Genomic DNA, 72089 nt, shown 5'->3' on the forward strand with positions numbered 1-72089 from the left:
TGGATGAGTAGCAAAACGTTCCAACCTAACAAGAAATTTTGATTTGGCGTATCACCATATTGATTGTGTTATTATATGGGAGTGCTGCTGGGGTGTCTTATTGTCTTATTCTGTAAATGTCTTATTCTGTAAACCACCCAGAGTACAGAGTAGTGGATATTCACTAATGGGGCAATAAATAAATTCCCAACTACAGCCAGTCTAACTACTAGGCCACATGTCCCCACCTTTTTTGGGGGAACATGTGGTCTCCAGGCCACACTTCACCCACTATTGGCATAAAGTGGCTTACCACTCAAATGCATAGTTTGTTCCAGTGTGAACTCTGAAACTCCCATACAAATCTGAGGATGTTGTGGCTAGCAGCAACTGTAAATAAGACTATGAAACAAAACAAACAAATACCCTGGTGGGTTCCAAGACAATGTAATGAACTAATGAAAGGTGAATATTTATGGAGGGATACCTCTGAGGGAACGGTGAGTTTCATAAAAATAAATTCTTATACATATATTCAGTGACAGGTTTTGTGTTTTTTGTTTTCATAGTAGCATCTGTTTGTGAACATTTAGCTGGTTAAAAAGCCATACTCCTATATAATAATTTTGCCCTGTTTCTTGGAATATTCTCCCCCAACACACACACACACACACACACACACACACACACACACACACACACACACACACACACACACACACACACACACACACACACACACACACACACACACACACACACACACACACCGAAGAACATGATGGAAAAGTAAACTTCATAATTCATGACCAATAGCAACTGAGCAAACTGGCTGGCATCCTGCCAAGCAAAGGTGCCCTTCTGGCAAAGGTCTTTTGATGTGTCAGGATTTCTTCTGCTAACAACCCTAAAGATAAAAAAGCAGGAAGTGGATGATTAAGTCCAGACTGTTAGTGCAAAGGATTAGCAGGTACTTCTTGTGGTGCTAATAAGGATTTAGGAAGCAGAGGGAGACGAAAACCTACTGAGAAGAAGTAGAAGAGGAGAAATACTAAAAATCAAAATAGACGTGATCAAAATAAAATAAACCCTGCAGCAAATGAATGCCCTACAGGCCTGACCCAAAGACTTTTCAACCAATTTAAATATTCTGCAACTTATACCAGGCAAAGCTTCCATTGCCTACTAGGCTAGATCCTGATTTGGACAAGAGTAACAAGGCTAGTTTATGAAGGAACCAGAAAAAATCTTCCAGGATGTGTCCCTGGAGACCAAGGCCAATACAATCCCAACTATGGTATTCCCAGTTACTATGCATGGATGTGAAAGCTGGACAGTGAAGAAAGGTGGCAGGAAAAATGGATTAATTTGAAATATGGTGCTGGAGGAGAGCATTATGGACCACCAGGAAGCCAAATAAACCCATCATGTTAAGAAGCTCCATGTGTAGCCAACGATAAGGGATCTCTGCCTGTACCACCTTGTTGTTGTTGTAATGTGCCTTCACTTCCTGCATATGACAACCCTATGCATTAATGGCCTGCATTAATATCCTCAGTCCTGTTCAGCCTTGTGGGACATGTCACCATTTGGCTTGGGTGCCAACATTTCTGGTTACTGCTTTAGTTCTCACTGCTGCCTTGGGAGACCCCTGAAAATGCTCAACAGTGATGCAGGACCACTGCTGAATGGGATGCCCCTCCTTCTTCCCTTCCACCAGAATCAGACAGAGGCACCTGCTATGAATATGAAATGTTTAAAAAATGCAAATATGGGGACACCTAAGAGATTCAAAGTTCTCTGTCCAAATCTTGGCCTTTGAGTTGTTTGTTTTTTAAAATCTGCACTTAAATTCCTTTGTATTTGGTCATGTAATGCTGAATTAGTGTTGTTGCCTCTTTTTCTTTTTAAATAAGTTCATCCTCATTAACACTTATTAAGGCAGGGAGGTACAATATGGTTCCTTCCAATGCCAGGCGTTACTTCTTGAATCTTTTTGCAAACATGATGGTAGAGAATTTTGTTTCAGTATTTTTTGAAGGATGTATCAAACTTTGTATTTTCTTCATATTCAGCAAGTTTTTTTTAAAAAAGCACGGGTGGGGGGAGGGAATCTTGACAGATTTCCACATCTATGCTCATTAGGGACCAAAGAAGAAATGACTGGGAGTAACTGTAATACTAGGGAGATCAGGACTCATTTTGCCTGCACAGTAGATTTGGCATTTATTATGACAAGACAGAGAGCACTAGAACGTTATTTTCTTCATTTAGGGAGTGACACTGTCAGGGATTCCCTGATGAGAATTTTTGCCTGACTTAAACAGTTGACTGGCTTTAAACCTGAGCTTTCCTTACATCAAAGTACAAACAAGCACAGCAAGAACAAAATGTTAAATGCTTCTTTTAATGTATATGCAAATGTTTGCATTGATTATAATATCTTAGCATGTAGCTCAGGCAGAAATCACAGCCATTGCCACAGTCCCGCAATCTGAATATTGCTGCTTCCTCTTGTTTTACTAGTTAGTTTTCTTGGTTGGATTTGGTCATTTGTGAAAGGTGTTCTGGGGGATATAGAAAGGACACCACATCTGAAATGAACAAACCTTCTTCTAATCCAGTTCATTCACCTGTAGAAAAGTGTGAAAACACTACTTTTTTGCCTACAATTTCCAGAATCCTCCAGATGGCATAGCCATTGAATTCCTAGCATTTTTTAAAGTTGTAGACCAAGAATTAACAAATCCAAGCTCTGTGCCTAGAAAATAAGGATATAAGGTCAAGGACACATTGCTTTCTTGGAGATAAGAAAAATGTTTCCAAAGGACTAAATATTCATTGCATGCAAAATGCTAGGATAGGTTATCTTAAAGTCACACCAAAATTGTCAAAAACTGTCATAGCTGGATTTCTTAAGTGTTTATTATCCTGCTGCTAGGAAGAAACTGTCAAAAGTTGTATCATAATCCCAACAAACTGAACTCAAGTGAGAGATAAAGCTCACAAATCTTGAGTTAGCTAGATCGCTTTGTTCTTTACCCCTCCCATGCTCACTACCATGATAATGTTTCTAATAAAAACATATATCCTTCATGTGTCATCACTCAGATAGGCAAAGGATGAATGAACACAAAAAAGTGTTCAGAAGTTAAAACAGACATCTTTATTTAAATCTTTTTAAATGTTTACCTGCGATGAATTTTAATAATATATCCACAATATACTTATGTTATTAATTTCTGAGTTATAGTGGTATCAATTCTTTAAGGAAGCTGATTTAGCTTCAGTCAAGATCACTTTCTTATTTAAAACTCAGTTTCAATTACTCTTCTACATCTATCCCAGTTAACAGGAATGTGCAGCCACCACAAACGTGGGTTCAGATCCTCATGCAATGTTTAGGGAAATGAATTAAACTCAGACCCACTTGGGTACTGTCTGACTTGACTCAGTTCCTTATCTAAATCTTGTTCTCGAAATCCAGGTCTTCATACCTCCCATTGACTCTAACTGCCTGTTAAAATGGTACAGAATTTGCAAACATATTATTTGGTCAGGAGATGATTATACCCACCAAATGTCACACAAACAAATGGCGGACTTTTAGGCTATGCATCTTTAAGTTTTAAGTTGAGTTCATTATTATTTTTAAAAGAACCTACTGATTTTTAAAATTCTTTGGCAGAATTGTACGAAAATATTTTTAGAAGTATTTGTTCTTATGTGATCAAGATTCTCTTCCCTGGACCTCTCAGCACCTGATAATATATAAAGTGACAGAATTAGCTGTGAACCATTAATGAAGACCTAAGGATTTCCCTTGATGCTGTAGCAATTAGTATACAAAGAAAAAGCATCAGTTAGAGACAATTTCTATCTTTTTGCAAACATGATAATATTATATGTTAGAACACAGATTCACTTTTTTGACATTTCTGTAACATTTAAGTAATATTGTACCTTTATTCTCCACATAGCCTAGCATCTTCCTATGTCACATCACGATAATTGTGTGTCTCTGTCCTTTGTGCCATTCTCCAGTTTGGTATGACATTTGAAACAGACACAAAGTCTGTCTGCGCTTGCCTCATTAATTAGCATTTGCTAAGAATTTAAAAGCTTCTTAATAAATGCCCACTGGGCTGATTTTTTTAAAAAATGCTGTCTACAATAACAAATTATATAGAAGCCCAAGATGAAATTGGGGGAAGTCTTACATTCCTCAATAGAAAATGGCAGTTTGCCGCCTAGACCAAAACTGGGATGAGAACCGGCTTCCTTCAGTAGGGAAGCTGCTCCAGTCACTTGTTAACAGAGTGCACGGCAAAGGAGTTAAATTGTACCTTCCACTCTTTAGCCTGAGACACTGGACATAAACTAATATATCCTTCTTAACAGGGTCAACTCAGCATCTCCCACTGCCAGAGTTGGGAAGCAAGCTGCCACTCCCTTATCTTTTGTGGCAGTACTGTACCCCCCTTCCCTTAACAGCTTTTATGAAGCATCAAATCAGCTTGGATTGGGTGTCCCTAATCTTAAGCTCCTCACTTCTTGTTCTGCTAAAAGATGCAATGTTTTTCCAATTCAAGAAGCCTTGGGGGTTGAAGTCTCAGTTTTAAACTGGAAGGGTAGGGTGTGAGATCCAATGGCGTGCCTGGGTTGCTTTGATTGCTTTATAAGGAGCAGTAGCTTCTATATCCAGCTGGTGAAAATGCTCATAGAGATGGGATGGTGAGTAGGAGCCAGACATACAAGCAGTAGACCCTGGACTCTTAGCTGGCTGACACTATGAGAAACATTCTTTGTGCAGTAATTCCACAGATTCTAGAGAGCTGTAAGGAAGAGCAACAGCTTTCTGGAATGTCAAGGGTTCTTTGAGGATAGGGGAGCACCATATCTTCTGCTCTTGGTGATTTGCTGCTTCAGGCAGCTGCCTCACTCTATCTAATGGTAGGGCAGGTTTTAAAAGTCCAGTTCTGACTTTAAAAAGCTGAGACTATTTGGCCCAAATCCAGTTGTTATTTCCAACTAGAGCAGGCCTATTGAATCAAAAGGAACATTGTAATTCAGTGTTTAGATAACTTCCATTGCTTGATTTCTTCATCTTCATTTATGTAATTTATGGCTAGAAAACAAACTTGATAGGGTTCATCTTCTCCTGCAAAAGTATGCATGCTCTAGCTCCCAGCACTGGCAATAGGACAGAATGCATGCTGCCTTGGAAATCAATGTGTTTCATAGTCTTGCAATACATGTTTTTTGCAGGGGCAGGGGTGAGCATAAGAACCATGCATCTGTTTGAAAAAGGCATCAAATATGCTTTAATCAATAAAAACATGCATATATTAATTTTCACATTAAAATAATATATTTTGAAAATGTATGCCCACAAATACAGAGGGGTAGGAATCTCACAACCACATATGGAATCAGGATGCTGGTAGATTCAGGGAAATACAACAAAATGATAGAGTTTCAGGAGAGTAGGTGACAACCAGGATAAGGCAGACCACACACACACAAACCCAAATTTAGAGGTGAGGCATTCTTATCATGGCCTGCCAGCCATCTAGGATATTCCTATGAGAAAAATGAATTGAAGGTGGATTTTATTTGAAATTGGAGAGTGTGGAAGACTCTGGCCCACCCCAGTAAAGGACATACAAATTGGACTCTTTAGGAGACATTCTGTCCTGCCCTGCCATTGAGTCTGTGACATTACCTGTATATTGCTAGATTTCAATCTCTAGCTCTCTTTTTTCCAAAATAATTCTCACAAAGGGGAGAGGAAATGCAAACAGCAATAATTGGAATTGCACGACCTACCTACTCAAAGCCCACACAACAATATTCTGTCCATAATCATTCACTCTCACACACACTCTCCTAAGAGTGCAATAATGTTTCACTAAAGTGTAGTGAACTATGATGAATGAGAAAACAAAGTAAAAGAAGAATATCCCCAGAACAGGAAAAAAAAGTATCTAAACAGCAACACAAATCTTTCTCTTCACCCTTCAGCTGCGTAAATGGCTGCTGAAGTGGCTGCAAGAGGGCATACATACCAAACATTGATCTCAGTTTATGTCCTCATTAGCACTTCAGTGTATAGAGTGTCCATGGGAGATTTGGGGCTTTTTAAAAGTGGTTCATACGTCACTTGCTTTCTCCTTTGATTTCAGCAGTTCACTCTACTATACTGCTTTTGACTTCCTCTTTCCTCAATTAAACTGCAGATTATTATATAATGTAATTGACTGATCAGTTGATTAAAGAGCAAATGATTAAACAGCTCACATCCTTTAACCGGTTTAAATTTTAATAAATATTTGACTATTTTTTTGTATCTATCTAGTATCTATATCTGTCCACTATATCTATTCTAAAAAGAAAATATTCTTTCCCTCAATAAAGTTCTTCCCTAACTCTTTATCTGAAATCCTAATAGAAAACAGTACTTTCCTATTGGTTGTGGTTGTGATGTAAGCATGTCCTAACAGAGTAGATTCATCTACTTTGCAAAACTATAATTTCAGCAATCTAATTTGCATCAGTCCATTCATCAATCATCTGTAAAACAAGCCATCTGTTATCACTCAAAACACTTGAGTTGCAAGAGATAGCTGACAATATTATCTCTGAGCACATATTCTAATATGTCTCTGCTTACTAAAACAAAATTTCCTTCCAATTCAAACTTCAGAAAAGAATTGTCAAACCAAATCATCTTGACTTGAAAAGATCAAATAATATCATGATTTAAGTATTCAGAAAGTCAAAGATGAGCTGGGAATGAAATTCTGTAAGGTATTGTCAAATGTCAGCCCCTCTGTTCCTGACAAGATAGGCTCAAAAGATTTGCATCAGCCTCAGAGTTAACAACCCAGTTCTATGCCCGTTTATCCAGAAATAATTTCCACCATGTTAAGTGTCCCAGGTAAGTGTGTGAGGGATTACAGCCCATCGCTTGCTTACAAAACTGGTTCCTGAAGTAAATGTAGTTTTTGTAAATGTGTTGGCTGTATATACCTAAATAGTTTCAGCAACAACACTATCACTAACAGAGACTGGCAAAACATTAGGAAGAAAAAAACCTCCAGAAAATGGCCAAACTGCCCGAAAAACCTATAACAACCATTGGATCCTGGCCATGGAAGCCTTGGGGAATACAACACTATCATTGTTAAAATGCTTGCCGAAAAAGTAAATACCTTATGATAAGATCATTTTCAAAAGCTGAAATGTTGATGCAGACTTTTAAGCACTAGTTTTAGAGTTAGTAAACGTCAGAGAAAAAGGCAGAAACAAACTTCTTTAGTGTTTTCTCAGGTCTACTTTGGAGTAGTATGTTTTCAGGGCCCTACCCTATGTGCATTGTGGAAAGAAAGCAGATTAGAATCTAAAGCAGGAGCAGGCAAGTTCCAGGACGGTCAGGGGTAATTTTTCCAGTTGGCTGACAGATCAAAACTGCACACCCAAAGGTTTAGTAGATTTTTTTCCCCACACATGTGTGTGTATATATTATAATATATATATAATATATACACACACGTGTGTGTGTATATATTATATTATATTATATATTATTATAAAATATTTCATATTTTATAAAATGTTTTTAAAGTAATATTTCATTAAAAGAAATAACTTTTCTCCTAAAAGCCTACTTATGCCTCCCATACATTTTACATCTGCTTAACAGCAAGTGGCTGCTTAAATAACAAAGGTTACTTAAATAACAAAGGCTTGAGATTAAGCATATTGAAAGACTTCCTCTATGCTGGTCTCACTGAAGAAAGCAGGTGATGTAGCAATTTGTCCTCAAATTTTGGCAGCAAAGCACTGTATTACTTTAAAAGATAACATGCAGCCTGTGGGTCACAATATGCCTCTCTCTAGTGTAAGATGTTCAGTAGCTGCTTGAGGCAACTCCCTGGGGTAACTACTAAGAAAATGTAAAGCCATCATAGACAACACTTTTCTCTTACAGTCTAGTCCTTCCTACTTTATAAGGATTATGTTACTAATTTGGCAATGAAGCTGAGGAGAGTCCCTTCCTATCCCCTATCTAGAAATTCTCAGGGCTTTCTCCCAATGTTGCAATAGATGATAATGCAAAGAAAAGAAGGGAGGATGATTTGTCTGGAGCAGAAAGCAACATCCATTAGCTCAGCTTCAGACACCTCCCAGATCAGCACCGTTCACACACATCATTATGCTACCCTTGTAGCTTGGAGTTTCAGTATTAGAACATGCTCACTACCTTCATCTAAATGTTCCAGTTAAAATAATTAGTTACAGTTTTAAAAATAATTAGTTACAGTTACTTTTCTAGCGCCCCCCCAAGTAGTTAATGACCATTATAGTTTTATTTTTAAATCACTTTGTGACTTTTCCAGTTCTTACATGTATCTAGATGGTTATTTGTACTTATTTTAAAAGCCCTTCTAAATTATAGAAAACATCAGCTAATGGAACAAACCACAATGTCCTCCTGTAACAAACCCACAAGAGAGCAGGAGGTGGGGCACAAGACAGTGCCTGGTTCATGTAATATTCCTTCTCTACAAGGAAATGAAGGCAAACTCCCATAGCAATAAGAGTATTTTAAATGTTAAACTTATACTGCAAAAGCAAGTCAAAGTACTTCTGACTGAATTATGATCATGATATAATGTAGTTGCACCTTACTTACAATGAAATAGAATTAAATACATAAAATTACTTACAAATAACTAGTTATAATTATTTCTGATCACAAAAGGTTCACATTACAAACAACTAGTTACACCAAGTCCTAAAATATTATATACAGAATACAATGGTATTATAAAAGTAACAGTACATAGAAATCCAGCCCTGTAAATAAAGCAATATTTCCAGCACACCTTTTACTTTTTTGGTTGTTTGTTGAGATTAGTGGTACAGCACATAATTATTCCAAACATGGCTTGCCTAGAAGAAGCAAAACATTTTCCTTTGATTTATAATTTGTTATTTTATTTTGGTAGACTAGCTACATACGTATTAGTTTTTCTTCTGGCAATTTTGCATGGCACATCTCATCTTTATGGAACTGCACTCACCAACACTTAGATCTTTTTCATGCTTTAATTACCTCCAGCCTCAAAACATTTAAAAATATGCTTTTACTTTGTTCCAGAAGTCTTGGGTGCAACACACTACACTTTCTAGCATGGAATGGCAACTTTCATTCTGCATGATTTTTCATATTTATACACATGTCCTAGCAATTCCTCTTCTCAGTTGCATCTCTTCCTCCTCTTCCTCCCCAGTACTAGTTGCAAAGCACCACAAAGCTTGAATGTAGCAACTATTCTATACACACTGTGTAGACTCTTTCCAGCAGCAGAGATACTCGTAGAGGAACAAATTTCAGTGCATCAATCTTATGTCCCTTGCTAGCTCAAAACAACTGTTCATGGACAGGATGTGTAGGAACATCTATTTGCATGGCACCCTGAACATGAGTCATATGATGCAGCCATGCTGTTGATGCTATATGGGGTTAAACCAACACTGGAATATTATAAACCCTGTAGCCTCAATGCTTAGGTCCTTTTCATGGCTTAATTTCCTCCAGCCAAAACACACTTAAAGTATGTGTCTACTTTGTTCTATAACCTATGGATACATCACATTACTCCTTCCGGTACTATATGCCAGCTTTTACTTTCCAAGTCTCTTGGCTGCACTTATGTTTTTGCATCAGTTTGGAGCCAATATTTGTTAAAAATGCTAGATCTGGCACCAGCTCACTACTAATGCAAAGGTAACACATGTTGAAAGTTCTGTTTTCTCGGGAATTTCTCTTCCTCAGTCTGACATCACAAATCACCCCATTCAGCAAAGTCCCCTGACCATCTATGCTGCATTTTTTTATCACTGGAGTGGTTGCCATAGGTGGGAGCAGGTGGAGAAGTTTGTTTTTGCCATTCAAGTTGCATGCATCTAGATCCAACCTACTAAGTACCCTTTATGTAGTGGTTAGAATACCATATCAGAACCAGAAAGCCGTGGGTTCAAGTGCTAAGCAAGGTGCGACTACGCAGTGAGAAACGTGAATTCACTCTGGGGAATGTGGGTTTCTCCAGGTTTGTTTACATAATCTGGCCACACAGGGAGAGAGGAGGGAAGCCTTGTTTGCAGTTCATTTGCAGTTCTATTGTAGCCCTGCCAGAGGCATGTTTACAAGGTAACTACAGTGGTGTCTTGGTTTACGAAATTAATCTGCATTGGAACGGTGGCCGCATCTTGAAACTTTCGTAAGTCGAATCACCATTTCCCACAGGAATGCATTGAAAACCATTTAATCTGTTCTGGCTGTTTTTCGTTCTTATGTAGAGGTGCCGTACTTAAGTCGAAGCATTAGTTCCCATAGCAACGAATGCAAAGCCGGTTAATCCGTATTCTACCACTAGGGAAAGAATTTTTCTTCTTTCGACCTAAGATGAACTTTGGTCAAAAAAAGGGAAGGAAAGGAGGGAGGTGGGAGGGAACACCTTCTAAACAGGACACCATTAAAAACAAGCACCTTTTAAACCAAGCCGAGCACCTTTTAGGTTAAAAATGGGCAGGAGAACATCTTTTAAACAGAACACCTTTAAAAACAAGCACCTCTTAAGCCAAGCCAAGAACATTTTAGGTTTAAAAAAGGGTAAGGAAGGAGGGAGGGAGGGAGGGGAGGAACAATGGGGGAAAGAGGAAAGAAAGAAAGAAGGTCATCACTGGGACATACAGTACAGACCCCTCAGACAAAGGTTTGTGCTGTTAAGCACAAAAAGAGAGAAAAGAGAGAGAGAGAAGGGGGGGGAGAGAGTTTGGAGTCTAAAACATATGTTAAACCAACACATTTTACAACAACACATTTTAAACCAAGCAAGCAACTTTTAAACAAAACACATTTTAAAACGAAACAAGCAACTTTTAAACCAACCAACTCACCCACCCACCCACCAACACCTTTTAAAACAAAAAAGAGGTCACAGTACACAAACCCTAGGAGCCACAGAAAAAGAAAGTCTAAACTGCATTTTACAGTCTGCCTACATCAACAGCCAGCAACAATAATTACAGCGAACAGATCCCCAAAGGAAAAAAAATACTTTGAAGCCACATTTTAAACCCACACATTTTAAAACAACAGAGAGGTCACAGTACACAAACCCTAGAAGCCACAGAATGCAAAAATAAATAAATAAATTTTACATTTTAAAATTACAGTTTAATTTTCACATTTAATTTTTATTTAATATTACAATTTACTTTTCACATTTTAAATCCACACTGCAAGACCCATCAGTGCACAGAAACATAACCCCCCCACCTAGCCCTACCCCCAGCTGCAAAAAAACCCCTGTACAGTATATGTACTCACCCAGAACAGGCAGTATCTCTTTTTTTTCTAAAAAAGTCAAAAACCCAAAAATCAAAATTTTTTTAAAAGCCAAAAAAATACAGTCTGTACAGCACAGTATCAGGCAGTACCAGGCAGTCTGAAGACTCTCTCCCTATCCACTCTCTAACCGATGGGACGAGTGAGGTAGCAGACAAGCAGCCTCTTTGCTGGCCAACGGTCAACTGAAAGTTCAAATCTCATGCTTTCCCCCCCCCCCACATTTTTCCTGTAACTCAAAGCTCCAGCCGCAAGTCGAGGCAATATTTTGCGACCGGAGCTTTTCGTATCTCGAAATTTTCGCAACTAGGGACATTCATAAGTTGAGGCACCACTGTGCTTTCTGGAAGTTGAAGAAAAGTGTTGCTGATAGAGAGAGGCTTTGCTCTCCATTCCTAAACTTTCCAAAGGACGGACGGACAGACGGACGGACGGACGGACGGACGGACGGACGGACGGACGGACGGACGGAAGGAAGGAAGGAAGGAAGGAAGGAAGGAAGGAAGGAAGGAAGGAAGGAAGGAAGGAAGGAAGGAAGGAAGGAAGGAAGGAAGGAGTCTTGCTGGTGGAAAAAAGCTTTGCTCTTCATTCCTAAGCTGCTTTAAAAAAAGATGCCCACAGAGAAAGGCTGCATTTTCCATTCCTATAAGTGTGTAGTGGTGTGGCAGCTTTCCTGCATTGGTTCAAGTGATCATGCTGCCTGGACTGATGTGGATGAACTGCATTTCTTTTAAATAGAAACTTTAGTGGCAGAGGCAGAAACAATGGATGGGGAAGGGACTCTGGGCTGATTTGTATTTCCTTTTGCATCATGTGATCAATGGGGAAAAAAAATTCAAATCAGCCTTTCTAATTCCTGGAGCATTTCCTGTGGTCACATCTTTAATCTAATTTCTATACCGGATAAAACCAAATACAAGATAAGCAACTGGTTAACTGGAGTGAAAATTCTCAGCTGAGCAGGGAAGAAGCAGGGGCTCTTTTAGGCACATGGAACCCAGAACTCAAGTGCAGTAGATGGCATTGTCAAGTCAATGCACTATATTGAGTCAATTGTCTGTCTACTTTACTTCCCTCATGAAACTGGGTTTCTTATATCAGCTCTGAGAAGAACTGCCTCCCGCTCATTTGTAGAACCATTTTGACTGTGATGCAAAGGGTTATGTCATTTTGTGCTTTGTATCTAATGGGTACTTACTTCATTTCAAAGTGCTCTGCAGGATATATTAGCTGGCCTGCTTTTCAAAACAGTATGTAGATTTCTGTTTGCTGGGAATGGAGGGGTGGGCACTTCTCAACTAATGTATTTGGATGCACCACTAAATACTGCTCCTTTGGAATCTGTCTAGTCAAGCTGTAATGTCAAGATGAAATGAATTAGCATTTGCATTTCTGCATTCATAAACATTTGAATTCGAATATGAGTTTAATTGGAAGGTTCCAAATGTCAAAGCTTTCAAAATGGCAGTGCTCAGAAGCAGTGAAGTAACATTTCAAGGCATAACAAGGACAACATTTAGAATGTTTTGAAGTCTCAAAACTCTATATTTTCAAACTTTAAAGAACATTTGAAAAAATATTGATAGATAATTTTCACCAGCCCTATTCAAAACACTGGCATAATATGAGACTGCTTGCTACAGTTGGTAAAACACAGAAAAATATGTTCTGATTCTTGTCTTGCTTTCTTTCACTGAACAAAGAATGTCAGAATAAGCCTCAAAATTTCTTGATATGGTTACAACCTGCACATTTCTGCCTAAATAATAGAACTGCAAATTGCTATGGCAGGCAGGAGGGAAACGTCTTCCTCATATACCCAAAGTTTAGTACAAACGACTTTAAGCTGAGAGGATCAACATTGTCTACTGTGCTCTGAAGGGTAACAGACTCAGTCAGAAGTTGATTATATTATGCTCGTGGGTATTTCTGTACAACTGTCAGCACAAAGGTAACTTGATAAAAGAATTGAAAAAAAAGAAGAAGCTAAAAGCAACTTGTCATTTAAAAGCCTAGCTGTGGTCTAAAAATGAAAAGTGCTATTGGAATGGGCATCGGCTATATTTGTATAAACATTCTAGTTGTTATTTGGCAGAAAGCAGCAATGACTTGAAATGGCTTTTGATGAAAGAGACAGAAGAAAGTGCCAAAGTAGGACAGCACTTGAACATTAAGAAGACAAAAATCATGACTACAGAAGAACTATGCAACTTTAATGTTGACAATGAAGAAACTGAAATTGTTAAAGATTTTTATATTCCTTGGTTCAATCATCAATCCAAATGGAAACGAAAACCAAGAAATCAGAAGAAGGCTGAGACTTGGAAGAGCAGCAATGGAGGAATTAGAAAAGATGATCAAGTGTAAAAATGTGTCCCTGGAGACAAAGACTAAGTTCTTCTTTGTGGCCTCTGTGAATCACACTGTGGGAGATCCATGCCTGTGCGGAGCCTCTTCGAAATATTGTAGAGCTTCTGCAAAAAAACACATTAAAATGGACCCCTCCCGTTCCATATAAGTATCTTGGTTCCAGGACTCTCCCTTCAGTTTCTTTCAACCGCCGCGTTGAAGAGCCTTGTACTTCTATCTTCTGTGAGTCTGAAAGCTAAACAAGTTATTTTTACTGCTAATTTTAATTTTTTTCTATTTTTTTCTTTATTAGTAATACAAAGATAACATAATACAAACTGTTTTTAGTTTTTTTCCTCTGTGCCTTGGCCTCTGGCCGTCGCACCCCCTCCTCTTCCTCATCTTTTCTTTTTCTTTTCTTAATTGTTCATGGCCCCTTTGGACCCATTCAAGCACTGCGTGATTTGTGACAATAAGATCCCGCTATTAGATGGTCACACAAAGTGCCTTTTTTGTCTAGGCAAGGCGCATCAAAACTCCTCGTGCCCTCATTGAAAAAAATTTAAACAAGGAGTCCTCTGTTCTCGCCTATCTCAACTCAAACTCAGTCTCTGGGAATAGTCTTTGCAACCAGCAAAACCTATGGCTCAACGTCCGTGTAAAACCAATTCACAGGCTAAAGCCATGGAAAAAGCCATTGCAGAATCATTGAAACATTGTTCCTCTGCTACTCCATCATTCTGATGCTCCCTCCACTTCATTGAAAACTTCTAAGACACATAGATCCAAAGAGTTGACATCAAAAACTTTGACATCCAAGCCTTCCGAAAAACGAAAGCCTCCTTCCAACACAGTTCCAGGCCCCCCACAACTGAAGTGATCTAAACAGACCAAATCAAAAACCCCTGTAGTCCCTCCACAACAGGTCTCCAAACCCGAAAATTTAATTTCTGTCAGTCCACCCTCTGATGATGAAGGAATTCCATCTCATCAACCAGTTTCTCAGTCACTGACATGGGACAAGCGAGTGGACTATCTTACTTCCTCACCTAATAGTCCCTGACATTCTATCTCTCCACCTAACCTGTCCACTGATGCCTCACCAGAGAGAGAGGGACCTGAGCCTCAGCCAGACACAGTGCCCTATTCTGTACTATTGGGCTGGCCTCCACAGCCACCAGCACGCTATCAGGTGCACCCAATATATGAGGCAATTCCACAGGTGTGTGTCAGCCAATCCCACACTCAGCACTCTCATCAGGTAAACATTTGCCCCAATCAGTGCTTTTCTAACCTCCCGGCTATAGATGCTTGACCAGCTGTTTCCTCCGGTCCCATATTACCATCACATCAAAAACCTCCATCTCAACAACCTCCCGTGTCGAAGAGGCCTTATAACTCAGATGCACACAGCCATCAGACAACTCTTTAACAACCACCTGCAAAAATCAGGGCAGCCGAGAAACACACTTCCACCTGCAAAGCGTTTGCAGCCCCTGTGACCACATATTTTCTGGCTCGAAATGATGGAAACCAATCCTCTTGCTTGGCATCCCCAGCCTCGATTTACTTTTACGGACCTACCCATGCGTTCACCAAATCAGCCTCAGCCGCCTTTTCAAAACCATGGAGACACTGGTTCCAATATCAATGACTCTCAATATCCATCTTGGTCCATGGACGACCCACTTCAATCCTTCTCAGTTGCTAGCTCTCAAAAGTGGCACCGACCTATACATGAAGTCCATCAATATCAAGACATAGACTTTGACACCGAAGTTCCAGCTTCTTTACCTCCATCTATGGACGCACCTTCGACATTGATACCACTCGACAACTCTTGATGTTGACAAATGTCCATGGACATGCCACCCTCTTCAGTGGCAGACCACCATCAACATTACTATTACCTCTCAACACCAAAGTCGATCGACATTCGATCGACTCCAGACTCGATCTCGAAATCTCAGAACATGGTTCTTGACTGCAAACTCCATCTGTGCTTCTCACATTACCAAATTCCGACCACACCGATGTAGATCCTCCATCACCAGCAGAGGATTTTCAAACTTATGCTCAACTCATGAGTCACATGGCTGTCCTTGGATCTATTGCCCCACAACCAAACCAGTTGATCACCTTTATGATCCTGTTTCTAAAGACACAACTACCCCAGTCCATGTTTCCATTCTGCCATCTCTTCTTAACACTGATCAGTGATCTTGGACTAAACCAGCCTCATCTCACACAGTTTCGAAATGAATCGATAATCTCTACTGGATACATGACCCAGGAACCCTCTTTCTCCAAAAACAGCCAACCCCAAATTTGATATTTGTTGAGGCATCACAATCTCGATCTTGATATTGACAGTCTCTTATCCCACCTAACAAGGACAGTCGAAGAATCGACTCTATGGGCAGGTGGCTTTCCTAATTAGTGGCTTTTAATATGAGGGTAGCTAACTACCAAGGAGCTATGGCAGCATATCAGCGCTGCCTTTAGGATAACATGACCACTTTTCTTGATTCTTTGCCAGAGGATAAAAAAGTATTAGCACAAACCTTCCAACAGGAGGGTCCCTCTGTCGCTAAACAGCAAATGTTCTCAGCCAAACGCACGGTAGATGCCACGGCTAAATCCATGGCTACCTCTGTAGCTCTCCGACGCTTCTCCTGGCTAAAACAGCCAGCCTTACTTAAGATGCCTGAGCACGTATTGAAGATCTCCCTTTGATGGCACTAGTCTCTTTAATGCTGAAACAGGCGACATCGTAGAAAACATTCAGAAGAAACGTTCCACTGCCAAACGATGGGGCATCTATCCCACTTATGAACAGCAGCCCCAACGTAACCAATGGAGGTGACCTTACAATTCCTACCAGAGGTTCCAACATGAACCCCAACATCAGACTTTCTATACACAATACTTTAAACAACAATACAAACAAAAACCCTGCCAACAACCTATCCAAAGGTGCAATGACCGCAAACACAAACATCATGTTTGATGTTTTCCCAACCGAGATGGCAAATCAACCTCCCTTCCTGTGGAAACACATCTGCCTGGCAATCCATCACCACCAACGCCTGGGTTCTGTCCATCATCCAAAATGAATACCGCACCCATTTCCATCAACTCCCTCCATCACATCACATCGTCACTCCACCATCCCAAACTCTACAAGAAGATATAGAAAATTTACTCATCAAAGACGCCATAGGACCTATACAACAAAACAACCATGATTTTTCTCTCTCTCGTTATTTCACCATCCCCAAAAAGGACGGGGGGTTACGACCTATCTTAGACCTCAGAGAACTCAATTAATATGCCATCACTACAAAATTCCACATGGTAACCCTCGAATCTGTTCTACCTCTTCTCAGAAAAAATGACCGGTTCACAGTCATAGATCTACGAGATGCATACTTCCACGTCTCCATCCACCCTTCTCACATACTGTTTCTGCAATTCCAACTCAGACCCCAGGCCTACCAATTCAAAAGACTTCCTTTCGGACTTGCAACAGCTCCAGGAGTCTTCACCAAGTGCATGGCCCCAGTAGCTGCCTTTCTCAGACTTCAAAGGATCCTCGTCTTCCCATACATAGACGACTGGCTCCTTGTAGCTCATTCCTGCTGCAAAGCTCGCTGGGACTTTTCACCTTATCCCTTCTTCGTGATCTCAGTCTCACGGTTAACATGCAAAAATCCAAAGTGAGTCCTACAAGGGTTATTCATTACATTGGGGCTTCCATAGACTCTACCTGAGCTCACGCATGCCTCCCACTCGACAAACAACAAAAACTTATCTCCCTCCTCCAAGGCTTAACCCCCCCACGCCTTGATTCCTGCCACCCTCATCCAACATGTATTGGGCACCATGGCTTCCATGACCTCGTTTGTACAACATGTATGCCTGAAGATGAGGTCTCTACGAACATGGTTTCTCACCCTTTTCAACCCACTAATGGATCCTCCCCACACTCTTTTAAGAGTTACTCCTGAACTCGCCTCACAACTCCAATGGTGGAGTTTCATCCCAAATCTCTCAATGGGATGTCTTTTTCTACAACCACATCCTCAAATGCAGGTCATGACCAACAACAGCCTTACCGGCTGGGTGGCACATTGCAGCTCTCTCAAAATCCATGCCAATTGGTCCTGCAGAGAATGTTCCCTCCACATAAACGAGTTGGAACTATCAGTGGTGATAAAGGCATGCAAGGCATTCAGGAATGTCTTAGCTGGCAAGGTGGTCCAGATTGCCACCAACAATACGACAACCATGTACTACATTCTCAAACAAGGTGGCACACACTCCCCAAACCTCCTCTATCTGGTGGTCGACCTATGAGAATGGTGCCTCTCACACCACATGTGCCTCACAGCTCTGCACATTGCTTGGCAGGATAACGACCTAGCCGACTCTCTCAGCCGCACAAACTCACAACCCCATGAGTGGGAATTAGATCAAACAATTTTCTCCACCTGTGCAAAAAATGGGGCAAACCGACTCTGGACCTTTTTGCCTCCCGCAACAATCAGAAATGCAAACACTATTGCTCCCAAGCCAGGATCGGCAAACACTCCCAAGGAGACGTGTTCATTGGCCACTGGCCAAAGACCCTCACATACCTTTTCCCACCATTTGGACAACTACCTTCCACAGGGTAGTTGTCTGAATACAGCAGGACAAACTCAACACCATCCTCATCACCCCTTGGTGGCCGAGACAGCCTTGGTTTCCAGTGCTACACAATGTGTCCTCCAACATCTATCACCTCCCCTGCCTGCCACACCTCCTCACACAGAACAACTCCCAGATTCTTCATCCCAACTTACCTGCTTTGCACCTGGCAGCGTGGATGATTCTTCCTCCTTGATGGATGTCCTCCATCAAGCAAAGAAGCCCTCAACCAGAAAGGCTTACCTTTATAAATGGGGAAAATCAATCTTTTATTACAGCTGCTTCCCTTCCTGCTATCAATCCATCTCTCTCCACTGTCCTCTGATTTTTGCTCCATCTCAAATCTACTGGCCTTTCTCTCTTGTCCATTAGAGTCTATCTCTCCGCAATTGTCTCTTACTAACCACTGACCTCTCCAGTGCATCGGTTTTTTAGACATCCCACGCTCAAGTGCTTTCTGAAGGGATTGTCACACGCGTACCCAGATGTTCATCTGCCTTCTCCCCAATGGTCTTAAAACAACTCACTAAACCTCCCTTTGAACCATTAGACTCAGCGGATCTCCGCTTACTTACCTTCAAGACGGTCTTTCTCGTTTCAATTACTTCAGCTTGCTGAGCAAGCGAACTTGCAGCCCTACACCATGATTACCCTTATATACAATTCTATCCTGATAAATTAAAACTGTTTCTTGATGTCTCCTTTGTTCCTAAAGTGGTGTCTCAGTTTCATCTCTCTCAACCGCTTGTCCTCCCATTGTTTTTTCCATCACCATCCACAACCCATGAATGACTCCTTCATACTTTGGACGTCAGGAGGGCTCTCTCCTTTTATTTGTCGTGTACACAACCTTTTTGACATTCCCCATGCCTTTTTGTCAGACATCAGCTACCTAACAAGGGCCTACAAATAACTTTTCAAACGATTTCTCACTGGGTTGCCTCTACTATTCAGCTTGCATAGCAGCTTGCTTGACAACAGGTCCCTTAAGCTATTTGCCCTCATTCCACCAGAGCATTGGCGACCTCTACAGTGTTCCTCTGTTCTGTGCCTCTCCCCGACATCTGCGCCTCGGCTACATGGACCCAACCATCTACCTTCGTCCAGCATTATAGACTGGACGTTAGACAGAAGTCGGACATGGAATTTGGACATGCTATTTTGGCTTCCACCTTGGCGTGATGCCCTACCTCCTGGTAAGACAGCTTGCTAGTCACCCACAGTGTGATTCACAGAGGCCACGAAGAACGGCAGGTTACTCACCTGTAACTGTAGTTCTTCAAGTGGACCTCTGTGATTCACACATCCTACCCAACCTCCCTTCTTTCACACCATGCAGTATTTTTCTTCTTGCAGTAGTTGATGTCATGAATTTGATTATGGAAATTGTAAAAGTAGAATAGAGATGGATTTTGTTTCATTACAGCAACGAAACAACTAGAAGCTAACTGATGTCCAGGTGTTAATTAGGAAGAGAAAAATTATACAAAGTCAGTTCTTTTTCCAGCAGAAGGAAAAAAAAGTAAAGAAGAACAAGTTGACCCTTATCTTATCAAAACTCCAACGGACAAGGACACAACGGCTTAATTTAAGAAAGATGGGCGAAGAGAGAGAGAGAGCGATGGAGAAGAGATGGAAGGGAGAGAGACGACACACCGAGAGATATGCAGCCGACAGGACTTTATTTTGAGGTTGCGTAAGAATGCTTATTTAAGATATAGTTAGACAGTTCATTATTTTGACTTTATAGAGGAAATGACTGGTGGCTAAGGCTGGGGGTTATTTTGGAAATAATTTGGAAATACTGAATGACGTTAAAATGAGCTTGTTGAGATGATATCTTTTGTAATAAAATATAAAAAGACAAATTGTAAGCTGTCTCCTTGTTTAGACTAAGCTACTGTAGTAAATTGGATATTTTGGAACTAGGATTGTTTTGATCTGGCCACATTACGCTACCAAATTAGGGTCCTAAATTAATGAAAGGAAGATTAGATCTTCCAGAGCTCCTAGACATCGTTTATTTAAAATCGGGACAGACTTGGGTGAAAGGGTGAGAAGTCGCCTAAAGCAAAGTTACAGGACCCGATTTTGCTGGAGATAGGGACGGATCATTCCTGGATCCCTCTCTGTCCCGTGTAAGGGCCGTTCTAAGGAACGCTTTTACCACAGTTGACACAACTGAAGGGAGAGTCCTGGCACCAAGATACTTATACAAAGAAGGAGGGCTCTATTCTAATGTGTTTTTTGCTACTGCAGAAGCTCTAGAATATTCCGAAGAGGCTCTGTGCAGGTGCGGATCACCCACAGTGTGAATCACAGAGGTCCACTCAAAGAACTACAGTTACAGGTGAGTAACCTGCTGATCTTCCACACTCTTGGATTCCTGATTGCTATGTATGAGTGTGAAAACTGGATGTTGTAGAAGGCTGATGGGAAAAAACGGTTTCATATGAAAAAAGGTGCTAATAGGCAGCTTTGTGGATACTGTGCTTTGCCAGAAAGACAAACAACTGGGTTCTAGATCAAATCAAGCCTAAACTATCTGTAGAGATAAAAACGATGAAACTGAGGCTATCATACTTGGGGCGTATCATGAGAAGCAAGATTCTCTGGAAAAAGCAATGACAGTAAAAGTTGAAGGCAGCAGGAAAAAAGGAAGATCAAGTACGAGATGGCGTGGCTCCATCAAGGAAGTCACAGCCTTGAGTTTACAAGAGCTGAGCATGGCTGTTGAGGACAGAACATTTTGGAGATCACTCGTTCATAGGGTTGCCATATGTCAGAGGTGACAGCATGTAGCAACAACAAATGTAGTCTGGAATTATTGTGTCTCATTGACCAACATTTTACAGGGGGTCCACATAATGTTGTCATTCACAGTAACCCATCCTGTGCTTTTTCCTTTTTTTTCTACCCACAGAACATCTGAGAATATCTGAGTTTTTTCGAATAGACAGAGAAGGGGCATTTCTCACCTCCCAGATATAGATGTCCTCTTTTATTTTGAGAAGTGTGAGATTTATGTAGGTAGAGACATAATAGGAGGTGAGCCTATTACAGCTCAGCATGTATGGATTTTGGACATCACACTGTGGCTTTGCCCCAGGTGCCGTTTTATAAACCCATTAATAATTGAAACTAGTCTTTTAATCAGTCAAAAACACTTGTAATTTTTAAAAACATTTGAATATTTGCTAAATCAGGCTTATAATAAACAATGTGTAGGACTGTATATATAACTTTAAAAATCAATGTATATTTCTGTTCCCTGCCATTTAGCAATGTGATGTTTGTATCAATTTAATACTTCCAACCTATTCTTCCAATCAAACACAAATATTAAAATATCTTGATTGTTTAAAAATTCATGAATGTTTTAGTCTCTTGTTTTTAAAAGAACTAGCACTTAGCACTAAGTAAACAATGTATTTTAGTTTTTGTTTGAGAATTGCTCAACTGTTCCCCCCCCCCAAATGGTTGCTCAATGTATCATTATTATTTTTTTCTCTGCCCTTCAGCCAAAGATACTCCTAGGAATGTTGAGAATAAGAATAAGACAGTTGTTCCAGTGATGGACTTCAGCTGGCAATCTCCCTTTCCAATTGCACCTCCTTCTGCTTCTGCCCCTAAAACATTTGGAGCTGGTTTGTTGATAGCTTTGATGGCCAGAGAGTGGTGTTAAAGGGAAGAGTTTTCTGCAGTGCTAGTACCATCTTGGATTTCGGCCATGGGAATGACCAGTTGGGAGGGAAATATGCAGGTAACAAGGTCAACATTAGCTGATACAGTATACCTCTCAGCAGAGAGGATGGGATGCTAGTGAGGATACTGCTTCTTGTATCAGAAGCAGTACGCATCTTTTCCCCAGTTGCTCAGGAACATGAGATGGACAGTGGAACTGGTTGGCTATTGTGCAACAAAATAATGGATTAAATAATCTGGTCCAACATGATTCTTCTGAAGCTTTAAATCCTGATTTTCTTTCTCCTTTTTCCTCTTCTCTACATTCTTATGGGAGAGCTTTCATTGCTATAGGTGAGCCAAAGTCTTATGTTCCCAATAGCGTGGAAAGTCAGTTGTAATTTGACTCCTAGCTGACTACTGAAGAGCAATTATTGGTGTTAAGAAGCTGACTTAAAGCATATGATGACTATAATACTGGCAGCTGGACTGTTAGTGTAGAGAAATGCTGGTCAGCCCCATATATTTTCAAGGAATAAAGCAGTCCTGAAATTAAGAATGCCATGGGAACATACATTCATTTGAATGTAAAGGAGCCCTGTCCTGTTTGGCAGCATCAAATCAGGATCCTGTGTTGGAAAACCATTGAATTCCACCCTTTCCTGATTTGTTTTCTTAGCTGACAGCATGAAAGCTTGCTGGTCATTCACATACTGATTTATTATGTTGCAATTAATGATTTAAAATGGCATGTACGCACAGCCACTGGTTCGTAATGATTGTTATTATTTAGGTTTCCAGCTTCTTTTTTGCGGCAGAACTCACACATTCAGAATTTTTTCAGTCCAACCCATCCCAGCATGTATGAAAAATAATGAGTTTCACTTGACAGGTTCAAGCAAAAGAGAATTCCACTTTGTGACTCCAGAGCTGCCTTACAGAACAACAGATGCCTGTATACCCTTAGACACTCCAAACTATTATTTAATCACCTGTACCCTTTCAACATAGCCAACAATAAACCTGTCCTTTTTGGTTTTTTTTAAATCTCAAATGCATACTGCTGGCTAAAAAGCCACAGGGCAAGAATCCATGCATTTGGCAAGGTACCTTCTCTTTTTCCATGTACGTAGCAGCTCTGCAAGATCTCCCAGCTGCCTTGTTTCTTGATTCAATGGCTACAGGTTTAAAACTGAGTTTTGTGTCAGGCCTACCACACACAAGGCTTCCCTAGAGAAAGAGTACAGCTGGCTTGTCTGATCAAATGCGCACCTAGCCTTAGGGAAAGCTCTCACTCTCGGTAGCAGCAGGAAAAGTAGCAAAGCAGCTAGGCAGGGCGAAGGCCAAGATAGGCAAGGGACTCTCCTCATGTGCTACATAACATGGCCCTGCTCTGAATAACAGGGACTGTTAGCATTTGGAATGGTTCTATCTCAGCCACACACACACACACACCAACATTTTTTTTACTACTCCTGCAGGAAAATTGTCAAAATAATTTCCAGACTCAATGAACAATTCAAAAGGACTCTGTACAGACAGGTTGCCAAAGTGTGTGTTCTCTGTGGTGGCTCTTCATTCCTGTAGCAGTCCCTGCTGTTACACAAAGCATCTCCAGACAGATATCCATAAAGATCAAATGAAGCCACCAGTCATGCTGCCTCTCTGGGACTCATTGTCGAAAGAGCCATCCTTTCTTCTTCCAGATCTTCTACAAGGGATTCCAAGGCCAATCCAGCTAATGCCTTGATTTAAACTGTGAACCTACTGTATGAGGCAGGTCTTAGTTTGGGGTTATATTTTGCAGGCTTAATTTACCTAATTTACTCAACTTTGAGGGCTAAAGTTCTTCTTTCTGTTCACTATCCCAGGCACATAGAGTGTTATGCCAACATGAAAGAAAGAATTTCCTAAATGTCCATTTTGTTACATGGGAAGACTCAGCTAGCATCTTCTCAACCTGAAAAAAATGAACTACAGTACTGAACTGAGGTTAGTTCACCATCTCCTGATTTTGTTGGTGACATTAGAGTTGAGTAAACCCTTAGTAAACCCAGATTGTTGCTCTCCAGATGTTGTAGGGCCTCCAGTTTCTCCAAGGCCTAGTCAACGAAGCCAAAGGTGAAACATGATGGGAATACTAGTTCATTAACATCCAAGGAAGTCATTTTTCTAATCTTATCATTCACAAGCTATTTCTCACCTCAGAAGTTCCTACTGAAGATCAAAGCCTGCAGAGCTGTCACAGCTGCCCAGAATGTGGCAATAAATGAATTGGGCAATGAATGAATGAATGAATGAATATTATTTTGGCTGGTACTATGCCGAAGTGCAACTGGGTACTCCAGCATACTGAAACGAGCTTAGTTTGTCCTTTAGTTCTTGTTTTATTTTTCCCCACAGTTTTAAAGTAAACACTATTCCCATATTATTATTCCCTGTGGGTTCTCAAGTTCAACATAACAACGAGGTAGACTAGAGCAGCTATCCAGTGTGAGGCCAACAGAAATGGAAATCAGTAAGTAAAGTAGCTTTACTAAGAATATATTTATGTCTGTTGAAATGTTTATCAAATGCCCTTCTCTTGAAAATGATGTTGGAGAATTGTATACAACATGCAACAAAATATTAAAGGAATTTTTGGAATTTATCTGAGTTGGCACTGAGGAAGCAACGAAAACATGTTTAAACATGTGCTATAAATGTGGCTCTAAAAGAATTCTACATGTTCCCAGTCCCAACAATACTAGAGTCCAGTTTAAATGTGATATTAGGCAAACAAGAACAACTTACTTGTATGTCTGTTATTTCATTTAAAGTAGATCGGATAATGTACCTAGGCTGTTAGCATGCTAGGGATCTGAAACATCGAGGGTCTGTGACTGCACTGGTGTGTTAAGATGAGCCAGCTATTCCATAAGACAGAATGACCCAGCTACTCCAGACAGCAGCTCTGGTCTGTAATTAAAAGCAGCCAAGCATTAATTAATTTATTATGAAGGTGATTTTTTTTCCTCTGCCAGGAATGGGAAAATATGGTTGGTGGGATTTTCTGCCTCATGTGACTGGGTGATGTGGCAGTCCTTGGATAGTATGCACTTTGGTTTGATAGTGAAAGGAGTGCCATATGACACTCTGCCTCAGACAGCAATGTTACATCTCAAATGGACCCTATTGCAAAAATTGTGTGTGCTGTGAGTGAAGGCTTGGGAAGGTCTAGGGCTCTGCAAAGTGACACGGTTAATTCCGTCCCCCCAGCCGGCCTAACAGACTTGTTGGAGCATCTTTCCTTAATGTCATATGCCCAACTCACAAATCATCCCAATCGAGGCTTCTCTCAGTAGCCACCGTGAGGAGGCTCATAAATCCTCTACAAGAAGTAGGGCCTTCTTCACAGTGGCTCCAATTTTATGGAACCAGTTTCCGGAGGAACTCCGCCTAGCCCCTTCCCTTGGATATTTAGGAAGCAATTAAAGACATTGATTTTCAGAGAGGCTTTCCACACCAACCCAGCTGATCCCCCCTTTTTTCCCTTCCCCTCCTCTTCTTCCCTCCCCTCTTTTCCTCCATCTGCTCTGGGGATTAGTCAGTGCTGTCTGTTTTTTTTTAGGGTTGTTGCTGCTGGTTTTAATGTCTCTGTTTTAATTTTGTTTTCTATTATACGTGTTGTAATCCTTTCAGAGTAGTGCTGTAATACTAATGGGAGTGGAATACAAATTGAACGAACGAATGAACGGACGGACGAATGGACGGACAGAAGAACAAACAAACAGCATCACATGGAGACAAGGCCCATTTTTTAGATTGTCGAGTGTTATGGTAGTAGAAGGCTTGCCATGACTAACTGACAAAAGGACAAAAGAAATATAAAGGAGAAGAATTTATTCATTACTAACATGATTAGACTACTGTTCCCAAATCCCAAGTTTTTGTCCAGGGTGTTCTAGAAAGAACTGCTTGCTCATTTCCCTGGATGGCTGCTCATTCATAAGGTGACTTTAGGCCAATCACTCTGTCTCTCATCTGATTTACCTCACAGGTTTTAGATGAGGATCCGGTGGGAGAAAGATAGCCATGTATACTGTTTATACCTCACTGGAGCAAAGGCAGGAAATCAGCTATGATTTTTGTAATCAGTCTGTGTCTTGGGTTGTGTCCTGACTGCTTCTCCGCTTTAGGAGCCTTGGCAGCTGTAGGTTCCAGAAGTAATCTGACTACCTTTCTCTCAATTTCCACGTTTCTTTTGCTTGGTGCCACAACCCTTAAAAAAATGAAGTTAACTTTAAAAAAAAGCATTGCTTTTGCCAGCAGAAGAACTTAGTCATGATGAAATCATCAATTCCACCGATTTCAAGGAGCTAAATCTGAATTTATTAATTTATTAATTTATTAATTAAATTTATACCCCACCCATCTAGACCCAAGTCTACTCTGGGCGGCTAACAGTAAAAATGGCATAAAAGCGATATAATAAAATAGAGAATAACAATAGTAATATTGTTCAAGATGCGGAAAAGATAAAAATAATCAAGTGATGACAGGAGGGAAAGCCTGCCTAAGGAGCCATGTCTTAAGTTGGCTCTTAATAACACGCAGCGAGGGAGCCAGACAGATCTCTGAAGGGAGGCTGTTCCAAAGGCAAGGGGCCGCTGCTGAGAAGGCCTGGTTTCTTGTTCTTTCTCTCCACGCCCCCTTGGCGTTAGGCCTCTCAGCCCTCTTCCTGGCTAGAACGCGTGATTCGAGTAGATCTAGGTGGGAGGAGGAGTTCCAACTTTTATGCTTCTCTGCCCTTATTAATCTCCCCCCCCAAAAAAATTTATACTATAGCTGAAAACAAAGGTGCAGGACTATTTCAAATACAAGAGCATAATTTGGTAAGTGTCCAGATTTTTCAGTTAACCATTATTCAAGTCAGATTTTGATCTATTATTTTTAAACCATTTATCTCTTTCCACATATTTGGATATTTGGTTATTTTAGATAGTTGGTTATTTCTTATACCATTCTCTTCATGTGGCATCCCTAAAGACACCGGAGGTCAGTGACTCCTGTGTCCTGGAAGTCATGAATCCAGCCTGGGCTTTTCTATGCATTTAAACAGAGCTGTCCAAGGTGCTGTACATCTTTTGGAGTTAAGCTTCAGCACCTAGAGTAGCCCATGTAAAAGTCTGACTAAAAGCTGGAGTGAATTCCCCCCCCCCCCCCATGATGACCTGGTGCCAACCTGACAACCTTAATGAGACCAAGGCCTCCAATGAAAGGAAAACAACGGAAAAGCAAAAGTGTGCAGCAGAGTATGCCATGTTACGCTATTTTCTGCAATCGTTCAGGTTTGTTTGACTGATTATTTATTTATTTTTATTTTTTGTTCCAAACTAAGGAAGAGGGATAAGTAAGGGCAGGTTGGAGGGGGGAGCACTTCACAGTTGTCTAGCAACTCAGAACACACTCCCTAGACACTTCTGGGTTCTGTGGACGTGATTAGGGAGCATGACCTATAGTTGCTAAGCAACAACAAAGCACTAAGCAACTAGGAAGAGACTGCAAGAATCAATTCAAAGTAAGACTGTTATATTTAGGAACAACTGTGGGATTTTATCATCCCAGAAAGACATCTGCATTGGAAACAAACCTTAACAGGTTGTTTACAATCCTGTAACAGTACTTTGTTACTTATAATAATAACCACGATGTGCCATCAAGTCAATTCTGACTTCTAGAGATCTTTTTCAGGGTTTTTTAGGTGAAGAATATTCAGAAGTGGTTTACCTTTCCCTTCTTCTGGGGGCATCCTGGGACTGTGCAGCTTGCCCAAGGTCATAGGGGCTGGCCCTTCTCCTGGGAGAGACAATGGGAAACTGGACTCCCCACTTCTGGCTCCACAGCAAGATATGCAAACCACTGTAAATTGTTGTTGTTGTTGTTTAGTCATTAAGTTGTGTCCAACTCTTTGTGACCTCATGGACCAGAGCATGCCAGGCCCTCCTGTCTTCCACTGCCTCCCAGAGTTGGGTCAAATTCATTTTGGTAGCTTCGGTGACACTGTCCAACCACCTGGTCCTCTGTCTTCTACTTCTCCTCTTGCCTTCACACTTTCCCGACATCAGGGTCTGATGTAAATTATAGTTTATAGTAAAAAGAATATGCACAGCTTGCCCAAACCCAAATTACAGAGGTTTCACTCCCTTATTGGTTTTGATATCCCTGCAACTATGGTAGTGCGGTGGCAGTGTTTGCCTAAAATTTAGGTAGATGAGAAAGTTATGGATCTCAGTAATTTCTTGTGTCCCCCCCCCACCTTCCTATTCATAATCTGAGTACTATTTGCAGTACTCTTCTCTTTAAATGTTTTTTTGCTCTGCCAGAATGGGGCATTTTGTGCATTATCCTTTGGGAAAGATATTATCAGGCACATAGGGAGTTTCATCCAGGCTATACCACAGGAATTACAGATCAAGTTTCCTCTTTTTGCTACTGCACCACAAAAGTGAAAAGCAAATCTAGTTTCCTCACCTCAGTGTTGCACCCCAAAATTTCTGGCAGCACAAGCACAACCACCACAGGTATTAAGTCTGTAGTCTTTCCTACTAGATCACAGTAAGTATACTTGAAGCTGGGACATCTTTGGCAAGCGCTGTGCAAAGGCAGCTATTCCATCATCTTTTTCAATAACAAGATTGAGACAGGAGTGGCAAAATGATTTGGCACTTCCACCTGGGCAATTCATTCACCCTGAATGCAAATGTCTTGCTAAAGACTTCATTCCGATTTTTAATCTTTAGTTTAAAGCCCTGGCATGTGAGGATAAACAAGCAAATGCCCACTGCAGCCCATAATGAATTTGCTTTCCATAGACATGTGTCTGCACTAATGTCTGATTAATGGCTTTCCCAATTTGTATCCATGGTGATAGGAGAGTCACTTTCTTATCTTTTTTGCATTTATCCCCCCTACTGACATTTTTTAAATGTTTATATGACTGAATATTCTTGCAAAGTGGTGGAAAGAGCAATTTTACATGAATGTGATCAAAAGCAAGCCCCACCTGACATCATTGTCAGATGAATGTGTATAGAATAGCAGCCTAGGTTACTTCTGTGACCTCAGTCTTTAATGAAAGCTCATAGTTGAGGTCCTTTCTTTCTGGTTGTAAGATCACTTCTAGAGTGAACCAACACAACAAATGTGGTCAATCTGAGTATTAAAAGCCCTGTGTAATTTAATTCACTGGGCAATTTTGGTTTGAAGATATTTACAAGGAGTGTAAGTGAATCAAGCTAGTCAAGTAAACATTGGTAGCTTTTTATTGCTCAGCTCTTTAATTTATTCTGGTTTTGTTTAGGTACTGTTTTAGCGAAGAATCCAAACTCCCAGATCCATTGGCTGGTAGGTGTTAGCAGAGAGCAGAGAGAGACCTCTGTCAAGAAGGTGGGTGGGTTTTATGGATATACCGCATCTGGATCACAGCTGTTTCTTTCTGGTGGTGGTGAGCTGCAAAATAGGATTTCCTAGTGATAGTGAACCCTCCAGCAAAAGTGCTCCTCCCTGTCCTGCTGAATTCTGGAAATGGGTTTTGGAAGTGGCTAATTATCCACCTGGCACTTAATATTGTTCTTCCCGTTGTTAATCAATGGGCAAAATGCTCTTGTGTACATGTATGTCAACAGAAGTTGATTATGCCATTGTCTGGTGCTGGTAACATTTAATTTAAATTAAGCAAAATTTTCCTTAGTGCCCCTACTACCCAGCAGCTAGGTTCGCTAGGGCTCCCTGTTGCTCTGAGGAAGGCTTTGGGAGATTTTGGACAAGGGGAACTTTTTCAAAGTAAAAGGTAAAAGGTTCCCCTTGACAATTTTTGTCCAGTCGTGTCCGACTCTAGGGGGCGGCGCTCATCCCGCTCTTCAAGCCATAGAGCCAGCGTTTGTCCGAAGACAATCTTTCCGTGGTCACATGGCCAGTGTGATTTAGACACGGAACGCTGTTTACCTTCCCACCGAGATGGTACCTATTTATCTACTCGCATTTGCATGCTTTCGAACCGCTAGGTTGGCGGGAGCTGGGACAAGCAACGGGCGCTCACTCCGTCGTGTGGATTCGATCTTACGACTGCTTGGTCTTCTGACCCTGCAGCACAGGCTTCTGCGGTTTAGCCCACAGCGCCACCACGTCCCAAAGTAAAAGCTCACTACCAAATTTTTGCCAGTAAGATTGGGAATACAGTGGTGCCTCGCTTTACAATCGCTCTGTTTAACGACGAAAGTGCATTACGATGAACTTTTTGCGATCGCAAAAGGATGTTTCCTATGGGGGAATTTCGCTTTGGGATGATCGGTTCCCTGCTTCGGGAACCGATTCTTCGCAAAACGACGATTTTCCAACAGCTGATCGGCGGTTTCAAAATGGCCGTCGGGTAAATAAAATGGCTCCCCGCTGTGTTTAGGGATGGATTCCTCGCAAGACAGGCAGTGAAAATGGCCGCCCTATGGAGGATCTTCACTGGACGGTGAGTTTTAAGCCCATCGGAATGCATTAAACAGGTTTTAATGTGTTTTTATGGGCTTTTTAATTCCGCTTTACGATGTTTTCGTTCTACAGCGATTTCGCTGGAATGAATTAACATCGTAATGTGAGGCACCACTTTACAGGTGGCTATCAGAAAGTAATTTCTGGCTATTAAAGGCTTCCCTCACAAGAGTCTTTACAGTTTTGGAAGGGTAAGAGGATTCCATGGAGGTAAATGGTTGCAACTCCCAACTGGTCTTGGTGTGGCATGCGTGTTACTATGTTTAGTAAGTGTTAATTGTTTATTTGATTTGATGATTTTGTGTTAAATTTTTAATTAAAAAAAACTAATAAAGGCTTCCTCCCCACTCCACCCATCCCAGTCCTTAGGCTCCAAAATGCTTCTCCAGGGCCAAAAGGGAATCCTGTTTCTAATCCTGAAACAAAGGGATATGAAGCTTTTGATTAATTTAAATTGAATGTTACCAGTGCTGGATGATGACATCATTGGCTTCCACTGATGCAGGTTTAAACCAACAGGATTTTCATCAAAGAGTTTGTTGGTAATTATTTCATTATTTGATACACTCATCTGCGAAGATCGTACCCTAACAGATGGGATATAAATACATTCATTAGGTAAATAAGCAGTGGTCTTAACTATGGAATATTTTCCTGTACAGCTCTTGCTTGAATCCTTGCTTGAATCTCAATCTTGCCTCCCTGCTCTCTCCCAAAATTGTGCTTCTCTTCTTCACTCTCCTTTGTGCCCAGTATACTTTTTGGCAGCAACCTTTTAGAAAAATCCCTACATAATGGCCAACCAACTGTATGCTGTCTCTTGCCTGCACACGAAAGAGGCTTCCTGCAGCTTCCAACTCCTCTAGATTTTTATCAGCCACTCACAGCATCCTTTCCATGGCAGCTGCTGCCAGAGGTGAGTATTTCATGTGATGTTTCCTGTTGCAGTAAAAACATTCCTGATAGCGATTTGGAGGCAAACCACTGCCTCTGAGCCTGTACAGGAGTGCTAACTGCTATTCTTTGGTTGTTTTCTATACCAAAAGTGAATACAGTTTTCTTAATTTTGCTATGATTATCCTCACAGAAAACCGCTAGCATTACAGTTTTGTCACAGTTGTAGACATGTTCTGGCCCACTTCTGAGAGAACTAGAGTTCCCATGTTTCCTTTGGGACACTATTAAACCAGTTTGTATTTTTTGTGTTTTACCACTACATTTATCCTACAGGTTCATCTTTTAATTGCTTTTGAACAGTTTGTACTTTCTAAGCATTCATCAAGGTAGCTGCGACAATCAACACAACTCTTTCTTTGTTTCAGTTTTCAAAATTGGCCATAAGTAATGATTTCAGTATTAATCAATTTTTTTGCTTTGGCTATTTTCTCTAGAAAAGTTGCTAGAATCTATTTACCAGTAAGTTACTTGTGAATATGTACTAGTTAAGAATTTCACTCAGCAAATATGTCACTTATATCTGATACTAAGCAGCATGGCCTCCATCACAAGAGACCTCATAGCCATTCTGTCTTTCTAGGATTAATGTTGACAAAATCTCTAAGGATGCATGAGAATTCTCCTGCAGTCAAATTTCTTCATACAGTAATTGGAATGCAAACAACTTGAGATTTTTTTTTAAAAAAATGTAATGGTGAGAAAGTGAAACTGGTAGATTGATCATCCAGGCATCCAGTTTTGAATGTCGAACTCTTCTAGAAGTTCAAATTAGAATCTTTGTGTGATTAATGTTGAATTAAAAATATGCATGTGTTCCAATGTGAGGGGGAGAGGACAAAGTCTAGGCAAAAAGTCTGGAGGTGAAAAAAACAAAGTCTTAGCAAAATGCTAAGAAGGAAAGCTCTAGCGATGTGCACTAGATTCCACCACACTGCCAAAGCTGAAGGTGCTGTATAGCAGTCTTCATCTCAGGCCACAGCCCCCTATTTTCTGCATATTTATCCTTTTTATTCCCTCCCAATCTGGAGACATAAAAATACTGCACAAACCTGAGAACAACTGCATGCAGGTCATCTCCAAATCAGTTTGGGGCAGAGTGGTCCTAATTTGCACGACAAATATATGGATAAAATTTGGACCAGACAAGTTTGCACACCTTTCGAAGCCATTATGTGGCACAAGGAAAAGTTTGGAGTGTACTTTCAAAAGTGTCTTAGTTTGTTTGAGACCAATGAAGGTTGAAAATACAATTTCCTTCTTGAGGAACCATTTTCTCTAGAGCTGTACAGGGTGACTTGTGACCATTCAGATGCTGTTGAGTTAAAACTCTGGCCAGATTTACCCAGTATAACCAGTAATAAGGAATGATGGGAGTCCCTGCCCCAAAAACATCTGGCATGTTCCCAGCTGCCATCCCCACTCTAAGACGTTTCTGGACCAAATGCAAGTTCAGAAGTTGCCACATGCAGTTGAGCAGCTCATATTAACCATGAGGTTTCTCATCTCGGCCATGTAGCTCTTAATAGACAACAAAAACAAGCTCCATAAATATTGAAAAGCCAGCATGTTCCCCTTGGGAAACAGCTAAGCAGTGAGATGTCATCATTCCAGACAAAAAGACAAAGAGTTTGAAGGGCAGAGAGTTAAACTGCTCTTGCTGTATGTCTGAAAAACAATCCTTCCCAGAGAACAACACCTAGTTGTTTCCTCTTTGTGGATCTGATTCTTTATACAGTGGTGCCTCGCTTAACAATTGCCTCGTTTAGCGATGAATTCGCATAACGATGTGTTTTTTTAGAAAATAATATGCACCGTATAACGATGTTTCCTATGGGCGATTTTTGCTTAGCGAAGTTTGGGGCCATGCTTCGCATAATGAATACGATTTTAGGTCCCCTGCTTCACTTAACGATGTTTCTTTTTTCAATTAAAAAAGTGTCTTAGAAGGGTCAAAAACGGTTCTAAATGATTGGATTCGTTAGAGGACCCCCTAAGTCATGTGCAAACCTGATTTGGCTTTGATCTGACTTTTCGTTAATTTATGGTTAATTTTTTTTTCAGCCCAGAGGAACCAATGGACCTGTCAAAATCTGACAGCTCCATGCTTTCCTATGGGGGAGAAAACAATTCGCCATAAATTAACGAAAGTTCAGATCAAAGCCAAATCAGGTTTGCACATGACTTAGGGGGTCCTCTAACGAATCCAAGCATTTAGAACAGTTGCTGAGTCTTCATTATTTTTTTTGTGAATTTTTTCTTCCCCCATAGGAAATAATGGAGCTGTCAGATTTTGACAGCTGTCAAAAGTTGGGGGGAAAAAATTCACCATTAATTAACGAAAAGTCAGATCAAAGCCAAATTAACTTTTGCATCCTTTTTAGAGGGTGCAGAAGCTAATCCAAGCATTTAAAACCATTTTGACCCTTTTCTGACACACTTAAATTTGCAAAAATTGACTTCGCAAAGCCATTGAAATGTATTGAGTCAGCTTCAATACATTCCAATGGAGGAAACATTGTATCGTTTAACGATGTTTCCTATGGGTTTTTTCGCTTAAGGACGGCAATCCTTGCCTATTGGAACGGATTAACCGGTTTCCAATGCATTCCTATGGAAAATGGTGTTTCGCATAACGATGTTTCACATAATGTTTTTTTTTTGTGGAACCAATTAAAATCGTTATGCGAGGCACCAGACTTATCTATTAGTGATTACTGGGACCTCAGTCCAATGTTATTTTTAAATAAGACCACATCAACCTTTGCGTTCTGCTTCACACCTCCACTAAATGCAATGTCAGAGGTAATGGCTGTTTTCTTGGCTTGTGCTTTCAGGCACCATGTGCATTGATGGTGCTGTGTAAATAAACTGTCATAATTACATTAATATTCCACTTCTTAACATTCTTTGACAATCTAGCTCAGGGCTGGGCGACCTCCAGAGGTCTTGAAGGGCTGGCTGCACCTGCTCCTATGATGCCAACCATGAAAACAACATTTTATGATTTCTAATTTTAAAAATCCCCTTGTAGTTGCCGGGGTAATTTTTTTTTTCTTTTTAGAAAACTAGGAAAGTGTGGGGAAACTCAGCAATGTAAGGGGAGCTCTTAAAACATGGCAGAATTATCCCGATGCCCCCAGAAGTCACAGGGAATTCTTGACTCAATTCTTTTTCATTCCCCCCCCCCCACAAAAGGATGGGTTTTGTAGGCAGGGGTACCACAGGGATGCACTTATGATCTGGATGGCACATATTGCCTGCCCCTGATCTAGTCCAGCATGGTAAGAACCCATGGTGGGTATCCATAAAGAAGAGCAGTCTCATAATCTGGCAAGATTTTGTCACTTTGCTTCAGGGATAATAAATACCTGTCAGTTGCAATCTTCCTCGAAAATACTGTCAAGGGCTTGGAGGATCAAGCTATGGGGAAGCACAGAGGAGAATCTGGAGCAGTAAAGACAAACCCTAAAATGATGTGTGGGCATTGGCCTGGGCCTGACTGGGAAGTTTATACTCCCAGCAGGGCCACCAGTAGGGCCAGTCTCACTAGCTGGCATTGTAGTATAAATTCAGTATGTGTAAAGTTTGCTTCACAGTCTCATGATATGCTAGACCAGTGGTTCCCAAACTTGGCTTCCCAGATGTTCTTGAACTAAAACTCCTAGAAGCCTTCACCACTAGCTGTAATGGCCAGGATTTCTGGGAATTGTAGTCCAAAAAAATCTGGGGACCCAAGGCTGAGAAGCACTGTGCTAGAGATAAAAGTGTCAACGCAAGAAACATCAGTGCCCATAATTAGAGCCATGATTACACAACCAGAGAATGACAGTGACTGAAATGCATGTGAGGCCAGAGGGGCATGAAATAAAGAAAATGATGACAGAGATAACTATTTTCTGCATTTCAGTTCTCTCTGACTTAATACGTTGCAATTCCTGCCCTTCTCAGCATCCACCTCCACTTACAACCATACATATGCCTACCTGATGAAGTCATCTCTAGTCCACCACAGCTCATGCTTAATATATGTCTATGGAAGAAACATTTTTTCAGGAGATTTGTTTGTGAAGGCTTCTCTTTCATATACCATTATGTTGTCCATACATTTGTAGGACACTAGCCTCCCCATGGACTTAAGCAGACATGCTCTCAAATAGAAATGTGAGTAAAAAGTCACAGCTGCACTGTCACACTACAATGTACCTTCACTGTTACAAAAAGGAAGATAACTAGTTGTTTTCTGTTCAGTTGCTTCTAACTCTGCTTTTTTTTTCTCAGTGGGTGTTCATGTTTTTTTCAGTGCCAAGATGGCTCCAAGGCTGAGCAGAAGTTTGGTAGCTGGGGAAAAGGAACTTAACCCTTTTCCCTCAAGCCATTTGTATTTTCAAAATTGCTCATGTATACAGTTTTTTTTTCTGTTAGAGAAAAAAATTCAGGAAGCCTATAACTTTTCTTTTGCTGGCAGAACAACAGCTGAAGGTGAAATGATCTGGTTAGAGCATAACTCTACCTTCACCAGCTTTTCACTCAAGCTTGAGGTCACCTGCAGCTGTGCAGTATTTTAAATAAATTACAGGAAATAGATTAGGGTAAATGTGCAATATCAAGGCAACACCAATGCAGAAAGTCAAAGACCAAAACCGAGACACACCATTGCTCATACTAGTAGGTCTGGGATTTGTTAAATCTGCAAGTAAACATTTGATTGCAATATGGGAACCGACCTTTAATCTCTATAGCAACTATTCAAGGAGTTCTTTAACCTAGTTTAGACAGAGACAAATGATGATTAATTGCAGCAGTGTTTAAAGAGGGAATGGCCAATGGCTCAGTAACATCAGCTTCTTGATCTCAGGTATTTTAATCTAAAAACAGGAATTCACATGGGCTCACTTGTAAGCACTGCAGATTAATTCTGAGATAACGAACCTGTTAGCTTCTCATGGACGTAATGCATATGTAGCTCTCTTGCAAGCAACCTATGTCCAAAATAATGACAAGCATATCATCTTTCAGACCTATACAGTTTAATAAATGAGGGCACTGACTCCAGGCAAATGAAGGAATCCACTTAAGAGCATGTTTACTCTTAATTTAATCTCCACTATATTTAGTGAGACTCACTCCCTGGCAAATGTGCATAGCATTGTAGTCATGCTGTCTGGAAGACCTTATCTATTCAAAGACTCTGTTATCTGAACAAAATTATTAAACATGTGCATCATCTAGAAATTAATTTGCAGCTAGTCAAGCATCATGGAGCATTCCTGGAGACTATGTGTCACCTTCAGTAAAGTTCTTGATATATGTGAAAATCCATCTTGGCTTGTATGACAGTTGACTACATTTATAGCCCCTACATTCATGGAAATCATTGTGTGTCCCATACCACATGTCTCCATTTACATGTTACATTCTCAGCTATATTTGAATAGGCACGTGGCAAAATACTGATCAAGACTCTTGGGTATGGTAAATGTATTATTTTAGGAAAAGAAAATTAAAGTACAGTACATCTAAATGATTTAGCTACATGTGAATTTATTGCATGCATATTAAAGAAAGAAAGTATATGAAAGAAAGAAAGAGAGAGAGAGAGAGAAAGAAAGAAAGAAAGAAAGAAAGAAAAAGAAAGAAAGAAAGAAAGAAAAGAAAAGAAAAGAAAAGAAAAGAAAAGAAAAGAAAGAAAGAAAGAAAGAAAGAAAGAAAGAAAGATTAGGCTCTCCCCTAATATGCTAGAAAGGTTATTCTACCATACTCATGACAAGATTAAAACATTGAAAGAAGTTGGATAAAAGATAAATATTTTCAAATTTCACCTAATCAGCCTTCAAGGTAGCCAGATTTCCTGTTCCAAACAATAAATATCTATCCTCAGCTGACCTACAGTTTTATTTCAGTAATTACAACAGAAATACAGTTCCTGTTGTGCTGAATCACTATGTATATTTCAGTGTCAATTTGATGCTATCTCCTGCTCTGTCATCATTTTTCATGCCATCTCCTTGCCAAGGAGTAGACTGCTTAATATCTACAGCTTCGGGCATGTTCAGTCTTGGGCCTTAACCAGTCTCTGAGGGAAAACGTAATGCATGAATGAGGAGCAGCCAACATAAATGCAAACATCTGGAACTTCTTGCATCACCCTGGCAAAACTTATGTTGACATTCAGATGTCACATTCAGAGAGACATTCTGGGCCACTTGCAGAGGTGGAAAAATTTTCCGACAAGCCCATTTGTAATCTCTGGGATTACAATTTCCAAGGCGTAACCAGTGGCCGTGTTAACTGGAGGATTTGCAAACTATTGTCCAAAAATGGAATTTGGAGATTCTGGGAGCTATTGTCCGGGAAAAAAAATCATGTATAAGGCAGAACAACATAATAGGTCCCAAAATGCAGAATTCATGGTTTCATATTTCTACCAAACATTCCAAAGAGGATAGTGATATCTTCAAGAGAGAACTACCTGGAAGTCATGGATGCTAAAGACTTGGAGTGGATTCATTGTACCCCGGAAACTAGAGTCACAAATCTCCACAAACTGTTATGTTTGTCTCCACTGCAACTACCTACATGTACTTGCAGGTATAGTGACTAGTATGGGGTTGGAGATCTTTTGACTTCATTAAATGGATGTATGGTCATTCAGATCCTGATCAAATCACACCCCCTTTCTCAGGGATATATCCTTTTTAGGTTTATCAAGTTAGCAGCATCCAATTTCTTGAGATTTCAGGCCAAAACCTGCCATGACCATATGTGTCTTTCTGATATCAGAGGGAGTGGATCCTTGATTTTGGAAGGCAGGCCAAATAAAGAGACCCAATATCCTAGAAAAAGCCAGCTAACCAGGTAAAATGCCTACTCAGAGCTATACAAACAGCAATAACCATTTTTCTGTGTCTAAACAATGTAGCAAAAATGCATCCTGCAGCTGCAGTGGTTGCTACCATTCCGACTTGGGCTCACATCCCCACATGGCATTATTGACACTACATATAGCATGTGAGGAGATTTCCGGAGTGTGTGTTGGTGTTGATCTTGATGATGGCGGTGGTGGTGGTTGTGATAGACTTACCATCAGTCCGTAGGAGTTTTCTTTAAGATCCTACACTGCTGCAGCCATGACACATGCAAAATGGAGGCTCACAAGTCACCCCAGAATTATGCCACGTTCTGCCTTTTTCTACATGACGTAATAGCCCCAAGGGCATGAACCCACTAGCTCTCTCCCAATAATGCCCCCTTCTCCTGGCTTAGTGGCGTACTTGCCTCACACGCATCTCATACATACAAATTCTGTTGTACAAAACAGGTAAGCTTTAGGGCTTTAAAGCCACCTTACAAACAAAGAGCAAACTGTCTCTCCTTCCAGTGTCATTGGTCCTGACATTTGTCTCTTTGCCCGGAAATCTAGAGAAGAACAAGAAACCTCTGAGACTTCAGCTGGGGCACAGATGCCTCATCACTAAAGTCCTTCCTAGTGGCAGAACCTTGCTAGAGTATAAAGGCCTAAACAAACAAACAAACAAATAAATAGCACAATATACAATTATTTCCAGAATTTTTATTTAAAAGTATGGCTGCATGTCTATTCTGAATTGAACAAGTATTCTTCTCTCTGGTATACTTTATCCAGTGGATTTAGAGGAATATTGTGTTACCTCCAGCATTTGAGACCTGCCCACCTGGACTTCAGAAGTTCCCATGGAGGCCATCTCTCCTCACCAAACTCTTCACCACTGAGACAAGGAGCGTGAGGCTAGCTAGCTCTGGCAGGAACTACCTTCAAAAAGTGCCTGTTGCATCTTGAAATAGCATATGTGTATGTCTATGTCTATGTGTATGCATCTGTATCAGACTGCGTCTGAAGTGTGTATATATGGTTTGTATGTATGTGCATGTATGTGTTTGGGTAACCCTATTCCGCTTAAGATAGCTTCCTATCAACTGATGGTATATAGGCTGTGGGATGGAAAGAGGAAAATCCTGTTCTGTATGATTAGAAACCTCTCTGATTTCAATGTAATGGAGCCCTGTGGCAGTAAAACTCCCTCCCACAAAGTGCCGATGCCTGTTTCTCCAGCCCCAGCTTCTTGCCTTCCTTCATATTTTTATCCTCTAGCTTAGAGGCGTTGGAGAATAAAGGAGAAATTAATGTGGCTGCAGCTCATGCATTATCCTCTTGGGGATGTGATTGATTGGCTGATTGGCTGGCGGCTTCCAGACAACCCTTGGAACAGTCAAGCTTCTCTGCAATCTAAACAGCTATTCAGCAGTAACACAGTTTGGACGAACAATAGCAAGCCAGAGTTTTCCACATGGTGTTCCAGGCCGGTATGGCTCACAAAAGCGATAGCTAGCTGGGCTCACTGGAGAGTTACAGATCAAGGACAACACTCTGTTTTGCTCAACACGCATCTGACAAGCCTTCACAATTTGTTCTGCCTACAGCCCTCCTCCCCCAATGCAAAATACAAAAAAAAACAAAACAAAAAAAACCCCAACTACAATGTGCTACTACTTTAGTGTGTATGTGTGTGCCATTCTATCTAAGGACATTTCCAGTCAGATATCTCTTAGCATTACCAATCAAACAACATGGTGAATCTTTTCTGTCTTTTGCCCCAGGGGATTTTATTTTATTTTTTAGCAGAAAGAAGATCAACTAATTGGGAAAACAGTAAAATTTTACAAAACAGAGAAGCTGATGGGATAATCTGCAAATATACAAAAATACCCTACACTGTTTTATTCATGCCATTTCTGCCATCTATATCTATAAAGTGAATTTCCCCAAAGCAGTTTTAATCATACTGATCCCAGAACCTATCTGTCCTTTTGTTTTTTGTTTTTTTGTGGGGACATTTATTGATGTCACTTTCTGGACAGAATGTGTTACCATCTGTCAAAAAAGGCTAAAGAGCAATCACGAGAATAGCTGGCTTTTATGATCTTTAGTCAGGCCTTCTAAAAAAATAGAGATAGATATTTTTTATGCCTCCTGTTTTTGCTTGCAGAAAACAAATCAGTATCAAATTATGGTGAACGAAAACCTTTATGATGGGGAAGGGCAGATACTTGGCTTTAGACATTCTTAAATGTCACTAAAGTGAGCCAACTGCAAGAGAAAAGAGAAGCCAGAAAGCAATATATTTCAGGAATGAATACTGAAAACCTAAAATTGGCCAAATGCAACATTTGCAGCTGCCAGATTCCTGAGCTGGATTCGTAAAACTAGGAGGGGAATATGAGGAGAAAATGGGTTTGCTCACTTCTCTTTTACAAAGAGAGCATTCTCCCTTAACTGTGGAAATTCCACTAGCGAATGGAAATGGTTGATAAGCTTGTGCCTTGGAACAGAATTATTGACCCTGCCTCTTCCTTCAGGAAGGAAGGGAGGGAAAGAAATCCAATTAAGCAATTTTGGGTGTTGGCCAGAACGATCAAGTATTGATGGTTTCAGAAGAAACTAGAGCCAATGGAAGTAGACAGTTCGTGATGCCATCCATTTGTGTTGGGAATTCAACTGTTTATTAACTCAAAGAAATTAAGAACGTTGTTGAAGCTATTGATACTCTAGGCTACAAATTAAATGTTTGATAGCAATGTTAGATAGATACCCTCTGGCAGTAGTTCAAATTGAGGACTTTCCTTCATAAAAAAGGACCTTACCACTGCTACTGTTGCTACCAAAATTCAGCAGGCAATTCAGCATCTTGAAGGTGCCAGACTATATTCCTGCAGGGAAGAATTCAAGGCAGTGTGTCTAATTCCATTCTGTCGCTAAAGGAAATCATAGGAAGGGGTGAAAAAGCACAGCAAAAACAGTCTTGATACAAGTAGCACAGATGGCAGTGGAGTCTACTATGATTGCCATGTCATGGGGGCACACATAGAGATGCAGGGGCCATACACGGCTAAAATTGAGGTATTGATAATTCCTGCTGTGGAATAACAGAAAACAAAAGCATAGCAAGGCAGCCAGACACTATTGTTTGTGTTTCATACTTTGTAACATCTAGGTTTTATGTGTGCTGCACTTCTTTTATAACATAAAAGAAGAAGGAGCACATTTTGGTGTGTGAAGAAGCACTGCAGCTGTAACCACCATCCTGTCAGTAAATGTTCCCTGATGGGAAGCAGAAAAAGGTTGTCAGGTCTATTAACCTTAACAAATGTAAATACGAACTATGAATGCGGAAAATGCTCCGATTTGAAATGAATTTCATTCTAACAGACTGCTGAGTGAAACAATATGCTGTGCACACAGAAATGCCAGGTTGAAAAATATCAGAACAGGCGATGGCTCCCTCCAAAATCATTTCACTTTCTCTCCTGTCCACATTGTGGGCTAGAAGCTGGCATTTATTTAGCTTGTCAGCAGCATATTCATGACACCACATTCCAGATCTCCCAATCATAGGCTACTTTGCACTTAGCACTAAGCCAGGATTTAGCACCATATGGACTGATCTCAATACACCTGAAGAAAAGCATCGGATTGAGGCACCCACCCTCACCTCTCCTCCTTTCTTTCCTCCTGCATGTCTAGGCAGACGATTTTGGATTAAGGAGCACCAGCTCGATGTTCTCTTCAAAGCAGCACCCCAGATTTGAAAGAAGTTCTAACTAGCTTCTAAACAATCCAATAGTGTGCCAAGGATTCAGATGTTTATTTGAAAGCATAACCTTGGGTTGTCATCTGTTCTTGGACTACAACTGCCAGAAATCCTGGCCAGCACAGCTTCTGGGAATTTTAGTGTAAGAACATCTGGGGACCCAAGGTTGGGAACTACTGTTCTGGCACACACCCTCAAAAACAGGCATGTTCCATGGCCATCTCACCAGTTCTTGAGCCGAAGAATAAATGAAAAAGAAACTGAAAGACTGAATAGAGTCAAGCCACATCTACAAAATGAATGAATGAATGAATGAATGAATGAATGAATGAATGAATGAATGAATGAATGAATGAATAAAAAAATCAGGTGGCCAAGTATCATGTCTGTTTCTTTACTTCACTCTGTTTATTTATCATCTGCCTGCCAGGAATCTCAGTGTGATATACAATAGGTAGAAACATTCTCTAGAAGAAGTGGAAGATGTCACCTCCAAATATTCAGGAACTCTTTGGGCTTGCACATTAAAAGAAAAAGCCAACCTTTCTTGGCAAAGTGGGGTGAGCCTGCAAGCGGCCACAAAACTTTGAAATGTCACTTTACGGGAAGACTTCCTTGAGTGTTTTCTTCACACGTAAACTTTACACCTGCGCTAAGTGGCCATGGGCACGGTAGGTCTCCTCTGTGGTGTGATTTCCTTGCCTATGCATGTGGAGAGCAATTGTCTACAAGCTACAACTTACTGCATACTTCCTGAAGATTTACCTCAAGATTTTACCACCCTGTTTTTCTGGTCCTTTAAAATTGCAGAGGAGCCTCCACAGATAAAGGAGGCTCTCCTTTGCAGACAATGTCACTGCATGGGTAGAGAGGATGATGACAGTGGTGACAAACAACACAGTTCAGTCATCCATATTGACCTCCTTGCATGTAGAGCTGACATGTGAGGAGAATGTCTGAATAACTTAGGGAGGGGGAGGACAACATTGTGAGGAAAGGGAAAAAGGCAACTGGCTTATTCAAGCAACTTACAGTATCCCAGAAGAAAATAAATAAATTAAAGGACACATGCCAGGATGATTAAAAAATGTTTCTATTTACCAATAAATTATGCAAGTTTAGCATAAGCAGCTAGCCCAGTACTATGACTATTAGCACTATACAGCAAATCATGTAAAGAGTGGGATATAGAAATGATGTTGAAAATATGCTAACAGTGCCATAAAAGTCCTGTACAAAATTTGTTGACACTCTACATCAACATGCTGCTGTTACAGTGAGGAATGCACTGCAATCTTTCATTGCAGTTTCCAGTCATTACTTTTCTCCTGACACTGGGTCAAGTGGCAATGATCTGAGAAGCCTGCAGAGGTATCTGGCATTGTAAAACAACCAAGCATGTGAGACATTTTGCCATAAAAAGACAGGAAAGAAGATATTAAAATAGTAATGGTAAAGGTATCAAATGGTGTGTGTGTGTGTGTGTGTGTGTGTGTGTGTGTGTGTGTGTGTGTGTGTGTTTGTGTGTGTGTGTGTGTGTTTTAGTAGCATCCAAACGGAAGCAGATTTCCATATGAAATACTTGCTTGCAGTGCTTCTTGAGACATTAAGTGCTTTTTAATAATGTATTCCTGTTTGGACAGATAGCATTCAATTTTATTTCTATCCATTATTATTTTTACAGCTGTGCTTTATTATCTGTGTCAGCTGCAATAAGGCCCTATAGCCAAAAGGCAGTCTAGAAATGTAAAAATAAATAGACGGATATTGTGGAGCTAGGGCAGCTTTTCAAAAGAGCAGCTAACAGTGCAATTTTATACATTTTTTTGGGAAATAATTCCTGTTGAGTTTAGTGAGTGCTGTACTAAGGAAATGGGCATAGGGTTCTAGCCTACAATGAAAGTTATTTGTGTTAATGAGACAGGCAGTTTTAAGTTTAAATGTGCAGAGAAACAAAATGGGCTATTTGTACTTTTCTCAGATTTAATATCTGAGCATAGAAATCTTATTTTGTCCTTTTATGTCCCCATTTGATAAATGGAAATATTTATAGAAGTCTAGTTTATGGATATAGAGATGGAGCTGTATTTGTACCTATACTTTTTATTTTCCAAGCTCCTAATGGTGACTGAAATCTTGTTCTGCAATAGCCATGCCACAGCTGTTTCAGGGCAATAAAAGGCTTCTTAAAGGCCCTCAGCTTTCATGGGTCCCCAGGGAGATACTTTGTCCTGGGGCTGTGGAACAGGAGGGGGAATAATGTGAAATGTGTTAAATCCCAGGCAGCTTGGCCATTGACTACACTAGTGATGGGATTCTAGGACTATCATGTGACTAGTGCTATTCATCTGTGAATATATATGTATTCCAGTGTTTGAAATGCCAAAAAGCTAGCGCAATGGCCAGTATCCTATTATAATGTGAGAATAATTGCATGAGCATTATTCTCTTCAGGCAAACTTTCCCTCAGTGAATGGCTGCCGAATGGGGTTTTTAAAAAATGGATTGTTGTACCTTACTTCATTTAATGTATTTTGGTGATCTCTTTATGTGTTTTGGTATTATATTCATTGATCCTTTTAGTATTGTATGCGTATTGTTACTAAATACTGTCCTTTATTGGTTGTAAGCCACCCTGAATCCTTCTTAAGGAGAAAGGCAGGTTAAACATATTTTAAATATATAAACAAACAAACCGGTTGCATGACCAGTCTCATAAGCAGAATGAGACCTGGCTTGCAAAGGAGAGCCTGCTGTAACAGGGAGAAGGCTCCTGCAATCACATTTTTATGGATGCTGGCTGTTATGTCGCGTGATTTTGTCTCAGGGCTACTGACTTCAGATAAAAGATCATATTCAGCAGATGACCAAGAGGACTATGAGCAGTGTTGCTTTATTAGTTACATGGATGGTGATGGCTATAAATCAAACAAGTTGTTATATCCTTTGTATTTCTAAATAGTGGACAAACTTGCAGTATTTAAAATCGTTTATTTAAATAAATTAACTGAAATGATTCAAAGAAAATAGTACCAATTTTGGAGGCTTATCTTGATTCAAAAGTGTTGCAAAGTAATGGAATTCAAAATAGTTGTTTTACCTTCAGTTATTTAGCTGGGAATGAATCCCAAGATCGTATCCTCAAATTGAAATCTATGAGACTGATTTCTAGGTAGACACATAATGGATTGTACTAGAGTTGGACCCCCATATCTGCAGGATCAATACCCACAATTTAACTTATTTGTGGTTTAACACAGCCCTATGTACAACAGATATGGGTGCCCTGCTTGTAATCTTTGTCCCTGCCTCTTTGTGTGTTGAATATAGGATTCCCTCATATCCTCAGTTTCAGGCAACCATGGTAGATTGAAGAACTGATTCCCCATAGATATGGGGGTTCTACTGCATTAGAAATATTAGAATGGTAAGGGATGTTGTGAATCATTCAGATTTTTAAAAAACTTTCTTAGTTTTTTTTTTTCATTTCCTCTGTTAGCTGTTAGGTTTGGTTGTTTCTTGTATTGTGTTTGCTCCTCACCCTTTATGATTCTTTGATCCCTTTTTATCAGATGGTGGGAATCTTTCCAATATCTTGTGGTGTGGTGCCAAAATACTTGGATCAAGAGATGCGGTAGTGTGAGGGGCCACTTACACAGTGATGCAAACAAGAAATATATTTGTAAAGGACACAGATTAATATAAAATGATTTAAGCATAAATACAAGACATCTTGCCACAATGGGAAAGACTGCGACCAGGTGATCTGTGTATTTGCTTTCTGTGCTGGGGATGGCCAAACAGGATGGCCAGCTTCAAGGTCTCGGACTTCCCTTCTTACTAGTCTTTATTTCTGAAGTAATAAAATATTATGATTTTTCAGGTACAACAGTGGTCCTTAACCTGTGTTACACATACCACTGGTGGAAACCAGAAACAGTCCAGATAAAGGACCAGGTTTTCATAGCAATTACAAGCAATTAACTTCTCCTCAGTATGCTCATCCTCCTGCCATGTGTCATCTCCTACCATCTAAACTTATCATAGATTTCCATCTCTGACCTTTTGGTATGTTAATAGCAGCTTTGGACCCATAGTGCCTCTCCAGATCTCTCCTTCCTTTTGCTCACCAACTTAGGTAAATTACAAATTTGACGAAAGAATATCCATAAAGAAATAAATGCCCTTCTCAGAAAAATACTGGCTTTTTGTTTGTTTGTTTGTTTGTTTCTACTGGGTCCCAAAATTTTGGCTGGCATAGCTAATGGTGAAGGCTTCAGGGGTTTTAGTCCAAGAACATCTGGGAACCGCTGCTCTGTAGAACCTCTGTGCCTTTAACCGATCCATGACAAGGCAGAAGTCTGACTTCTTTCCCTTCTCTTTGCTGTTCTTAGACATTCAGTTTGTGACCCTCTGAATTTCTGTTTGCAGCTCTGCAGCTCTTTAAATGCTCAGAGCACCTATAATCCGAATGTTGAAAAGATGCCTTATATTCGGACAATTAAAGAGAAGTACCTCAGCGGCATTTTCCAAATTTCAGACACATATCTGAAGTGATTCTTGTGGTAATTCCAATAATGAAGAAAAATAATGGGACAGTAATTGGGAGGAAGCAACCCAGAGTTAGAGCTGAGACCCATCTAGGTATACTTATACATTATCTAAAACCTGGTCCTTTATCTAAATGGAAGGAGCTGTGTCATTAAAAAAGACCAAAAAAAAGACATTAGGTGTACATAAAACTGCACATGCTAATTTATACATAGAGATGAAAAATTAGAGATGATTTTTATGATTTAAAAGGAATTACAATTCAAATCACTTGAGGGGGGATAGTCACCTGCCAGGTCTGTTATACAGATGTTCATTGTGGGTGGCCCACTTCAAGATCTCCCTCCTTGAGATTCTTCAGCTGAAATCCTGTTGCTTAGCATAGTAAGGTAAAGATAAAGGTTCCCCTTGACATTTAGTCAAGTCGTGTCCGACTAGGGCGTGGTATTCATCCCCGTTTCCAAGCCATAGAGCCAGTGTTTGTCCAAAGACAGTTTCCATGGTCATGTGACCAGCATGACTAGACATGAAATGCCATTACCTTCCCACTGAGGTGGTCCCTATTTATCTACTTGCATTTGCATGCTTTCAAACTGCTAGGTTGGCGGGAGCTGGGACAAGCGATGGGAGCTCAGTCTATCAGGTGGATTCGATCTTACGACTGTTGGTCTTCTGACCCTGCAGCACAGAGACTTCTGCGATTTAACCTGCAGCACCACCACATCCCATCATACTATATTAGTCCCACTGAATCAATGTCTATTTGGTGAGTCAACTCCTCTGTCTATTCCATTAATTCAAATGGGTCTTTTCTTGTTGAAGCTTAATTTGCAACTAGAGTAGGTGCATTTGCATCAACAGAATTTGATTCAATAGACCTGCTCTCGTGCGATGTCCTACAAGAAGCAACAGGATTTCAACAACTATCATTAAATCAGACTTTGGTCAAATGAAGGGCCCCTTTAAAAAGAGAGAGATGGTCCTCTGGCAGTCCTTCAAATGGAGGACTGCCAGAGTCCTAAAAAAGGTCATATGACTATTGTGATGTTCACCCGTGCCCTGGTTTCTTTTTCTCAACCCAAGGGCTCACACTGGTGATGTTCCCTCTTTCTTTCGTTGCCACCAGTGGATTTCTTTATCCACGCTGTAAAGCAGTGGTTCTTAACCTTTGTTACTCGGATGCTTTTGAACTGCAACTCCCAGAAAACCCAGTCAGGACAGCTGGTGGTGAAGGCTTCTGGGAGTTGCAGTCCAAAACTCCTGAGTAACCCAAGGTTAAGAACCAGTGCTGTAAAGGACTTGAGTCTGACACTGGCTGCCAACAACAGAACTTGTTTATTAAAGGGTATTTTAGAGTAATTCAGAATCACAGAAGTTCTTTATTCATTTCATGGACTCAAAATCACTGAAATATTATATATTATGTCGTACATTCAATCACTTCCTGTTTTAATTATTCACTTCAAACAGTTTATCTTTATCAGTTACAGTTCTCATTCTTTCTTTGACTATCTCTCTCTCTGCAAACCTCTCACCTCCTCTTCTCACTCACTCTTCCTCTCTAACTGCTCCAACTGACTCTCTGCCTCCGCCCCTCCTGTCCTCTCATAGGCTATGCAAATGAGCTCCAGCTATGAGTGACAGGTGTAACGTAAGGGCATCCGTCACAATTATCTTAATCCCAGGGTTTGGTTTCGATTGGTTTTGGAGTCTTAGCCTATATACAGATAAGTGAGGCAGCAGCAATGTAGGAAGCATATTTGGGAGAAGCATGGAATTGATTTATATTTCATAGTTTCTCTTTTTGCTCATTTCTACAGATATTGTGTTAGCGTACAGGAAATAATAAAAGTAATTCACTGAAAACATTCATCACTGAAAGTGCCTCTCTATGAAACTTATGTTCCACTTTCCTTCCAGAGAGGACAGATGTTCAAAAAGTGGTTGATGCTTGGGAGGAAATGCTGAAGTACTTTAAAATCTAATTAGAATTATAGTGGGAATGTTAGAGGAATTCCACTTATTTAAAATACCCAATTTTATGGAATAAAAGCCTCATGGTCTTGTCCTAAGACTTACTGTGTTATCAAATCGGTGCTTAATAGAGATGTATATACTCTTTTGCCAATTTAAGAGCACAAGCCAAAGCATTATCTCAGCAGTATATTATACTTCTATGTTCAGCCAGACATTTTTGCTAAGGTCTCTGAATCTCAGCACGACTAACAGTGCAATCCCAAGCAAGTGTACTCTGAAGTTAAGTCTGACTGTTTCAGTGGTGTTTACCCCCAGGGAAGTGTTTTCAGGATTGAAGCCTCAGGCAATCTGTCTTGCAAGATTAAATTTATTTTTGCTCTCATTGGAGGCTGTAGAAACATTGATCAAGAATTTAAACCGGTTTGCTTGAGGGAATTCCAAAGTGCAGTAATATGCAAATAGCCACATGAAAATCTCCACTTATTCATGAGCAGATTATTTCTCAAAATTTCTCCACCAGCAGTTTATTGGATGATGTTCACCTTTAGCAGTGACAAGGGTCAGCTGCTCTCTTTTTAATTTTTTTAGCTGTTTCCCCTGTCCTTTTGATGCTATAGTGTATGGTAAAAATCAGCAACTGTGCAGAGGCAAGTTGGACACCATTTTGCATCCTCCATAATGTTCAGTCAAAAAATTGTGGCATTGCACTAAATGATGGAGAATATTGGGGAAACTATGCAATGGCCATCCTTTTCCAGGGGAGGAATGTGGGTGAGAGGAAAATACACGGCATAGGTTTCCTCAGAAATAATGTCTCCTGTGGAATTTTGATTCAGCTCATGTTTAAGAGGATAGGAAAGCAACAGGATCCAAACACTTAATTTTATGGAAGTGGTTAAGAAGCCCCCACAAAATAATGTGTCATTACTGTGTCATTTTCTAAGCAGATGATCACGTTGCTCATTAATTTTTTATTTCCAGTTGGGGGGGTGTCATCTAGAAAACTAAGGAAATGGCTTTAAATGGGCAAGCGGTGTCACCAAAGGAAGATTAATGTGCTTTCATTACTCTTAATATTAATGTCTTACAGGCAACATTGTTACCATGAACATGATACTTTGAAGCTTTGAAGAGAATAAACATTGCTTAAGCCATTGCAGGCATCAAGTTCCAAGCTGCATAGTACAGTGGTGGCTCGACTTATGAACTTAATTGGTTCCAGAACTCCGGTCGTAACTCGAAATGGTTGTAAGCTGAAGCACTATTTCCCATAGGAATGCAATGAAATGCAATTAATCCATTCTGGCCGAAGGAAAAAAAATAACCAAAAAACCCAACAACAGAAACGCGATTAATCCTGAAAGGGGGGGAGGGTGGAGAAAGAAAAGCAAACAAACCCTGCAAGACCCATCGGAAATGCAAAAAAAGCAAAGCAGAAAGCAAACAAAGCCCGCAAGATCCATCGGAAATGGGGGGGGGAACCCAATAGCAAACAAACCCCAGAAGACCCATTGGAAATGGGGGGAAAAACCCAAAAAGCAAACAAACCCTGTAAATCCCATTGGAAATGGGGGGAACCCCCCAAAAAAACAACTCCCTGAAGACCCATCACAACATAGAAACATAATCCCAGCACCCAGCCCAAAAGCATGCTGCAAAACCCACCCAGAACACTTTTTTAAAAGTAGAAAGTAGCACCTTACCAGGCAGTCCGAAGCCTCCTCCAATCACACACTCGCTAACTGCTGGGGCGAAAGAGCTACAAAGAAGCAGTCTCTTCGCCACCAATGGTTAGCAATTTGAATTCCCTGCCTTCCCCGCCCCCCCGGCTTTTTCTGGTTGTAACTCGAAGCTCCAGCCGCAAGTCGAAGCAAAATTTTGCAGTCAGAGCTGATCATAACTTGAAATGGTAGTATGTCAGGATGTTTGTAAGTCGAGGCATGACTGTATTACTAAATAAAGCATGGGATTCAGAAATATTTGTATAGGTGGAAAGGGAAACCACTGAGGATATTTAAAGCCAGTTCGTTTGCTAGTTCATTTTCTGTGAGTTTCTTGTATGGAATGCTATTTTCCAAAACTCGTACACAACCTTTTTGCAAATATGATTAAAAGTATTTATGCCATAAACATCTTCTTGTTTTGTAAGGATGGCTTTCAAGACACATTTGAAAATCCTTGGAAATGTGCTCATTGGTCCTCCCACCGAGTAACAGAGCTTCTGGCTATAGGTTTAAGGACAATGATGGGTCGCCACCATTTTAAATTTCTCACAATATCCCTAAGGTAGTCTCAGTCTGGAAAATTTAAAATAGGGTCTCACAGGCTGGGCTTTTAGTATCAGAGGCCCACAGTACCTATGGTGGGTACCTCTGAGGCACTGTGACCTTTTCAGCTGTCTGGGCTTGTTATAAGGTTAATGTTTGCTTCTTAAACGTCATCTCAAAGACCTGAACATTCTTAATTCTATTTGCTATCAGAAAAATTTACTAGAGATACTGGCTTCCATCCCTATCAAAATATCCTTATTTATTATGGACATTTCCAATAAAGAGATGACCTCTTGTTTAGCTTTTTGATAGCTCACAGTGAATATTTTGACAAGCCTGAAGGTGTTTTTTCCTGTAAGCTGATAGTTTTTGATGATGGATGCCTACTTTACCAAAGTGCCTAGCCTATTAAGAAATATGCACATTCCCTTAATGGATGAAGGAAGGGAAGAAAACCACTTCGAACTGGGGTGGGCGAAGGCTGAGGAAGATTTTGTTTTCCTTTATTAAGAGTTTCCAGAAGTTGGCAAAGACATGGTATGGTATTTGTTTGGGAAGGAACAAAAATTGTTTTATTATCCCTCATGCTCAGCTCATACTATATTTGCCATCAGAATTTTTGCTGTCTTCTCACCCATTCAATCTTTGCAATGCCCATCCTAAGAGTTCAGGTGGACTCTACAACTAGCTTTCTTCAGTTTCTGAGATTTTTTAGTGGCCTCATAAAGTTATTATCCACCATTGTTTTCTCATTTTGCACAAAAACCACACCACTTTTTCCCTTTTCTTTCTAGTTTCTGCTGTCAACTATGATGGGATGCCATTTAGAGCAGCCATTCTCACCTTTTTTTGGAGTCATGGCCATAAACACGTACGAAAGTAATATAGGCCAAAACAGAATTGTATAACTTGCATAATGAACCTTAGAAGTTGGAGTGTGAAGAATTGTGTCCAGTCTGTGCCCCCCACCCTCAAATGTGCCAGGCCCCTCCTGGGGCCGTATGTCCCCTGTTCATAATGGCTGATCTAGAGCACAAAGGATCCTTTTATAGTCATATTGCTGGTGAACCAATACTTTTCGCTAGGCCTTCAGTCATCTGCTGCTCTTTTACATGCCCATACAGGAACAGAAGGACGTTAATTTACCAAGAAAAAGCATTTTGTATCTGTGAGGGATTTGTACAAGGAGATCAATCTCAATTCAATTTAAAGAGCAGCTTATTGGCAGACAAACCTTGTACTCCATATCCTTGTACAACTGACTTCTGGTTTAAATTGTATGCAATAATGTCATCTGAATCCAGGTGCCCTCGCCTTGCAGATATCTGCCCCTGAATGTTGGTTCTATTTAATGACATGTGGTAAAGACATCTGGCCTATAGCTTTTTTGCTAATGTTTTGTAGGAGTGTACATATTCACTGTAGAGCAATAAATGCAGTCATAACAACATGCTTGCAAGTTTCAGTATATTCTAGAGTACAGCAATCAAGCCAGTCAGGGGATTCCAAGGCAGTCTGATAAGAAGCTGCCTTATAAAGGAACAATAGTTGGCTGGATAGCTTTGTGGTTTAGGTATCCGACTGTAGAGCCAGAGGCTGGGAATTCAATTCCCTGTTGTACCTACAACAGTAGAGCCAGCCTGTATGGCCTTGGGGGAAACCGCACAGTCCCAGGGCATCTCCAGAAGAAGGGAATGGTAAACCACGTCTGGGTTACTATAAATCAGAACTGAATTGTTGGCATATTATGATGATGATGATGATGATGATGATGATGATGATGATGATGATGATGATGATGGAACAGTCTTCCTATTGGAGTGCTCCAACACGGGTGGCATTCATGAAGCATCTCTCAGATAGATTTGATTTGGATTTCTGTATTGAGCAGGGTTTGGACTTGATGGTCTTTTAGGCCCCTTTCCAACTTGATTATTCTATGATTCTATTTGTCCAGGTAGTCCAACATTGCCTCTTCAACACAAGTTTCTCCTTTTTTTGTTTTTGTTTTTTTGCTACTGAAGACTTTGTCATTCCAAAATCAGACATCCTGTGTGTGGAAAATGTTTGTGTGCTTCACTGGATTTAGGAGCCTCATGATCCAGTGTCTAAATTCTGTTTTTACACCAGGACCCTTGTGGCACTGTGGTTAAACTGCTGTACTGCAGCCAAAACTGTACTCATAACCCAAGGTTCAACCCCCATGAAGCCATCTCAAGGTTAATTCAACCTTCTGTTCTTCCTGGGTTGGTGAAATGAGTATCCAGCTTGTGGGGGGGGGGCAGCAATGTGTAGCCTGCATAATTAAATTGCAAACCGTCCAGAGAGTGCTTTAAGCACTATGGAACAATATATAAGCAGCACACTTTGCTTTCTTTTGAATTATCGCCTATCTCTTGGGGGGGGTGCAGGATTCATCTTAGAGGTCAGATATTGGATGTATTTTAGGAGACAGGACTTTTGGCAAAATTTAGCCCCAAAAGATATATTTGTGGGTAGTGTGTATTTCCAGGAGCGCATCTGGGAGAGGAAAGTCTAAGGTGAGTGATTGATCCACATACTCTGTATGCATCTTGGCTCAAGCAAGTAGTCAACAACCTGAAATGCTGGCAAATTCTTTCAAAAAAGGAAGAAAAAGAAAAACATTATTCACAAATCCATTTGTCAGATATGAGTAAATTTGACCACGTTTCCCGAGTCCACGCTCACCTGTATTGGTTATTTGTGACATTCAGGGCCAGGTTCAAAGTTTTGGTTCTTGCCTATAAAGCCCACCATGGTTTGGCCCCTCATTACTTGCCAGATTGTTGTAAGCTGCCCAGAGACCTTTGGGTAGTGTGGGTGGCATATAAATTGAACAAACAAACGAAGAAAGAAAGAAAGAAAGAAAGAAAGAAAGAAAGAAAGAAAGAAAGAAAGGAAAGAAAGAAAGAAAGAAAGAAAGAACCTTCTCCCAAGAACCTCAACCTGTGCCACCAGATCCTTGCAGCCCATGCTCCTATGTGTTGCCATGCCAAGGGAGGCTAGAAAGGCATCCTCCAGAGACCATGCCTTCTTGGCTGTGGCACTAGCCTGTTGGAATGGGCTTCCAATTGGCCTACGCTTGGCCCCGTCCCTCTTGATTTTCAAGAGGTTGCTTAAAACTATGTTTTTAAAGAAGTATTCAGTGGCCCCCTCTTATGAATTTGCCAGATTCTACCCATCTGATCACTGCCGATACTTTTGACATATATTTGTTCATGTTGTTTATTGATTTGTCTTTTTCTTGCTATTTTGTTTGTTTGTTTGTTTGTTTGTTTGTTTACAATATTTTTAGCCACACCATTACCAGTGGCTTCTGGGCGGCATACAACAATATTAAAACTTAAACTTTTCCTTATTGCTTTCTTATTGTGTTTGCTTTACTTGTCTGTTAGCCACTCAGAGTAGTGCCTCCACTAATTGGGTGGTATCAATCAATCAATCAGTCAGTCAGTCAGTCAGTCAGTCAGTCAGTCAGTCAGTCAGTCAGTCAGTCTGTCTGTCTGTCTGTCTGTCTGTCTGTCTGTCTGTCTGTCTGTCTATCTATCTATCTATCTATCTATCTATCTATCTATCTATCTATCTATCTATCTATCTATCTATCTATCTATCTATCTATCTATCTATCTATCTATCTATCTATCTATCTCTAGTGTGAAGAGGAACATGTTTTATGGCCCATGTTAAGTGATACGGAACCTTTCAGAAAGCAAAGACCTAACTCAAGGCTTCCATAATTGAATAAATAGGCCTACAGATGCCTGAAGCCCATAGTTTTTAATTAGACAAGCTAGTAAAGGATGTTTAGTTGCTGTAAGATGGAAGTGTTATCATCAATCAGACACACACTATAACCTGGGCATCTTCCTCCTGAAAACAAGTATTGATTTGACATAGTGCTGATATGATACGATGTAAAACTGATGGCATAATTTTATACAGTATTAGATTAGGGCAAAGCAGCCAGGTTTCCAATCTAATTATGGCTGCAGAGCTGATGGAAAAACTTGTATACTGTGCCACCGCCTTGACAAATGCTTTATGATAATCCACTTAGATTGAAATTAATCCCAGTAAAAGAGAAAGAGTGTGTTTGATCTTCTGGGCCCCCTCCAGGTCTGTCACTGGGTACATAGGATGCTTCTAAATTGGAAAATGAGCTTGTTCTTGTTATATCATGGCATGTATTTGTGTGGACATTTGGGAATTTGATGATGTTCCCCTCCTGAGTGGTTTAAGAATTTGGAGATAGCCCCTTAGATCAGTACTTATTTCATTTTTTTATTTTCTGGCAGTTTTAGCATTGCCCAGGCAGCAGCCTGGAAGAGTTTTTAGTTCTAGCCGTGCTCTCACATTCTTATAGCAGTATCTGTGGAATTACTGCATTCTAGATGGAAATCAATGTTATCAGCTCCAAAAAAGAGAAGGGAAAGTAGGAAAAATTGAGCTTAGCCGTGGTTTGAGATACAGGATTTATGTTGTTAGTACTTCAATTTGCTTCTGTCAATCAGCAACAGTGGCTTAAAGAGTGGGAGGTGATCGCTTATTTTTATTGACAAAAAGTGAGTGTGAAATGAAATTATTCATGGCATAAGCAGTTTCCCTAAGTATATGCTGTATCTCTAGGCCTCTCTGCGCAAACAACACATCATTTGATAAACTGTAACTCTCTACGTGAGGGATTAACATACACAGATTTTTAAATGAACAATGATTCCATGCAAACAAAAAAAAATAGGATGTTGGTCCAAGGACTTTTTACTGACATACAGATAGGTATGTGTAGGAATTTCTGATGGGGAGGGAGCATATAACAGACAGTATAAAGCAGTACAGTGGTGCTCCACATGATGACGACCCCGCAGAACGACGAAACCACACAATGATGCCTTTTTGCGATCACTATAGCGATTCGCAAATAGGCATTTCAATGGGGGAATTCCGCTTGACAATGACTTGGTCCGTGTTTTGCAGACCGTTTAATTGCAAAATGACGATCTTTACAGCTGATCGTCGGCTTCACAAAATGGCCTCCCGCTGTTTTCCAGACCTCTGCTTCGGAAAACAGCGATTAAAAACAGCTGATCGGTGCTCGCAAAATGGCTGCCCTATGGAGGATCTTTGCTGGACGATGAGGTAATTTCCCCATTGGAGCGCATTAACCGGTTTTCAATGCATTCCAATGGGGAAACTGTTTTCACATGACGACGATTTCGCTGTACAGTGATTTTAACGGAACGGATTATTGTTGTCATGCGGGGCGCTACTGTACTTTTGCAGGAACAGATTTATCACACAAACCCCCAAATGCATGTTCCAAACTGTCACACTTGAACTGTGATAAAGGATCTAAATACAATCCAGAGTAGCCTTTTGTTAGATGTGTGGAATATAAATAAAACGAAATATTGTGGATCAGCTGTCAGAAGAGAACAAAACTTGAAAAATTACTTCTTTTTTTAAATTAAAACTCCCAGAATCCAACAATGCTGGCTAAGGTTTAGGAGCTGTAGTCTTAAAATATAACTTTCCAGACCCTGAGCAATTACTACTTAGCAATGGCCTTGTGGGTAGGGTGATGTTTAAGTCAACCTATTTCCCATGTTTCACACTCAAGGCAATACTTTTTAACAACAACAACAACAGTACGCTGATGTGTGTGAAACCAGCCTTTCTAGATTTAGTGTTATGAATTTCCGTTATCTCACCAGACACTTTGTGATCAGAACCTGAATATTTCTCACAGAAATTCACATCTCAGCTGGAACATGGAAAATTAGAGTTGTGAAGATTTGGCATATTCCCTTTGACTGTAATACTTCTTATCCCCTTCTGGCATATCTGTAGGCATCCTTCAGTCTCGAGAGACTATGGTAATGTGCTCTGAATAGAGGTCTTGGAATAGCGTCTAGTGTGGCTGAGAAGGCCAATTCAAGAGTAACAATCCCTTCCACACTGAAGACAAATAGAATCTGGGAACAGATTGTATTTGGCATATTTGTTTCAAGCAATAATAAACAACAGAACACTTGGGGTATTGATTTGGAAGTAATTATCAGAGTCCTATGGTGCCATAAGGACTGTGAAGTTTTATTTGGCATAAGCCATCCGTGGACTGCATTCTCTTCCTCAGATTCAGCCGTTGTGAAATGTTATGAATGGTTCAGATATGATTTTCTTAGTTTGTAATTTCTTGGTTTGGCTGACTAACACTGCTCAATTGACAGGACTTACAAACGGTATTTATGTGGTCTGGAAAGGTACAGCATCAGAACTGACCACCAGAATACATTACCCTGTAATTTTTTATTTGGACCAGTTGGTAAAGACAATGCAAGACCTTAATATTGCATAATACAACAAATTACTTGCTCAAATAGAGCAAGAATGAGAACAACTGGGTGCAAGAAGCAATGAGTAACACAACAGAGATTTTTTAAAATATGATGTTCTAAGATCTAGGGAAAACCTGTACAAAATGCTTACTATCTAAAGATGATAAAGCCACTGGATTTTCTTCCTTGATCCTCTGGATTAGCACATGAGTCAAAGTCCAAAGGAATTACTGCAAGCATTGACTTCAAAAGATTTAAATCAGGCATTAAGCATGCAACCACACACCATATGTTAGACCAAGATCTGGCTATAGATGAGTGCATTTTCAGCTGCAATATTGGAAAGGTTGAGTAGACATGTTATAGCAGATATTAATTATCTCTACAGTTTATAGGCACCTGCATGGTTGGATTGCCTACAAAGAACTTCAAACTTCAATTCATGCAGAGTTACAATTGAAGTGGGAAAAATTAATTTTTGGACTCTGGTCCTATAATAAATACTTCAGCCAGCTTGGTTTTCTGGAAGTTCAAATTGCTGAGTTCCATCAGGATGGGTATTGTTAAAGGTTACATATAGACAGGGACTCCCAGAAAAGTTTTTAATATTCCAAATCAGAAAGGCCAGCACATTTGCTTTGTCACAACTTTCTTCTATTTAGGTTTTCTTTGTCTATCATGATACGTTATGTAAAGATTATTTACAAAACAACAATAATTTAGATGTCCCCCCGCCAAACAATAATAAACTGATTGCAATTAGAAGCTGTGTCTTCAAGGTCTACCTACAGGTGAAGCAATGTTACAAAATGTACTGCTCCTCAGCTGTCAAATAGTAATAGTAATAGTAATAGTAATAGTAATAGTAGTAGTAGTAGTAGTAGTAGTAATAATAATAATAATAATAATAATAATAATAATAATAATAATAATAATAATAATAATAATAATAATAATAATAATAATAATAATAATAATAATAATAATAATAATAATAATAATAATAATAATAATAATAATAATCAGACTTCTGCTGCAAACAGGGCTTATGTTAGTGCCTGAAGCAAAACCCTAACCCGAAGTATCCTTGGAGTTATTGCCTATGCAGAACTAACTATATAGGTTGGAGATGAAACAGTGGCTTCCAACCTTGGGTCTCCAGATGTTCTTGGAGTAAAAAGCCTGGAAGATGTGCTGGACAGGATTTCTGGGACTAGTCCATCTTTGGGGACCCAAAGTTGGAAACCATTGATCTAAAAGATTCAGAAGGATAATATACTTTATGTCTTATGATGTGAAATAATAGGAAGATTGCACAAGCTTCTCTAAACAAGGACAAGTGAAACTTCTGAAATGAGCCACCAAGGAATTTTTTTTTTTTGCCTAAATCTTTTGTATTTTCTTTCAAGCTGAAAATTAATTGCATACCAACTCAACTTCTGCATCAATAAGGAAGACAATCCAAGAACAAGAACAAGATGATGGTATATTCATTTTATGAATAAACAAAAAAAAATTGTAAAGGATGTTGTGGAATTCAGAAATGTGAAGAAATGGGAAGAACATTTATTTCTGAGAGATGTATGCTTTCTTCCTGGGTTGTCTTTGTTATATTTCTGTAGCTACTGCATGTTTCAGCCAGTGGGCTCTATAACATCAAAGTGTTTTTTCCATTAGAACGGCATGCTTAAGATACGTCAGACTATGTTAGATCAATGGCCTACCTACAGGTATAATCTGATCTTAAAGATTGGCTATAACAGCTGTTTCAAAAAAAACCCCACTATCTTCTGCTCCCTCCCTGAGGGGAAAACTTGTCTAGTGTGCTTTTTGGTAGCAAGGACACTGATTCAAAGCTTCACAAAGCTGATCAAGAGCTCTGCAGATGTTCAGATGTGCAAACGAATTTTCCCATTCATATCCAACTCCTTTCTCCTGATAGGAAACAACAGCCCAGAAGGAAAAAAAAATATTTTCATCAGGTAAAAGGGCATCTCTCTGTATTTTTCTATGTTGGAAATAATCTACATATTCAGTGAAAAAAAAACTGTAGATGCAACCAGAATGTTTGGGTCACGGTAAAAATAAATAAATAAGAAATACCTTGTATTTTCAAACTAAGTTACATTGATAGAAAGTAGCTCCATCACTAGCATATCACCTTCTCATACCTCAGGATGATGTAACACAAGGAGGAGACATCAACTATCTCCCCAGTCTGCCAGGGACTGGATGATGTCAGGTGGTATGGCCACAGTCCTTGAATGTCAAAGGTGCGCCTATATACTGAATATCATGGGCCTCAGAGGCATAACTGCCTGTGGGTTTTCCTCAGGTAAAAAGAACACAAATGAAGCAAAGCCGTTGCTGAGTCTCAAGCACAGTAGAAGCTGGTCCATTCGGGCAAAAGGGGCACTGCCCCACCTTAGACTCAGCATACTCTCAGATATTCCACTGCTACCTGCCTGCTTACCAGAAGAGGAACTGACCACACACCTCTGCTCCCCTCCTGCTGTGCTTTCTTGCTTCTGTGCATATACATATGAGTAGTGATGGGCAGAAACTGCTGGTTCAATAGTTGGTGCTGGTTTGGCCCTCCGGCCACACAGCGGTTCTGTGGGTGCCCCAGGTTTCCAGTCCCACCGCTTCTAGGGAGCGCCCACTCAGAGACAGCACAAAGCCACCCCACTTCCTCTAAGTGGATGTCCACCAGAGGAGGCAGGGCTGGGAAGCTGGAGTGCCCACAGAACAGCTGTGCAGCCAGGAGGACAAACCAGCATGTACCGCCAAACTGCGCTTCCTGCCCATCTCTACATATGAGTACTCACTTTTGCCCTGGCTCTGCCGGTCATTCCTGGCCTCAACCAGGTGATTCCCAGGTGGTGGGATTCTGAGGAGGGAGCAGGATTGGAGAAGGGGTAATTCTAGGGAGCCTTAATAGGCTGGCTGAGGACCCCCATATGGAAGTCCTTCTTTGTTATTTCAAATGGCGTTGACAAGGTATTGTTGATGCCTTACAGAACCTTTGCTCCTGTAATTAAAAGTTTCCAGTTGGTCACATTAATGTAATTACTTGTAATTAACTTGTTTGGATAACCACCTCAATTTGTTTGTTAATATAATATTAAATTCCTTTGTGGGGGGGATGAATTTTAATTTCCCTCAGTTAATTCTTTCTATGTTTCCTTGGTAATATGACATAATTTCTTCTTAAAGAGAGAAAATGTGGCATAACCAATCAATTTCTCCCCCTAACAGAAACTGAAAATAAAGGACAATTTAGGATGGCTATTTGTAATACTATTGCTGAAGATCACCAAAAATCAGTAAACAAGAAGAGCCTGCAAGCCAGAAGCTTTTAATTAATTATAGGAGGAACTTGTGGCTAACTTGTGAGTTAATATTCTAGAAGGAAACTGTTCAGGAGGAAGATAAAACAGTGCTAAGTTAGTATGGAGCAGGGGTTGTCAACCCTTTTGGGTTGACAGGCCCTGTGCCAGTCCGTGGGCTTGCCGGAACTGGGCCGCAGATACAGATCTCTGCCCCCCTTATGCTCACGTGGTGGGTGTGTTGTGCTCAAATGGGGAACGTGTTGCGCTTGTGGTGGGCATGTTGTGCTCATGCGGGGATCATATTGTGCAACATGCCCCCTGTGAGCACAACATGCCCACTATGCTCACGTGGGGGTGCCCCACCACACATGGAACTTGCTCCCCCCAGCTGGTCCGTGGTCCCAAAAAAGTTGGGGACTGCTGGCTATGGAACATCCATGTTTTAATTCTGTTTTTAATTAGGAGCCTTGTGGTGCAGTGGTCAAACTGCTGTACTGCAACCAAAAACTGCTCACAATTTCAGGTTCAGTCCAAGGTAGCCAGCTCTGAGGTTCACTCAGCCTTCCATTCTTCCAAAATCAGTAAAATGAGTACCCAGCTTATAGAGGGAGGGGGAGCAAAGTGTAGCCTACATAATTAACTTGTAAACTGCTCAGAAAGTGTTCAGACAGCTATGCTTTACTTTATCGCATAACCCAGCAGTTATAAAGCATTCAATTGCAGAAGAAACCTTAATTCTGCTGCTCATGTTTAGTCAGGAAACACAGCAGATGCATTCACATATTGGAAAATTATTAGAATTTTTAATGCACATGTTCTCTGAAGAAATATGTAGATTTCTGCTTTTATATTTAATATATATCTTTACTTCTTGTTTATGAAATACAGATTTAAGCAACAAAGTACAATTCAGTTCTTCACATTTTCTGTCAGTTTTTCTGATGTGACAAATTCTACGATGAAATATTTACCACACAAAAGGTTATATCTGTTCTTGGTCTTTCTTAGAGTAGACCAACTAACCTGAGTAGGACTCAAGTTAGTAAATACTGAGGAAATGTCTACTGATTTCAGTGGATCAGATCAAAGAATGACTAAGCCTGAATCCCAAAACTATGCTGTTTGCCATATTTATGGGGTGGGATGGGAGGACGTGAAGCCTTTAAAATTATAAATCACTATACTACCTTTTTCATTGAAGAAGAAGAGGTTGGACTTATCTTAAAAATGATAGATGAAGAGGATCATGTGCTCTAATATTTACTGGCCTACTAAAACAAACATCTAATTTAAAAAATCTGTGAGAAAGATACTCTGAATTTTCTATAGATGGTTAATTCCCATGGATATTTGCAGAGACATTTCTCTGTTTAGTGTCCTTTTAGTAGAAATGAGTCTGGAGAAATTATGCTTCATTTCACACAACTTCCTTGAGAAAAAGAAGTCAGGCAACATTAGATATAATGTTTTCCCCAACCTCCTATGAAATTTTCTTATTTTTCTCCCCTTGTCTTGCTTACTGTAGAATGAAATTGTTTGAGCTATACTCTCTGCAGCTTGACTGTTTCTGTGGTCATCAGAGGTTTAGAAATTAGATTATAACTTTCTCTGTTGAGTCAGCAGAGCATGAGACTTAAGACTACACTCTTGTTTCATGTTGTTTGATTTCTGTTTTCCCTCTCTCACACTGATCTTCATTTAGTTCCCTTATACACATCCTCTCCTTAGAGTTTCTGGCTTTATTTGACATACAGTGGTGCCTCACTAGACGATTGCCTCATGGGATGAAAAACCCGCAAGACGATTGTTTTTTGCGATCACTATGGTGCCTCGCAATACTTTTTTTCTATGACTGTGCTTTGCAAGACTTTTTTTGAGACTGATGCTTCGCAAGACTTTTTTTTTAGACCGATGCTTCACAAGGATTTTTTTATTTTTTGAGACCGATGCATTTTTTCACAAGATGACAATTTTCACGGAATGAATTAAAATCGTCTTGCGAGGCACCACTGTATATGTAAATAGTAAACTTGCAGAAATGCCCCACCTCTCACACACCTTAAGAATGTAAAAACGACTCTGCTGAATCCTCCAGCATCTTGTTCTCTTCAGATGGCTCTCAAAAGACTTATAGAAAGGGTAGTATTGTTTCCCAGCAGCTTGCTTCCAATGATATGCTGCTTTGAATCCAGAGGTTCCATAAAACTAAAGACTGGCAAAGTTAATTTTTAAGGAACAAGTTCTGGAACCTGGCCTCTGCCCCTTAGGTTTTTAGGGATGATGGGGCAGGAACAATATTTGGGGGACAACAGGAGGGTCTGGAAGTGGTTGCAGTGGGAATAGATTGGTGGGAGACAGGAAGGCTGGGGAGAGTCTAGTCTGGTGGTTTTGTGCTTAGGATCCCAGATGAGGAAGATGGGTGGTTGGCCCTATCGTAGGAAAGAAATCCCCTCAGGTGGGGGATCAGGGAGAGGGGGGGACTAGCAAGAGCATGTTCAGCTCAAGGGGCTGGGAACTGCAGTCCAACAACATCTGGAGAACCATGTTTTCCAGCTGAACATAAACCATGGGAAGAAACCATAGTCAACATCCAGTGTGCACCTTCTTCTTCCCCAGAAAAAAAAGGGAAAGAAGTTTCTACTTTCATTCAAGGAAAAACACTAGTTCCGTGCTACAAACATCTGGAATTATGGTTTGTTCTAACCAAACTGGAACCATGTTGTCCATCTTAGTACGGCGGATGGCCAGACATGCTTGGGGGGTGCAGAGCCTGGCTCTTGGGGAATCAGTAGCACCAACAGGAGAAAAGGGTCCAAGGTGCTGCTAACGGCAGTTAATCCGCAGGGCCGCGGGGCTGTCGGAAACAGATGCTCTGCAAACTGAAGCTGGGCGATGGGGCAACGCTGGGGCAGGCTTTGGGTGGGTCTGAGGCAGGCCTAGGAAACTCACCTGTCACTCACCACCAACGTCTAACTAGACTTGCTGACAACCTTCAAACAAAGATGCTCATTTAGAACTAGAAAGCTGCGTGGGGATTCCAACTTGACTGCTGAGACCACCTGGATATAATAAAGATAGCCCTTGGAGGTTTTGGGGGGCTGAAATAGGCTGGCCCTCTTGCCATGTTCAGGGGTGCCAGGACAGGCTCTGGGTGTGCCACAAGAGCGTTTAGGCTTGGATGCCAAGAGAGCTGGCCTGGGTCTGCCCCACCCAAAGACTGTCTGTGTGTCACCCCATCACCATATTGCATGGCTTCAGATTGCAGAGCTGATCTGGTTTAACCCATGCCAGGCAGGAGTCATGCAAAACTTAGCCCGCTGGGACTATGTAACCCAGCAGTCAGTCAGGGAGTCAAAAAGTGGAACAAACAGCCCCTGGGGACTACGTAACCCAGCAGTCAGTCAGTGAGGCAGAAGGTGGAACAAACTTGGAAACAGCAGTAGGCAGGATTTCAACAAAAATTGGCCCACTGGGCTGACGTAACCCAGCAGGCAGCAGTTATCCCGGTGAAGCACCTGAAACAACAGCAGGTAGGCAGGCAAGCAGGCAGGACTTAGTTGGAACTTGGCCCGAGGAGGTGACTAGAGTCGGCAGCTGGACTTCTGACTGAGGGGCAGGTTTACAGGCCAGCAGGCAAGTAGGCAGGCCTTTTTTTTCAGGAGGACTGGAGAGTGGGTAGGTGGGCAGGCTGGCGGGCAGAGAAGTGGGCACAGGCAGGCAGGCAGGCAGTGTGTTAAGGGAGAGACTGTCATTGGAACCCTACCTCTTTGGGTTCAGTGAGGGGAAGCCCAACAAGGGAAGGTTCACCTTGATGAACAACAGTCTCTCCACAGTAACAGGATCCAAACGTGAGTGTCATGGTCGGAGTATGTCTCCGAGATGGGAAAACATGAGCTCACTCTGGACACTGGTGAGGGATGGAAAGGAGGTCCATGGCCACATTGGACAACTCCGGCCATATGACTAGTTTCCTAGCCCAGTAATGGAGGGGATCTGACTGAGGGGACTCAGCCAGATATTCCCGCACCAGTATCTCTGCCAAATCTTCCTCAGCTGGCTATCTTTCCTCTGAGGCAATTGTCAAGGACACCACAGAGCTCCAGTAATGTTGGTGGTGAATGGAGCCTTCGCTAGGTGAAGTCCTTCCCTGTGGTTTGGGCAAACCACCCTGCCCCTCATGGCCTGACATTCCCGTCACCCTATGCAAGCTTTGTACCCCCAATGGCCTGCGGATCTCAGTGGAGAGCTCTGTTCTCCACTCCTCGAGGTCTGAGGTGTGTGCTGCCAAGCCTCCCTTGATTCGAGGATCACACAGGTGGGCCATGCAGTAAGCTCTGTCGATGTAGACAGGATGGAATCACTTCTGTACGCCTGCCTACAAGCTCTTCACCAAAGCCCTGGTCTGTGGAAGGAGGGAGGATCCTGGTGCCACAGCAGTCTCCAGGGACTGACTGACGGCATGAATCAAGGGGATGACCTGCCCCAGGCTTGCCGTAAAACCACACAAGATACCCATGGTTTCCAGGAAGGGCTTGAACACCTCCACCTTCTGGGAGAGGGCCAGCCAATCCACGGCACTGATGCCCACCTCTCTCCCCCCCCAGGAAAAATGGGCATGGAGGACATGATGTCCTCCAAAACGGACTTCTGCTCCACCAGGCGGGACACCATTATGTACTTGGAGTTCCACCTGGTGGGCAGGTCTGTCAGGAGAATGTGGTTCTCCTGACCCAACTCCTCCTGTCTCTCATGCAGCCGGTGGGCAGCTTTCAGGCTGCGGGAGAAAGTGGCCCACCAGTTGACCGCATTGCTCCAGGAGTGCCTGCATCTCCCAGGTGCCTGCATCCCACTCAGGCTTGATGTGGATGACCAGGCTGAGGACATTGCACACTACAAGGTGTAATTTGTGTGTCATGCATACGATGCCCTCAAAGCCTGCCGCGTTCAATGCCACCAACATATTCCGCCAAGCATCTGTGACCATGTGGCCATGGGTCACCTCTCCCTCTGGTTCCCACTCCTGCAGCATGGACAGGAGCTCATCAGCAATGTTCCTCCCCATTGCCTGCCTGAGTTTCCATGTGCTGCACCTGCAGCAGAACAGACCTGTAGCCTGGAGGGAGGCCAAGGGCCTCCCCCTGCAGCCCTGTCACCAATGCCCTGAAAACTACTGAAGTCCTCTGCCACCAGTGGGATGTGAGTGAGAGGTAGCTGTGCTGACCTCTGCTTTATGGGTCTGCTGTGAAGTGCACCTTGCACCCCTGTAGCCATGAAAAATGGTCATGGACCACCTCCCTTACAGAGTCATAGAGCGAGGGCAGCACTCTAGAACGGAGAGCTCTCCATGAAGGGAGGTCATACCAGGGGGCAAAAAAATGCAGCAACCAGCGGAAGGCTTGGGATTCCACGATGGACAGTGGAAGTCCAAGCTGGGCAATTGTCTTGGTGACGAGACAAGTGGCCGCCTGCTGGGCCTTGCCCTTCGACCGTTGGCTGAGAGTCATGGTAGACCCAACAGGTGCCACTTTGTGGAGTGTGGCCTACCTCATGCTCCCGGCCCCAGAAACCCCTGTGGTTGCCCTTATGAAAGGAGGTGCCTCATCCTGCTTCCTTCCTGCCTCCCCTGGAGCTGCTCTTTTCCCTCTCCCAGACAGCATGGATAAAGTGCCTTCCCTGGACAGGAGCCTTGGGTGGTGCCTCTCCAGATGTTGGCGGAGGGTGGTGGACGACAGATGCCTGGGGTCTGACCCACTCCGGACCATCCCAAGGCAGGTATTGTAGCGTGCCAGCTGTGGGTCATCGCTGAGCGCCGTGAAATGATCCCACATGGCCCCTCTGCCATGTTTGCCCAAACGAGGACTCACTGCCTGCCCCTCACTGCTGGCCTGGGAATCAGAGGTGCTGCTGGTCTGGGAAGAGGGAACAGATGACTCCAGGGATGTGGGGGCTGTGAAGCTTGCCCATTACTGGTTCCAAATCGGACTGGGATCTTCAGAAACTAGTAACTCCTCAGATTCCTCTAGGAAGAGGAGCGGCAGTTCTTTTGGCACCTCTGGAAGCTTTGGTTCCACGCCTGCCTGCAAGGCCACCGGAAGAGGGAGAGTGGCACCGGTTATCGTAGACATGGTTGTGCATGTGGTGGTCGTGATGATGGTGCTGCTACCTAGCCTGCGTAGCTTCACAGCCTTCTTCCCCTTGGATTGCCCCTGAAGAAATCCCTTCATTTTCCTGTCTAACAAACCAAATAAACAAATAAAGCAACGGAGATTGAGGAAGGAAATTAATAGAGGGTCAGAAAGTGTGTATAAATTTTATTTTTTGAATGATGGTGGTGTAATTCTTTTACTGCCTGCCTAAACAAAGTCCCCCTCAGTATAATGTAATTAGGAAAATCCCCCCCCAACCCACTGTGGCAGAGAAGCCAAAAAAGTCCAAAAAGAAAACCCCTGCCAGCTAAGCCTCGGTCAGAGACTAAATAAGTTTTAGAAGAAAATGGAATGATGGATCCAGCCACCCACCAAATTCCCTGAGAGACACAAGCCTCTCTAAAATAAACTTTTGAAAACTAAATATAAAGGAAAAGAGATTCCCCAGTCACAAAACAGTTCATTAACCAATTTACCCATTTAAAGTCAAAGACACTTGCTTTCAACATCATAAAAATACTACTAAGAATACATCTTGTTAATGAATACCTTAATGAGGATTGTCCTTAAATTGCTTTCGGAAAAACTCCCCTTCTCCTGAAATAAGAATCAGCTCATAAAACAGAACATGTTCCTATCCTCAGGCTCAGATTTCTCTACAAATAAAGTAATGTACAGTACATTAAAAAAAACAATGTTTAATTTTCAGCCAGGATTTTACTCCTGATTAGTAAGGGCAAGAGGGAATACTGTAACACAAATGTAGGAGGCTGCATTCAGACTGAGTCACATGCAGGGATGAGGACTAGTGAGTAGCAACTTGCTATTGAGTCCGGTTTAAGTCACACCTGTGACTTGAGTTGTTTTGTTTTGTTTTAAAGTTTCGAGTTGAGTCCGAGTGTTTTAAAAGAAAAGGAGGAGGTAGAGATGGGGAGGGAAGTTCAACTGGGGCCTTTGACGGACAGCTTACACGTCACTCCTGTCTGTCAGGTTAGAGCTCTGACGTGGGAGCCTATGACAGGAGAGGAGGGGCGGAACTAACGGAACTAGGGGAGAACAAAGACAGTTTAGAGCAGTTAGGGCAGTTAGCGAGTTAGAGAGAAGAAGAGACAGAGATATATAGAGAGATTGAAAGAGTTAAAAGGGATAGTTAGGAAAGGAGTGAAAACAAGAACTTGGAAAGTTGGTGTGGTTAAGATTGGAAAGAGTTAAAAGTGGTAATAAATAAATAAATAGTTGAATATAGTAATACCATGATTAAAGTGAATCTACATAAGCAAACATAGATGTAATCAAAGCAATGTTTATTGAATGAATAATAAAAGACCATCCATGATTTTCTTTATATGATTTACTTACAAACCCATAAATAAAAATTGTTATATTGGACAACACTGATCTAATAGTCATATTTGGTACAGAGAGGAACATATCCTCTGGTGGCAGCGAAAAAGGGTGAAAAGTACATGTCGTGCCCGAAAGGGAACCTGGGTGTGTAGAAAAACAAACAGGAGAACTGGGGGCGCATGACAGGGCCCCTTTCCAAGATGGCTACCTTGGCTTCTCACGAGTTTGAGCATGCTTCTTCTGGTGAGATTGAGCTCCTGCCCTCCTCTTGCAAGATCTTGGGATGTGAGTTACACTGTGCCAGAGCTTTACAGGTGAAGGACCTGCCTTCTTCGTCTGACTCCTCATCCCTCCAGGGGGTAAGGTAGGCCCTTTGGGCTCCCCTGGAGGGAAAAAAGAGAGAGGAGAGAGAAAAGGGGCTGGTTGGGAGGAGGAGATGGAACTTAAAAGCCTTTTATTAATTTTTTTAAAATAACAGCCTGTTCAACCTTTTAAACAGGAACTTGGGACTTGGATTTGAGGCTTGAGACTCAAAACTTGGACCCAAGACTTGGTACTCAGTCCCAAAAACTCCGACTTGGATTTACGACGCAGACTTAAAGACTTTCCAACATCCCTGGCCACATGTTTGTTTATTTATTATATTTATTATTGCAATGTGCCTGCAAGTCAGAACAACTTATAGCAACTCCAATAGGGCTTCCACTATAAGTGAGATGTTTAAGGAGTAGCTTTATCATTTCCACTCCTGCCCAGTGAATTTCCATGGTTGAGTGGGGATTCAAACCCAGGCCTCCTGAGACTTGTCTGCCATTCTGTCCACTATATCACACTGGGTATCCCCTTACTTTTATACTTTGTCCTTTATAACAATGCAGTACATATAGTTTTACTCCTTCCCATTTTTTCTGGTATGAAAATGATGTGATAGAGATTAAGGTGAGAGATAGCTCCTGGCTCAAGATTATCCAGTTAGTTTCACATACGTAGGGACTTGACCCAGATTCTCCATGGTTTCAAGTCAGCATTCTATTAAACCACACTATGGCTGAAATTGTGTTGTTTGGTGCAGTATGTTGAAACTACAGAAGACCCACTGAGTCAGTGGGGATGTGGTGAATCTACTCCTTTGTAAGGTCCACTGACTCAATAGACCTAACTCTAATTGTAACTATGCTAAGCAATAGGATTTCAGCCTTGTCTCATATTTGCAGCAAGCTTTTGAAAGCAATATGTAACTTAGGTACTAATGATTTTTGTGGGAATTGGGAAAATTCTCCCACCTAGGAGGTGAAAAATTATGTTTAGTAAACAGCAGACTCTGGTGCTGTAGCTATAGCTCTGCATCTGCTAAGTCATACATAGCAGTTGGAACAATATCAGACAGCCATGGATCAGGGTGGGAAAAGCTGTTCATGAAGGTAGGTCTGTTAAATATCCTCCAGACAGTATTCAGTAACAAGCTCTCTCCATGGCTTGTGACCTAGCAGGTTGGTTTGTCCCTCCCATATGGACTGAAAGCACAGGTTAAAACAGAGGCTGTCAGAACAGTATAGGCTCGACATGCCATATGTATTTCTAAGCACATGTAAAAAGAAATAAAACTAGTAAGCCATAATTTCATTGGACCTAAGCCAACAAAACGTAGGCCACTTTTCAGTAGGAATGCTTCTGCATTTCCTTCAGTTTCGATTTTGAAGCAATCTGATCCACACCTTCCAGACAATGGCCCAAATCCTGTTGCTTAGCACAGGAAATCACTAGAGTAGGTCCAATTAATCAGTGGAGATTTGGTGAGTGTACTCGTCTCTCAGTTCCATTGATTCAAATGGATCTACGCTAATTGTGACTTACTATCCTTAAGGAAGTCATAGTTTGAGTAGTGTGATTTGAATCAATGGAACTTGCAGATATGTTGACTCACCAAATCCTCATTGATTCAATAGCCTTCTCTACTGCAATTTACGGAGCAAAGCAACAGTGTTTTGCACATTGTGGAGTAGAAGGCAGCTGTGATTTAGCATTGCTTCATATTTTCTGATAAAATTTTGTCTCAAAAATGTACCAAAATGTGTACTAAAATATATAGTTTGGGCTAAAATAAATTTAGTCTGCTATCCTATAAAGGATGCAATAATCGAACAACTTCACTGGGAATAAGCCTCCTCCAACAAAATCATAGAATTCATAGAATAATGGAATTCAAAGGGCCCTATAAGGCTATCAAGTCTGACTCCTTCTCAATGCAGGAATCAAAATCAAAGTATATCTGACAGATGCCTGTCTAATTTTCTGTTGAATGCCTCCAGTGTTGGAGTACTCACCACCTCCCAAGGTAATTGGCCCCATTGTTGTACTGCTCTAACAGAATTCCCCCCCCCCCCGATATTCAACTGAAATCTGACTTCCTGTAACTTGAACCCATTATTATGTGTCCTGCATTCTGGGATGATTGTTACCTCCTCCCAGTTTGAGAACGAGTCATTGATAAGCACTCTTTGAGTACAATTCTGTAACCAAATGTGTACCCACCTGAGAGTTCAATCCAGCCCACACCTAGTTAGATTGCTAATCAGAATATTATGGGATGCTTGCCAAAAGCTATGCTGAAGTCAAGATATATTACTTCTCTCCTTCACGGATTGCTGCCTTGTTGTGGCGAAGGGGCTTGAGAATTCAGAGAAGCTGTGGGCTATGCCATGCAGGGACACCCAAGACGGACAGGTCATAGTGGAGAGTTCTGATTAAACATGATCCACCTGGAGCAGGAATTGACAAGCCACTCCAGTATCTTTGCCAAGAAAACCCCATGAACAGAAACAAAAGGCTAAAAGATATGATGGTGGAAGATGAGCCCCTCCGGTCGGAAGGCGTCCAACATGCTACTGAGGAAGAGCGGAAGACAAGTGCAAGTAGCTCCAGAGCTAATGAAGTGGTTGGGCCAAAGCCAAAAGGACACTCAGCTGTGGACGCGCCTGGAAGTGAAAGGAAAGTCCAATGCTGCAAAGAAAAATACTGCATTTTGACCAAACTCCAGGAGGCAGTGGAAGACAGGAGGGCCTGGCATGCTCTGGTCCATAGGGTCAGGAAGAGTTGGACATGACTTAACGACTAAACAACAAGAACAACAGTTACTTTTGTGCAGAAACTACAGGATTCCACTGTTCTAAACAGTTGAGGGAATATATATATAGAAAATTAAAATATGTGAGAAAAAATTTAAATATATATATATTTAAATATCAAGTTTAAAACCAACTTAAAAGAAAAATAGAGAGCAATGTAGAAACAGTATGACTGAATATAAGGGAATTAGACAAAGATAGATTGATCAATTCATCCATATTTTTCAATTTAATTGCATTCAAAATGTATATTGTATATGAATGCTTTGTTCTCCCATCAAATTCAGTCCTTCAAAATCCTGAAACTTGACTGGATCATATTCCTTGCTTCTGACTTCAGATGTTTTTGGAGTGCAGGAATGTCTACAGGCTATTTTTTATGGATTCTAAGTGCCAATAATTAGGGCATCTCAGTTTTGAAATGGCTTATTCACAAATCATCCCACTGAAGTAAAAGAGGAAGTGGCCCCAGGCATTTCGTATTAGATGCAGTTGTAAAGCTAGAGAAAACCTGTCCAACCAAAGCACAGCAGCCTTTCTTTGAGTTTTTGCCAGGCATGTGGTCCAAGGAATTGATGTAAAACTGCAATCACCGGCCATATGTTTTGCTCGTGAAAGTTTAACAGCTAGATTAGGCAACTATTCAGAAAGATTTCTTAATGATCAACAACTAAGTTATGGCACTGCTACGCTAGAGTACTGCAGTGTGCAAATGTACACCAACATAATAGTAATAAAATAGAACAATATTCACACA

The 72089-nt window shown here is 41.1% G+C and overlaps 2 long non-coding RNA genes across 2 annotated transcripts; one reads left to right on the top strand and one right to left on the bottom strand.

The window, feature by feature from the left end:
• Nucleotides 1-14088: 14088 nt before the first annotated feature.
• Nucleotides 14089-29527, bottom strand: LOC144583481 (uncharacterized). The gene is made up of 2 exons (XR_013537256.1): nucleotides 27893-29527; nucleotides 14089-26384 (listed from the first exon to the last, which is right to left on the bottom strand). It is a non-coding gene; the product is annotated as an uncharacterized LOC144583481 (long non-coding RNA).
• Nucleotides 29528-29563: 36 nt separating this feature from the next.
• Nucleotides 29564-53933, top strand: LOC144583480 (uncharacterized). The gene is made up of 2 exons (XR_013537255.1): nucleotides 29564-47545; nucleotides 49847-53933. It is a non-coding gene; the product is annotated as an uncharacterized LOC144583480 (long non-coding RNA).
• The last annotated feature ends 18156 nt before the right edge of the window (nucleotides 53934-72089 follow it).

This window comes from Pogona vitticeps, chromosome 6 (genome assembly GCF_051106095.1).
Source record: "Pogona vitticeps strain Pit_001003342236 chromosome 6, PviZW2.1, whole genome shotgun sequence".
NCBI classification, from domain to species: Eukaryota; Metazoa; Chordata; class Lepidosauria; order Squamata; family Agamidae; genus Pogona; species Pogona vitticeps.